Source organism: Rhinolophus ferrumequinum, chromosome 12 (genome assembly GCF_004115265.2).
Source record: "Rhinolophus ferrumequinum isolate MPI-CBG mRhiFer1 chromosome 12, mRhiFer1_v1.p, whole genome shotgun sequence".
NCBI classification, from domain to species: domain Eukaryota; kingdom Metazoa; phylum Chordata; class Mammalia; order Chiroptera; family Rhinolophidae; genus Rhinolophus; species Rhinolophus ferrumequinum.
Genome location: NC_046295.1, coordinates 50,151,986 through 50,215,893, shown reverse-complemented (window position 1 = coordinate 50,215,893; position 63,908 = coordinate 50,151,986). Strand labels below are relative to the sequence as shown.

The following is a 63,908-nucleotide window of genomic DNA, read 5'->3' as shown; positions in this document are numbered from 1 at the left end:
ACTGTCAATCAGAGATTAAAATTCATACATCTAAGAAGCAGAAGATGGTATAATATATTTGTGGCTGCTAACTATAATGATAAAGTTCGTTTCTCAAGAATGGTGTCTGATGATCTGATTGTGTGGATGCATAAACCACAGACACAGCAGCAAATAACAAGTTCTGACTTGAAACAGGGCTCTTGGCACCAGGATTTGTTTAAGCAGCAAGCAATGCAGATAGAATACAGTTTACACTCTGCCAACACCCCCCCCACACAAACCTTTTTTTCTTTAGGGCAATGTTTTATTTCTCTGACATTAGAATTATCAAAGATTGAATTTTTTCATATAATTAATTTTTCAGATAACTGACATTTGTACTGTTAAGAACAGTAACTTCTTGTAATTTAAAAAATAATTTTATTTTTAAATTTATGAAAAAGAATTGTATCGATGCAGAAAAACGAAGAGAATAAAATATTAGTTCAAATCCTAATATTTTGAACTGATATTTGTAATGTTAAGAACAGTAACTTCTTGTAATTTAAAAAAATATTTTATTTTTACGTTTATGAAAAAGAATTGTATCGATGCAGAAAAATGAATAGAATAAAATATTAGTTCAAATCCTACTATTCAAATGATGTTAGGTGAATATCATTTCAAAGAGCCTTTATGTATATATACAATAGGAGATTAAATAGATACATAGATAAAGAAAGAAAGAAAGAACAGGCTCACAATACTTTTTCTGAAAATCTTTTTTTTTTTTAAGATATTATTGGGGAAGGGGAACAGGACTTTTTATTGGGGAACAGTGTGTACTTCCAGGACTTTTTTCCAAGTCAAGTTGTTGTCCTTTCAATCTTAGTTGTGCAGGGTGCCCGTTCAGCTCCAGGTCCAGTTGCTGTTGCTAGTTGCAGGGGGCACAGCCCACAATCCCTTGCAGGAGTCGAACCAGTAACCTTGTGGTTGAGAGGATGCGCTCCAACCAACTGAGCCATCTGGGAGCTCAGCGGCAGCTCAGCTCAAGGTGCTGTGTTCAATTTTAGTTGCAGGGGGCGCTGCCCACCATCCCTTGTGGGAGTCGAGGAATCGAACTGGCAGCCTTGTGGTTGAGAGCCCACTGGCCCATGTGGGAATCCAACCAGCAGCTTTCAGAGTTAGGAGCACGGGACTCCAACAGCCTGAGCCACCAGGCCGGCCCCTGAAAATCTTGAGGCTAGACATGTTACGGAATTTGGAATGTTTTATATTTTGGAAAGATAATATGGCATATATGCTGTATATCTTATACTATCTCCCAACAGGATCTAGGCAGTACTCCATAATTAAATATATTAACATTTTTGCATATGAATATTCACACTAGATGTTTAAAAGACTGCAAATAACCTCATTTAGAGTCAGGACATATTTTGCTGCTAATGACATAAAATACTTTAATTTTTACAGCTTTTTAGATTTCAGAATTTCAGGTAAGCAATTGTGGATCTGTGCTTTCATGAAGTAGGGTCATAGAATACATGCTATTTTTTTAGAGAAAAAGTAATCAATTTAACTGTAACTGTAATTGAATGAATAAAAATAAACTGAAGTGAAGGGTGGCTGGTTAGCTGAGTTGGTTAGAGTGCAGTGCTCTTAACAACAGGGTTGCCAGTTCGATCCCTGCGTGGACCACTGTGAGCTGCACCCTCCACAACTAGATTGAAACAACTACTTGATTTGGAGTGGCTGCGTCCTGAAAAAACACACTTAAATAAATAAAAGTTTAAAAAAGCAAACAAAACTAAAGTGAAACCAAAGGAATTGCCTCACTTTACACAAATGTTTCTTTATTGCAAGAGACATTGTTTTCTAGATATCTTTCTAAGGTTACTTTCTAAGGTATTCAATTGAAATACATATTGGGCATTACTACCAAAAACATAATGAAGCAATGAGATGATTGCATCTATTTATAATGAATGAGTTTGGATTTAATAGGAGTCATAAGAAGAGAAGTCATTCTATTCAAATTACAGCAGAAGTTTGGTGGACACTAGAATAAAACCTGGTGTTAAGTAATTATGGAGAAGACTTATTTGTATAAGCAAAATAGAGAAGTAACCTTAATTGAAATAAGAATAACATGACAACTACTAAGCAGAGAAAATAAAGGGATATGCTATTGAAAATTAGCTGGCTCTTCTTTTCAATGAAGATGGTATAATAATTTTCTATGTTGTGTCATGGGATGGGATAGTGAAAGAATGTCTCAGAAATCATATACTCATCTAGTTATCTTACCACGTGTTGGAGCAAACATTTAAACTCTCAGAATTTTGTGATCTTGGAGATCATGTCCTTCAAGAGTTGATGAGAAATAGAGAAAGATTTGAAGAAAAAGCAGCAGCATTTAAGAGGCTAGAACGAAGTTCTGTGGTTGACTTTTGGGGACAGTATCAGATAAGACTGAAAGCCAACAGGAAATCTCCAAATAAATCAATTCAATAGGTAATTTTCACAACACAAATTTCTTATCATTGCGCTGTAAATATTTTAAAAATTTATATAAAATGGCAATAAAATATTTTAAAAACTAGCATTTATTTATGAAATTCATTTATATCCCTACACTTCATTTGTCTCTACTAATTTAATAATGTGTGGTTTAAAGTCTATTGAAGTAAGTCTCTAATCTTTCTGTACACATTTGCATTTGGTGTCATTGTATTCCCAGTAATCGTACAGTTGAAGTGAAATTCTTTTCAATTAAATACTGAGTTGAAAATGCTACAAGTAATTTAGCTCTTCCCACAAGTGAGTATGAAAATCCTAACAGGTCTCCAAACTTTTCAGAATTAGATTGATTAAACTGTGTTTTGGATTCAAAGTCATTTATTCATTCATTTGTTCATCTCAACTCTACCTACAAATGTTGGCTAGGGTTCCATTGGTTTCAAATGTATTAACCTCCCAGTCGGCTGTTGTAAATTCAATCCTATCTTTAAATCTAATCAACTAATTGCATCAGATGAAAGCAAAATTTCCAAACCAGTGCTTCCAAGCAGTTTTCCTCCAGGGTAGAGACAGGAGAATCCTCAGCAGGCACTTCCACTCCTACTTTTGACATCCCCTCGAAGCTCCGCCCCTCAAGTACTCCACGCCCCTCTTTCGTACACACCGCCGTCAGGGCCGGCGTCAGACGTCGAGCGGAAGTGACGTAAGGCGGCCGCCGGAGCTGTCGTTCTGCGTTGCGCGACTAGGCCTGAGAGTGGAGTGGGCTCTGCGCCCGTGAATATAACGCTATGTCGATCGAAATCGAGTCCTCGGAGTGAGTCCTGCGGTGGCGGTGTTCGCGAAGTGGCGGGGGCCGGGAGGTGAAGGGTGCGGGGTGGAAGGTGCTCAGGCAGAGGCGTCTGAGAGGCTAAGACGTGGGGGGGGGCATTTCCTTGTTCACAAAGAAGCTCCTTGCATCTGGCAACCTCGGACGCGGGCCCATTGGAAAGTAGCGGACGAGAAGCCCCAAGCCCGGTGGGAGGCGGCGCGGGGCTGGAGAAGGGATACGCCTTGAGACCCGAGGTCTGGCGCGCTGTGTGACTGATCGTATTACGCATCCACGCTTGACTCTAATTATCTGCACAAGGGGTCTTGTGCTCTAAGCCTTCCTGTTCTTCTCCGCCCTGTTAAACAAGTGTGATTCACTTCTTCTGTGCTTACATGGCTCCTTTGCTTTCCTCTGCCCAGCACGTAACCCAGTATTGTCACTGTGTCTCTGTCTGCCCTACTAGCTTGCGTGGGCGCCGTATAGTCCCAGTGCCTAGCTCACCGCAGAGGCTCGACTGCTGCCTTTGCAGAGAATGAACGACGAGCTATTTTATCAGGCTCTATCTATCTGGTGCTGAATTTTGGCTAGTCTGAGCCCTGTGCAGCTACAAAGGAGAGAGACAATCTGGAGATTGGGCCAGAAGAATGATAAATTTGGGGGAATAAGGGACTAATGAGTGACTAAAGGAGGTCTTTAGTGAACTTCTCCAGGACTCCGTCTTCCACCTTGCCCTTGGCCAAACTTAATTAAATCATCAGATGTACCATTTGTGTCTTGAGTGTAAGGGAGAGGACTTGTCCTGAAGACTTGCCATAGGAAGAATGGAGGTTTATTCATTCAACAAATATTGAAGTCTACTATGTACTGTTCTAGACCCTGGGGACACAGTAGTGAACAAAACAGACAAAAATTCTTGTCCCTAATAGAATGTGCATGGTGATTGGGGAAGGCAAACAACAGACAAAAACAATAAGTAAAATATGAGGCTTATCAGATGGTGATGAGTGTTGTGGAGAAAAATAAAGCAAAGAAGAGTGATAGAGACTTGCTGGAGTTAAGACAACTAAGTCAGGGCTGAAGTTGGAAAGGATTCCATGCTTTGGGGCCTGAATAATAGTGGACACTGACCATCTCCCAGCCTTGGGCTGCTGCACATTTTTATTAGTAATAATAGCTACTTTTTAGTAAGTATTTTCTGTGATAGTCATGCTATAAGCTGTATAGTCAACCGTTTCATCAAGCTTTCAAGGCAGATATTTTTCTTAACAGATGAGGAAACAGGCACAGAGATAACTGACTTGCCCAAGGTCACAGTAAGTGACGGAACTCTGATTCAAATCCCAGCAATCGCCAAACCTTTTAGCTCTTCATGTATTACCTTGTGTTTGAAAGAAGTAAATTTGATTTTGGTTATGTCACATGTGAGGTCTTTACCGGGAGAGTGTCTTATTTTGGGAGTGCAAATGGAAGTGTGCTAAGTTTGGAGGATAGTAGGTACTAGAATAGCAGGGATCTAAGCCTGGGTATCTCTTGAAGGGGCCCTGGGAGAAAAGACTACTAGCAGTAATCAGTTTCCTTCTGCAGGGGGTTTTTAAGAAGAGGGTATTTGCTTTTTTATCAGGGATGTATGCTCAAGAGCCACACTGCCAGTTTGAATCTTCATTTTTCCACTATCTCTGTTACTTGGTGAAATCCTCATTGTAAAATGGACGTAATGGGAATAACTTAACCTCATAGAGTGGTTTTGAGGAGTAAATGAATCAACATATCTAAAATGCTTAGAATAGTACTTGGTATATAGTAAACACATAATAAACATAGGCTGTTCTATGATTATTATTTCTCCTCAGGAGAGGGAATTCACTAAATTCCAATCTGAAATCCCTTCCAACCAAAACAGTATAACCTTCTATACTAGTGCTGTCCAGTAGAAAGACAGTGTGAGTCACATAGGTACTTTTAAAGAAAGAGAAGGAAAACAATGTATCACAGCATTGTACAGTGAACTTTTGTAGTCTATATGGAAGATTTCTTCACAAGACTCATTATTAAAGTTCAAGATCAAGAAGTTTTAACTGTAACTATTTTACTCTAAATAATTTGTAAGTTTTCTGGCACACGTTGAAAGTGGTTGTTTGTTCTCTCAATATTTGGCAATAATCTGGCTCGTTTTTTCCTTAGGGAACTGAATTTACAATGTTTTTAATTCACTTGTTCAGAAAATTTGGTAATAAGGGCACTGGGTAGGTATTATGTTTGCAAATGAGAACATACAGCTTTGTTTTACTTTTATATATAGTGTAGCTCTATTTATTTGTGTTCAACAAATCCCTATTAAGAAAATCTCAATTCACATTTTTTTGGCTGTCATTTAAAAAATGGACCAAATCATCCCACAAGCATTAAGAGTATTTGTGTCAATAACTAGACTAAGTTTAAATATTTTACTACAGTGTGCAACAATATAATTGTACAAATTAATAAAAAACTTGGCATAATAAAAAGATCTCTGGCCTTGGAAGTAAGAGAATCACCTTGAAACCAACTCGCTTTCTAGATGACTGTGAGACTTTGGACAAATTATTTCCCTTCTCTGAACCCCAGTTCTCCTAATTTTGAGATGGAGGTAGGACTGGGTGATTCCCAGCATCCCTTGTAACTTAGATTTTGTGATTTTTGGAAAGTTTTACTTATGTGATAAAGAAATGGATAGTAGGTAGTGAAAGGAAGACGGTTGAGTCAGAGAAATAAGCTGGGGTGGGCTTTATTTTGTGGCCTCTTTGGTGAGTGAGGATCCCTGAGCTGGATGACTTGCTTTTTTCTTTCAGTGTGATCCGTCTTATCATGCAGTACCTGAAGGAGAACAGTTTACATCGGGCTTTAGCCACCTTACAGGAAGAGACTACTGTGTCCCTGAATACCGTGGACAGCATTGAGAGTTTTGTGGCTGACATTAATAGTGGCCACTGGGATACTGTTTTACAGGCTATACAGTCTCTGAAACTGCCAGACAAAACCCTCATTGACCTCTATGAACAGGTAAGAGTGGAGGTGATGCTGAGCCTTGTGGGTTGGTTTATTGTGGGCCCCCTAACTGGGAAGTGCATTCCTTCAAGCACTGTAAGGACTGTAACAGTCCTTAAAACTTACACTGTCAAGGCTTGAGTGATACTTGGTATATTTTTTCTCTCTTAGAAAAGCCAAGATTTTCCCAAATTGAAATTATTTCTTAAGTGATCATTACATTAACTGTTCTGAAACCAATTTTTCTGACACTAACTGCAATTCAGTTCTGGCATTAACCACCCAAAGTTAGCGCAGACCCCACAGGTTAGGGGTTCAGTCCTCCATGAGATTGCCCTTAGTTCAGACACCAGCTGCACTTTGGGGTCTCAGGCCACCCATACTTCTAATAAGTGGTTACAAATTTGGGGGTCCCCATGAATTGATAATTCATTAGAATGACTCACAGAACTCAGTAAAGCGCTATATTGATGATTGCAGTTTTATTGTCAAGGATAGAGATCAGGACCAGCCAAATGTAGAATCACATAGGGTAGTCTGGGGAGTCCTGAACAAGGAGCTTCCAGTGCCCTCTCCCCATGGAATCAGTGTCTTTCTCACTTGGTGTATGAATGTGTTCACCAACCAGGAAGCTCCTTTGGTGTTTTTATTGGGGTTTCATTCAATCTCCAGCTTCCCAGCACTCCTGGAGGTTGGGTTGGCTCAGTGCCTCAACCCTCTGACCACATGGTTGGTCTTTCAGTAACCAGCCCCCATCCGGAGCTAGCTTCCTGGCACAAACTCAGGTGAGAGGCAGGGGGCTCATTAATAACGGAGAGACTCCTATCACTGGCAAAATTTCAGGTGTTTTAGAAGCTTCATGCCGGGAAACCAGGACAAAAGATCATTTATTATTTATACAACAGAGCAGAATGGACTTTCTGGAAATAAGAATTTAGCATTGTGTATAAAAATAGGGTAGTTGGTTGGTTTCTTTACAATCCATAAGAGTTCAGTAATTTCCCAAAGAGAATTTTGGTATTTGGGGAAAGATTTCTATGGAGTTCATGGAGATATTCCGAACATCTTTATTTTTCTTCAGCATCTATATTCTGAACAGGTGGCCTGAGAGGAGAGGAGATTGGTAGATAAAAATGGAGGTGGAAGTTGAAGGACTGAAGTCATTACTTAAATTACTTCAGGTGTCTACCTGAAAACGCTAGTGAAAGGGGCATTTCCCAATACTGGAAATAACTTTGACAGGCCATTTCTGCATACTGAAAAAGAAGTGTTACTAAGAGAATGCATTGAAACAGCCATTTTCTTTCACTTATCCAGGTGGTTCTAGAATTGATAGAGCTCCGTGAATTGGGGGCTGCCAGGTCACTTCTGAGACAGACTGACCCTATGATCATGTTAAAACAAACGCAGCCAGAACGGTATATTCATCTGGAGAACCTCTTGGCCAGGTCTTATTTTGATCCTCGTGAGGTATGAACGGTAATAAAAAAGAAACTTGTTAACTTTGAAAACATGCAATAATGTAATTGTAAAGATCATTTTATTGGATACGTTTTGTGATTTTGATTTAATTTTCAATAGTGATACTTTTTGTAGATGTTGGTTGAAATTTGCATATGTTAAAGGGAATAATCTTGTTTTCTGAGTATTGGAGGGTCTTCCCTTCCCTGCCTACCCTATTTTAGAGGATTGTGTGTCAATTAGTAAAGAAGCAGGATATTTATTCTGGAATCATTTCCCCATTAGCCCAAGCACTAGTCTGGTTCTGAAGTGCTACCTGACTGCTGGTATATTCCCTGGGCATTTGTGTCCCTTGTCCCTGACCATTGCATTTCCTCCCAGCTCTTTTAGTTCTTAGAAGCTCGTGCTTTTACTTCTCAGCCGATTATGCATACTGGTAGAACATGGTGACTGATACTCTTCATTCTTTCAATACCTTATTGTATACTTTCATTCTTTCTCACTCAGCCTTTTACTAGTCTAAATGGGAGGAAGAATTTAATAGACGTTGAATAATGGAAAGTTAGGGTAAACTCACAGAAACCAGGAGGATAATGGAAAGAAGTTTAGATTACCAAGACAGGATTTGTTAGAAGTGGTCAAGAACTTTTGGGCTGGGGGTTATTTGACTGAAGAAATTACCAAAGAATATAAAAGAATCCTTGGCTCTGCAAATTTTTCAAACTCTGGGAAACAGCCCTGGGTTGGCGTGGTTTACTTGGACTGTTTTCAGAAATAATAGCATGGATTGGCTGACCTCAGTTTTCTCCTAGCTCATACTTTTGAAATGCAAGTGGATGGACTTGGGAAGTCGTTTAAAAAACCTAATTGATTTAATTAATTACATGTTTAACTGGGTAGTTTCTTTTCATGTTTTCCTTTTTGAATATTTCTGCATGATGATTGTTGTTTTTTTAAAATAAGCACACTTATATCTTATAGTCGTTTCTTGAAAATGATGCTCCTCCCTCTCCTTTTTCAGGCATACCCAGATGGAAGTAGCAAAGAGAAGAGAAGAGCAGCAATTGCCCAGGCCTTAGCTGGTGAAGTCAGTGTGGTACCTCCATCTCGTCTCATGGCATTGCTGGGACAGGTGATTAAAGTCTGAAACTGAAATTACATACCCTGTATGTAAACTATATGTATGAGCTAAAGAAATCAGCCATCCTAAGTACTGGAGGCGCTTGTACTAACAGCTGTACCATGCCACCCTCATCTTTCCTGGGAGAGGCAGTATATAGATGAGTGGTTAAGGGCACAAGCTCTAGAATCAGAATTGGGGTGACCATATCATGGATCATTCCCTCCAGGATAACTTGCGGGCGCTGTGAATCATTGTGCCAGGCAAATTGGAACAAATGTTTACCCTAGTTGGAATCCAAGCTCTCTCGCTAGCATTGTGGTGTTGGGCATGTTACCTGACTTTTCTGATTCCATTTACTAATGGTGCTGTAGGAAGGATTAAATGACACAATCCATATAGCACTTAAAGCATTTCCTGTGTTTCCTGACACCTTGTAAACAGCTTAGTAAATGGTAGCTGCTGATCGGGATTTTTTTTTATTAGTAGTAGTATTACTACTGTTGTCATTATTATAAAGCTACCTAGAGTGATAGATGTTTTATAACAGAACAAACCACCTGACTTCTCTTGAGACGGGGGCAAGATAGTCACCTGATGGCATAGTTGTTGGGCGAGGCCCTGGGAGCTAATTGCTCTTAATACGGACTTTGTCATTACCTCATCTCCTGCCTTACCCTTGAGGGGTGTTTGGTGTCTCCAATTCCTAAAACTTTTTGGAGTTTTCAAGGTAGTTTGGCTTGCTTTTTGTGGCTTCCTCATCCCCGCCTTGTATAATTAGGTTTCATTTTTCTCAGTTCTTTTGGTTGCCACTGGTTCAGTCACTTTTCAGTTTCTGAAATTTAACATTTCTCTTTTGCTGTTTTCTTTCATTCTCTCTTTGTCTTTTTGGCTATGTACTCTTTTTATTCTTTTATTATTGTCACTTTAGGGGAGTTTCTGGAGGAAGTAGAAATAAACGCACATGTTCCTACACATTTAATTGGTTAGATGTGAGGAGTGAGTGAGGCTTTGCTCTGAGTTGCCGTTTTCGGCTTCTGGCTTGAGTGACTTGATAAAGAATACAAGAAGTGCAGGTTGTTTTGGGGATGGAGGGAGAAACTGGAGAAGGGGCAGCAGTTCTGGATGTACTAATTTTGAAGTTCTTGTGGGACATACAAGTGGAGATGTCCAGTTTCAGTGCAGTAGTCCTCCGTTATCCGCGGTTTCACTTTCTGTGGTTTCTGTTACTTGGGGTCAAAATATTAAATGGAAAATTCTGAGTAGTGTGATGAAATCTTGCACCATCCTGATCCATCTCACCCAGGACGTGAATCGCCCCTTTGTCTAATGTATCCACGCTGTATACGCTACTGCTCATTAGTCACTTAGTAGCTGTACTGGTTGTACTAGATGGACTGTCACAGTATCCCAGTGCTTGTATTTAAGTAATCCTTGTGGTGGCCTCACACTATATCACATGCCTATGTCATTCACCTCCCTTCATCTCATCACGTAGGCATTGTATTACATCGTCACAAGACGAAGGGTGAGTACAGTCCAATAAGATATTTTGAGGGAGTCCACATCCACATAACTTTTATTACAGTATATTATAATTGTTATATTTTATTGGTTGTTGTTAATCTCTTACTGTGCCTAATTTAGAAATTAAACTTTATCATAGGTATATATGTATAGGAACAAAGATAGTATATATAGGGTTCAGTACTATGTGAGGTTTCGGGAATCCATGGGGGGTCTTGGAACTTATCACCCGTGGATGAGGGGGACTGCTATACTGGGATTTGTGAATCTGGACCTCACCCATGAGGTTTTGGCTAGTTAGAGACTTATAAATTGCAATAGTGGTTAAAGCCGTAGATGTAAGTATGATTCCCCAGGGAAAGCATGTAGAATAAGAAAGGTAAAAATGTGAGAAGAAAACTGTAGGGAGCACTTAAAGTCAACAGGGTGAACAGAGAAAGGAACAGCCAGAGAGATAAAAGGGAAGCCAAGGGAATATCGTTAGAAAAGCCAAGAGACGAGTTTCAGGAAGACGAGTGGTCATCAAGGTCGAGAGCAGCAGAGAACATGAGGAAGTTTAGGTTCAGAAAGCAGTTTGGTTTTGGCTTTGGGATATCTGAGACGCATTCCAGTGGAAAGTGGGGCAGAAGTTATGTTGCAATGAGTTAGGTTTGAATTAACTGAGAAGTGAAGACATTGAATTTAAATGGCTCTTGAAGATTGGTTGTTAAAGGAAAATGATGTCGGTGGGGGGAGGGGAGGGCAATAGTTAATGAACAGAGAGCAAATGAGGGGATTTCTTTTTTTTAAAGATGGAAGTGATTTGAAACTATTATAGACTAAGAGTAAAGGCCGGCAGAGAGTACACATTGATTGGAGAGAGGCCCTGAGGAGATACAAGTTTTCTTGTCATTGCAGTAAAACATGAAAAACAAGTAACTTGAATTTTGGGAAGAAATAAAGAAAACTACTAATATTTAGAAGCATTATATATTTCAACTATAATAACTGTATAATTAATTTACAAGTTTGGTAACACTGCCATATATAAAATAATACAAAAGTTGATTTAATTTCTATATATCAGCAGTAGCCAGTTAGAAAATTCAGTGAAAAAAAAAAAGCTCTTGTTTATAGCAACAACATACACTATAAAAATTGTAGCTCTCACTTTTGTGGGAAATAGGTGATTTTCTTTTTTTTTTAAAGATTTTATTGGGGAAGGGGAACAGGACTTTAGTGGGGAACAGTGTGTACTTCCAGGACTTTTTTCCAAGTCAAGTTGTTGTCTTTTCAGTCTTAGTTGTGGAAGGTGCAGTTCAGCTCCAGGTCCAGTTGCCATTGCTAGTTGCAGGGTGCGCAGCTCACCATCCCTTGTGGGAGTTGAACCAGTAACCTTGTGGTTGAGAGGACGTGCTCCAACCAACTGAGCCATCCGGGAGCTCAGCGGCAGCTCAGCTCAAGGTGCTGTGTTCAATTTTAGTTGCAGGGGGCGGAGCCCACCATCCCTTGTGGGACTCGAGGAGTTGAACTGGCAGCCTTGTGGTTGAGAGCCCACTGGCCCATGCGGGAATCGAACTGGCAGCCTTCGGAGTTAGGAGCATGGAGCTCTAACCGCCTGAGCCACCGGGCTGGCCCCGATTTCCTATTTTTTTTTCTTTTTTTTTCATTTGCAGCTGACATTCAATATTATTTTATATTAGTTTCAGGTGTATAGCATAGTGGTTAGACATTTATATAATTTATGCAGTGATTCCCCCAGTTAGTCTAGTACCCACCTGGCATGGTACATAGTTATTCCAATATTATTGACTATATTCTCTATGCTGTACTTTACATTCCTGTGACTATTTTATAACTACCAATTTGTATTTCTTAATCCCTTCACCTTTTTCACCCTGCTCCCCAACCCCACTCTCCTCAGTTTGTTTTCTGTAGATGATTTACATTTTTAAAAAAGGCAAAAACCCTTCAAAACTTACAAGAGAAGTGAAAGATTTGAATAAATGGTGAAACAGTTATTTTCCTAGGTAAGACTGATTGTCAATGTCAGTTCTTAGATTTACGGCAATTATAATAAAGATCACAAATAGGATTAGAACTCTTTCACAAAAGAAGTCTAGCGTTCATCTGGAAAAATAAACTTGGAAGCACGTTCATCAAAGAAATTTTAAAAAGGAAAAATGTTGAGAGCATATTAGTCCTAGAAATATTGAAGCATTTAATGAGGGTTCGTAGTTTGAATCATTTTGGTATTTAGCACAAGAATATCTGTTGCAACCAGTGCAACAACAATGCAAGAAACTGATCCCATTGTTTATAAGAATTTACTAGAAGATCATGGCAGTGTCACAAAACCAAGGAGTAGGGAAAAATTATTCAGTTTATGGTGTTGGGGCACTTACTTTAGAATGGAGGAAAATGGTTATATTCAGAGCCTTCTCTCATATTTTATAGAGCATAATTTCTGATAGATTGAAAGTTAAATATTTTAAGAAAATATGAAAACTAGAAGATAATACAGAGGGTGCCAAAAAAATGTACGCACATTTTAAGAAAGGCAAAAACTATTAAAATTGTAATACTCAGTATATACTGATAACAAAAGATGACTACAAGTCATGAGTATACATTTTGTTGGCACCTCGATATATCAAACTTCCTGATAGGGAAGGACTTCTTATGATTAGGGAATAAACACCAAGGTAAAGGTCAACAAATTTAATCACTGAAGAGTTTAACTTAAGATAAAAAGAAAGCTATAAAGCTATAATCAAAAATAGGCAGATTGGGAAAAAAAATCTTTCTGCAAATAATAAATAATAGATACCTTGATCACATTAAAAGTTCACAAATTGATAAGAAAAATAGGAAGACTATGATAGATCCTTGAGCAAAGAATGTGAATAAATGGTAAACAGGAGAGGAAATACATGTAGTTAATAAACTTGAAGAAAAGTTCAAACTAATCGGAGAGCTGACTAAATTAAAGCAGGGTATAAGTTTCCACTCATTAAATTAGCAAAATTTAAAAATGATATCTAACATTGTTGTGTTTTTGATATAACAAAGGGAAAAGGAATGGACGTTGATCATATGCCTGTTACGTAGACTTTACATACGTTATTTTGTTATATCCTTTCAGCAGCTCTGGGAATTAGGCTTTTTTTTTTTTTTTTTTTAACTTTTTCAGTTAATGAAATTGGGAGTCAAAATAACATTTGGCAAATGATCTAGCCTAGAGACATCTGTCTCCAAAGTCCATGATTTTTCCACTGTCCATAATGCAATTGTGAGCGCTATTGAAGTTGCAACTTTTTGGAAAAACAGTTTGGCAGTATATATCAAGAGCCTTGACCATTCGTATTCTTCTTTTTTGGATTCAATAATTCCTATTCTAGGAATCTATTCTAAGGTGGGAATATCCCCAAAATAGAAAAAGCTGCATGTCCGAAGATGTTTGTTGTAGCATTATTTAGATTAGTGAAAAATGGGAAGTGGTGTAAATGTCCATTAATGTATTAATTAAATAAACTGTTAAACATCCACTAGATAGAATATATTTTATAGCCATGGAAATGATAGTTACGGTATAGCGTGATCTGATGTTAAGTGAAAACAGGAGAATATAAAATTTTACATATGGTATAATTACAGCTATGTTAATTAAATACGTGTAAGGGGGGAAATATTAGAAAGTAATATACAATGCTAATGTGGCTGTATTTGGATGTTGGCACTATGGGAGATTTCTGTTTTCCAAATTTTGTTTTATTATAAGAGTCACACCTATAAGAAAATAGGTGTGGAAAGATGGACCTATTGGCTCTCAGAGTCCCCTTCCACCCTGAGCTCAGCCGGTGTTCATAGAACACACAGAGTAGCACAGATTATGTTGTTTAGGTGGCCAGAGATGGTTGGGTCTGGATGGCTCAGTTTCCTGTGAACCTCACTCATCCTTACGGGCTTGGCTTTGTCTGAGCAATGAGGATCAGATCTTAAAAGCACCCAAGTAGATTACTGTACATTTCTTTTCTCATAGGCACTGAAGTGGCAGCAGCACCAGGGGTTGCTTCCTCCTGGCATGACCATAGATTTGTTCCGAGGCAAAGCAGCTGTCAAAGATGTAGAAGAAGAAAAGTTTCCTACACAGCTGAGCAGGCATATTAAGGTAGGACCTTAGACACTCAGCAGTTGGTAATTATTTGTTGAGGACTCGATATGTGCTTGCCCAGCTAGGTCCTATGCCAGAAGCTTGGGTTGCGAGCAGAATTCATTCTCCAGCTCTGTCAACATTCAGGGTTGCGGTTGGTGACCCCTGGGGTCCTGTGGCCTGGCATTGGCACATATCAGATATATAACCAAGTAGACATACAGTTGACATCTGGCCCATCGTCTGCCCTTGCTCCCAGGAAGCCTGCATTTGGAAGAATGGTTAACCTTTTGGTTAAGCCTGGGACTGACTATGCACTTCTAATATATTTGTCTTGTTCGGTATTTGTGTTTTTGCCTGCCTCAGTCAGGCAAAGTACCAGGCATGGATTGTAAAGTGGGCTTGTGTGGTGTTTGAACAAGATAACTTTTATCATCTTACGGCTGGTTTTTTTTTAAAAAAAAATCTGAGACTCTTCTAGGAAAAAACACAATCAAGTAATTGCTGCAGTTCCCAGAATTACAAGCATATTTGCTACTTCAACATCTACTTTATGTTATAGTTTCTTTTTGGGTTTTTGCTCCCATTGAATTTATGGGTTTTAAAATAATTCGTATTCCTCAAATCTTTGACTTTTGCTTGCTTTGAATTTGTCTTTTCTGGGTTTTACATTTTGACTTGTGTGTAAAGATATTTTCGAGCAGTACTTTTATCCTGGCTGAAACCTTGAGAAAAATAGAAATCCATATAATTATACTGCTGGGCTAAAATTTTTGTTACAAACACTTTCCTTTTTGGCATTTAAAATGAAATTCATAACAGCGTTTCTCTGTTCTCATCTGTCTAATGTCCTGTAGTTTTCACCTGCTACTGGGAGCATGACTGCTGGTAAATGCTTAGGGTACATTTCTCGGGCAGTCTATAGCAGCTTTAATTACTTCTCTGTCACACATTATCACTTGATTAAATGAAGGTCATGAAAAGAAATTGATGGAAAATTTGTTTATAAAATAGTGTAGAACATTTACTTTGAAAAAATGAACTTTTTTTCTCCAGCTGCATAACAGGGACATATTATGTCATATTAAGTTGAGTGTAAAAGTCATACTGACAGTGGCTGGTTCTGGTAAAAATTTATTGTTTGAGTTAACAGGATTATTTGTTCTGAATTCCATGCTAAGGTAGTTTTTTTGCTTTTCTTTGGAAATAATCAGTTTCACATTAAAAAACTGGTTTCAGCCGAGAGCCTAGACGTGAAACTGCTTAGAGAAAATATATCCACAATCTCCCTGTGTCCAGGTACAGAAACGTCCCTCCAAAACTTTGTAATAATAACTAGCTATGACTTTATGCTAGGGCATGGTTTCTCAAAAGATTAAAATAGGAATTGCTTTAAGTCCACTAGATAAAAATGCATCTGTTTCATTGTTTCATTTGAAACAGTTTGGTCAGAAATCACATGTGGAGTGTGCTCGATTTTCTCCAGATGGTCAGTATCTGGTCACTGGGTCTGTTGATGGATTCATTGAAGTATGGAACTTTACAACTGGAAAAATCAGGAAGGTAAAGTATATAAAATATGTTAACTTTTCTAGTGGGAGAATTATCTATTTTTTAATTGTTATTTCTACAGTTTAAATTTATGTCTTGAATAGGTGATACGTACATCTCTGATAGAATATTTTATAAAATAGAAAAGTTGTTCAATAAAGAGTCTCACTCCCACCCTTGTCTCTCAGCTGATCAGTTCCTTTCTTTAGTCCATCCAGGGTTACCAGTTTCTTGTGTAACCTTCCTGGAATGTTCTGGGTATACATAAGCAATTTTTATTTCTAATCTAACCTAATTGTAGTACTACTTGTATTTCTTAGGTTATGAATGAAAGTTGAGTATCTTTTTATAAGTGAAAAGCCACCATTATTTCCTATTTTGTGAAGCCTGTTCATATCCTTTGCCTGTTTTTCTTTTGGAGTGTTTTTAACTGATTTGTGAGAGCTCTTTACAGTTTGAGGAAATCAACTTTTGTAATATGCATTATTACAAATATTTTTAGTTTTGACTTTTGTCTTTTGAATTAGTTTATGATTTTGCTTTATAGACTAAAATTTTTTGTATTGTCATATTTATCCATCTTCCACAATTTCTTCTAGTCCTTTTGTGTTTCATTATATGTTTAATGTTTTATCCATCTGAAATTTGTTTAGGGGGATAAAGTTGGTGTAGATCAACTTAATTTTTTCCCTAAATAGCTGTGTATTGACTACCCACTGATTTAAAATGTAATCTTTATCATAGAGCAAATTCTTCTTGGTAGTGGATTTATGAGTAATTTTTACTCTCTACTTTACATTTATAGTTTGCCTTTTTATAAACCATGAAGTACTCTCAGTTTATAATTAGAAAAAAATTAAAGATACTTCAGTTGGAACAATAATGGATAATAACAGAAACATCACAAATAGGTTAGTTAATACATGGTTAAGGAAAAGTAGCTGACAATTTGGCAAAAAAAGCATTAGTTTTTCACATCATACCCCTAAGGTAAATAAATTCAGATTTACTAAAGATGTGCAGTATGAAACGAGGCAAATTTTGCTTAGAAAAGATCAGTAAGCAAAAGATGTAGGGCATTATGTTGGCATTTTTTCCACTATTAGTTTGAATTGTGTAAAATTATTCCCAGCATTATCAGTTGTTCATTAGGACATATGTGCATGGCACTACTATTTGCTTTGGAGATTGAGATTAGGTACAAGCCATTACCTTGCTTTTAGAGAGTTTGTAGAAATCTGGGGTAACTGGGTTTTTGTGTTGCTAATTTGGTAACTGCTTATCATTGTTTCTTTTAGGATCTGAAGTACCAGGCCCAGGATAACTTCATGATGATGGATGATGCTGTTCTCTGCATGTGTTTCAGCAGAGATACAGAAATGTTAGCAACTGGGGCCCAAGATGGAAAAATCAAGGTATGGATTAGTGGCACAAACTCTTGTATGTAGACGTTTTGAGAGTTTTGTGATGAGGTAGTGTCCTACATATGATATTCAGCTTAATAAGAGGTACTGTTTCTTGAGCATCAACTTTGTGCTAGCCACGTTTTCTAGTTTAATCCTAATAATAATTCTGCCTAGGGAGGTCCAGTAATTTGTTTAGGTAAGTGATAGATCTGGGGCTTCCTTTTAGATTTGCTCGTGCCCTTTCTGTTGTACCACCCTGGCTCACCTAAGTATAATATGATGTATTGTATTTTTTTTTTTTTTTTTTTTAAGGTAATGGGATGGTCTGCAGCTGATAAGCTCTGACTTGTATTTAATTGCTGGTAAAACGCCCTGGGCTAGATAAAATACAGAAATGGTCTTTGCTAAGTGAACTTAGCGTCTAAATTTTTGTTTTAATAATTTACAAGGAAAGAGGTTTAAGTTTCACAGGATTCAGCTATCATTGTGCTATGTGGACCCGACATATCTTATTCAGCTATTAGCATGCATTTTTAATGTTGTTTTAGTACATTTGTGAGCATGGCATCTTGCTTGGCCTGTGGGCTAGTGGGACACTTTATTTACAAGTTTTCACTATTCCTTTTTTTATAAAGGTCTGGAAGATTCAAAGTGGACAGTGTTTAAGGAGATTTGAAAGGGCACACAGTAAAGGTGTTACCTGTCTAAGCTTTTCTAAGGATAGCAGTCAGATCCTTAGTGCCTCTTTTGACCAGACAATTAGGTAAGTAAGAATCTTCAAGTTGCCCTCACTTGAGTTTGATGTGATGAAGCTCTGGAGGGAGGTATTAGTGATTCCTTATGCTTTTACCAGGATGGTGCTATGTGGAGAAGGAGGGTATATGAGAGATTTAATTTCCTCAGAGTACAGCTGACACAGTGCTATTATGTTCTCCATTTGCGTCTCTACCCAGAAGAGAGATTAGAAAAAGATTATAGCAGTGTTTGATGTTTCTCAAAGTGTGGTCTGTGGACCCACCTGCATCAGAATCACTTTAGAGGGCATATTACAAATACACGTTCCTGGGACCCAGCTAAGACCTAGAAGTCTGGCCCTAAACAGAAGTTTATGGTATTATTGGCATATTTTCTTCTAGTCTCTGTTCCCACCTTTTGTTTTGGTTTTGTTTGATTGCTTGACAATGAAAATTATACTGCATACATAATTGCATAGCCCGCTTTCTTCACATAATAGGCTTCTATAATTCATCTAAAATGCATGCAGCACTTGGTCCCAAAGATAATATATAGAACATTGATTATTCTTTTCATTTTCTTTTATTTGTGATAGAATTCATGGTTTAAAATCTGGGAAAACTCTGAAGGAATTTCGTGGCCATTCTTCCTTTGTTAACGAAGCAACATTTACACAAGATGGACATTATATTATTAGTGCATCCTCTGATGGCACTGTAAAGGTTAAGTATTTGCTACTGGTTTATTTTGGGGTGTCTATTTCATTTTTGCCCTTTGAGCAGTTTTCATTGGTGGTAATTGTTTTAATTGTGGTGGCGTAAGCCTCTTGACTAGCTACTTGAGTTATAATTGAGGTGAGTCTGAGACAATAGTAATATTCTGTGGATAATTCCTATTCCCCTAGGAACCTCAAATCTCAAATCTATAAAATGAAAACAGACTTTATCATGTGTAGGAACAGAGGAAGGGTGTGGGAACCTAAACTTGAGTCATCCCCCATTTACAGTGGTTAAATTTGATCTTGCCATAGGTATGGTCCACCTGCAACAGTCAAATTCACAAAGGGCTCAGTGGCCAAAGAAATAGATCTCTTTTTTTTTTAAATGTCTTTTACCCCAATTTTTCTTTTCTTTCTTTCTTTTTTATTGGGGAACACTGGGGAACAGTGTGCCTCTCCAGGGCCCACCAGCCTCAACTCGTCATCCTTTAGTCTAGTTGTGGAGGGCACGGCTCAGCTCCAAGTCCAGTCTCCATTTTCAATCTTTAGTTGCAGGGGCGCAGCCCACCATCCCATGCGGGAATTGAACTGGCAACCTTGTTGTTGAGAGCTCGAGCTCTAACCAACTGAGACATCCAGCTGCTCCTCTAGAAGCTCAGTGGCAGCTCGTTGTCTTCAGTCTAGTTGTGGAGGGTGCAGCCCACTGGTCCATGTGGGAATTGAACCCGCAACCCTGTTGTCCAGAGCTCGCGCTCTAACCGAGTCATCCGGCCGCCCCAAAATAGATCTCTTTTTTGTTGCATGGCCTCATCCCACCCCAGACCCCCGCTTTAGGGCTTTCCTAACAGCATTTGCAGAAGAATAGAATAGGTGTAGAGTATAATAAGCCCCCTCTCAGATACTTATTTACTGCCCTAAGCTCTCAGCTGAAAGTACTGGATCTTTAATACCTTAAGAGATTCAGTTGTTTTAAGAGGGCCTTGTTTCCTAGAAAAGATGAGAAATCCAAAGAGGAAATTGCTGGAGATTTTTGAGACACTCCATTTACATTCTGGACCGTTTTTCAATTTCCTTATGTAAGTGAGTGCTTTGAGGCAAATGACCTAAACAGCCCTCTGAGGTTGCCTGTTATGGCTTGGGAATCGAACCAGAAACCGGAGGGCAGGAGATGTACTCTTCCTCGGGATGAATGGGGAAATACATTGAGCTCTTAGTACTTTAGTCATGAGATTTGCCCTCTTTGTGCTATGTATAGGGCCTTACAATGTGTAAAATGCCATCGGGAGGTCATTTATCTAGGCCTCTTTGTTTTGAGGTCTTTTCCTTTAGTTCTGCAACGCGTGGGGTAAAGCATCTCCCTGACATTTTGGACAGAAAACACTAGAAATCTTAGAACTCTTGGTCTCTAAAATGTTCACTTCTCTCCTAGGTAACTGGGCTTTAGAGAGGAGATTGGGACAGATGATAATAGTGTTTAATCAACACTGGCGCAACTACCATGTTTCCCTAAAAATAAGACCTAGCCGGACCATCAGCTCTAATGTGTCTTTTGGAGCAAAAATTAATATAAGACCCGGTCTTACATTATAGTAAAATAAAACCGGGTCTTATATTAATTTTTGCTCCAAAAGACACATTAGAGCTGATGGTCCGGCTAGGTCTTATTTTCGGGTAAACACGGTAGTGGGACAACTATTTCCTCCATTTATAGGTATTCAACATCTGTTTTGTGCTAAAGCTCTGTTGAAGGTACAGAGGAAATGCAATATAGTCCGTGCCTTTGAGGCTTTTATATCTCATTAAGTGAGTGGTGTCCAGGCAATGCCCTATAATCAATATTTGGGTCATCTCTTCTCTAAGCACATCTCAGGTGTCAGTAACTATGATGTCTGATTTAACTGCTTCAGGTCATAAAACCCTGAGGGCAAGGTGAAAAGCGTTAGGGTAGAGAACTATTACCAGAAGAAACGTTGACCTGGGAGAGGTAATACAAGTGGCCAGGAGGGGCTTCCGCTTCCACACATCCACGTGTGTGTGTAACATTGTGACTTCTGTTCAGTGGTTCAAACTGTACATTGGAATCATTTGTGGAGCTTTGTAAAAATGTACACACCTGTGCCCCACCTCAGGCTTCCCAAATCAGAATCTCAGGATAGGGTCCCCAGCATGTAACTCTAAAATGGCCCCATTTTATTTCGATGTCAGTAAGGGCAGCTTTGTGGTTGTATATGAAACAAAACAACATATGACACACATCTAAAAAGAGATAGGTGGCACTTTAGGAAAACTTTGTAAGAAAAGATCATAGATTTTATGAAGTTTTTATTATTTAGCTTTGTGACTTTTTATACCAATTAATCAGCAAATAGCTGCTAAGTGCTAACTATGCATATGGCAATGCTAGGTATTTGGACTGAAAACCAAGTAAGAACTTTTTTTTTTCTGAGTCAATTTTATTCTTTTTAATAATCTAATTTTTATTTTTTAAATCTCAAAACATTAGACATTCTTACACCCCCCAAAATGTTTATGCTTTAAATTTTTGTGTCATAGATCTGGAATATGAAGACCACCGAATGCTCAAATACCTTTAAGTCCCTGGGCAGCACTGCAGGGACCGACATCACTGTCAACAGTGTGATCCTGCTTCCTAAAAACCCAGAGCACTTTGTGGTGTGCAACAGATCAAACACAGTGGTCATCATGAACATGCAGGGGCAGGTACGTGCTCAGAAAGTGTCTTTGCAGACCCTGGTGGGCCATTCCCAAAACGGCATGTTTCGGTCCTGGCCCTTCCAGTAACCCAGTATGGGTTCACCACTCCAGAAACCACACACACTGTATTTGTTATTCAGATGCTTAAACTATACATCTATAGAACATCTCTTTGGCTTCTCAAAAGTTATCTCCTTTCCCCAGAGTGTTTGTATGTTATGCTCTTTCTTTTCCATCCTTTGGATAAATGAGGCTCTAATCTGTTTTTAAGCGTCTTAAGAATCTCACTGAAGATTTTAAGATAATAATTCCTGTCTGAATGAGGGAGATAGAGTATGTCAAGTACCCACTCGGGACATCTCCTAGCTACTACATGATCTACGTGGAACTTAATAGGAGATGGGCAATGGTGTCTTCATGATGCATGTTTGTAATCAGGACAGCTGCATAGTTCCCAAGGAACCTCACTTTTGTAGCACCAGGGACATTAGAAACATCAAGGTTGAGGTCTGAAGCCCTAAGAATGTGTCCTGGTGTTACTGAAATATTGGCCTGGGCACTTGGGGATTCTCCTGAGCATGGGGAAGACCCAAGGGCTGGTGTATGGAACTCTCTCCGTTTCTTTAGTCCGCATAACTGATCAATTAGTAGTTTAGAACCCATGGTTGAGATGGCTGGTCTGTGATATCTGCTGGACCCCTGCATGAAGCCATAGCTGCCCACTTCCTAGTTTTCTGCTTGATTTTTTAAAGACCCTTTATTTAACAAATATAATTTTAGATTCATAAAGAAGTTGCAAAACAGTATACAGAGTTCCTGAGTACCCTTTCCCCAGTGTTAACATCTTACATAACCATAGTTCAATTATCAAAACCAGGAAATTGACTTTGGTACAATTCTGTTAAATACAAACCTTTTTTAGATTTCATATGCATTCATTTTGAGGTGGGAAGTTAATACTTCTATGAAATTTTATCACGTGTAGTTTTCTATGTGACACCACAATTAGGATACAGAACTGTTTTCATCACCCCTGAAGAACTCCCTCATGTTGTACACAGTCAAACCCTCCCCACCAACCCTAACCACTGATCTGTTTTCCACTATTATAATTTTGTTATTTTGAGAATGGTGTATAAATGGAATCATGGTATGTATTTAAACTTTTAACCTTTTGCGGTTGGTTTCTTCCAGCTTGATTTATGATGATTGTAAATGGTATATAAAATAGAGCAAGCAAGGTCTTAGAGACAGTTCCACCCTGAATGGGGAGAGATCTCATTCTGTTAGAAAGCGGAAACTGGGGAGCATGAATCTAGAGCTTTGAGAACCAGTGGTATATTGACTTAGAAATTGTTGTGTGTGTGGTAATGAATTTGCTTCAGGGTAAACTGGTTCAGTAGACTAAAGAGCAGGATTGGGGACTTGGGATATACAAAATCTAAATTTCTGTCTGCCAGTAACTTTAGATAGCCTATCTGGTGAATATTTCCCAGGCAAGAGGATTTAGCACATGATGAGTAGAATTGGTGATGTAATTATAAATGACAATGAACCAAAGTGCAAAATAACAATGTAAAGATGTCCATTTAAACTGCTGCATTAAAACTGTTAATTCAGATGTTTTGTTTTTGCCTTGGGCTGTGGTATGATCTAGATTGTCAGAAGCTTCAGCTCTGGTAAGAGAGAAGGTGGTGACTTTGTTTGCTGCGCCCTTTCCCCCCGTGGCGAATGGATCTACTGTGTAGGGGAGGACTTTGTGCTCTACTGTTTTAGCACCGTCACTGGCAAACTGGAGAGAACATTGACAGTGAGTATTATTGACTTAAGGCCATCTAAAGAGATTACGTTAATGCTTGTGTCTTTCTGAACTCAAGTAAACTTTTTCCAGACTGCTGTCAGTGTGAACTCTGTATAAAAAATATAAAACTTTTATCACTAACTGAAAAAGGGCTCATAAGTAATTGTATGGAATTACCTCCTCTCTCAAGAAGTCATCCTTCAGTGAGCCCTCGGCTTCAGGTGGATAGGATGAGTGTACCTAAAGCAGAGGCGTAGGGGAATGTGCCTGTCTAGCCAACCAGATCAGCCGTATCTTCCTCAGGGGGCCTGGAGAGTGAGATGCAGCTAGTTTTCTTCGTTTCAAAGGCAAAATACTTTTACTTTATTGTCAAATTGATTTGATTATGCTGTTAAACAGCTGTATAAGAGTCAGTGCAAGGAGTGATTAATGCTCTTTTAACAACCAATCCCTGAAGCTGTGTCTTAACACAATGGAAGCTTTCCTGTGTCGCGTGATAAGAGTTTGATAGCCCTTCTCTATCTTTTAGCTGTGTCATTTGGAATATGTGGGATCCAAGATCTCAGAAGAGAGATGAAAGTCTTTACGGGATGTTTCTAAGACCCACATTTGGAAGTGGCCTATATTACTTTGTTCCTCTTTTTTTTTTCTGGTTAGAATTCAGTCACATGGCCATACCTAAATGCAAGGGGGGCAGGGAAGATATAATCTTCTGTGGTCCAGAAAGAAGTTACGGTATGGTGGTATGGTGAACGTATGAAAAATGATGTGCATACCAATATTAGAGAATCATCTCTCGTGTCATTCTTGAGTGAACTTTGGCACACCTGCCCGGTGAAGCCGCCAGTACAGCGTTAAGATGTGATGTGAGCAAAGCAAGGTGAGGTGGAGAGTGTCTTGAGTGGCCTGGACAATCCAAATTCACTGAGTTGAAGGAATCATTTGGTCTCAGTGTCTTCGCCTAGAATTTATAAAATGGTGATGATGACTAGGATCAGCTTTAGTGCAAAAATGATTTGGGACAGTTATTCACACGTTACGAAAAAATCTGCACAATGTGATGGCCTCATTTGAGGTTTTGGTTTGCTTGCTTAGCCCTCTTTGAGACTGCCTTATGTTTGATTCCTTTGGTGAAAGTGGCAGCTTCCCTCCTCTCTCCCAGTCAGGTCTGGAAGCCTCTTCAGGGTGATTTTTATACTTATATTCCCTAATCCTGTGCTTTACTTTTTCCAGGTTCATGAGAAGGATGTGATTGGTATCGCACACCATCCTCATCAGAACCTGATTGCTACTTACAGTGAAGATGGACTCCTAAAGCTCTGGAAACCCTAATTTGACCTTTTTCTTTTTAAACTAGCTTGAGAGCATGTACTTAAATGAAGACATATTCATGTGGTTTTTTTTTTTTTTTGGCCAGCTTTTCTGAGTAAATTAGACACAGAAATAAGCTTGTGAAAATTCATGTTTAAGTAGTACCTTTTTATATGTTTTTAAGGTATTCGTTTGTTTCTAATTGGAACAGTCAATGTTTTCAGTAATTTTTTACTTGGAGAGTGCAACACTGATATTTCTAGGAAAAATTAATCTTTTGATTATTTGAAAAGCTGATTAAAATGTGCCTCCTTATAGTAAAATTTGTAAATGAACTATCCCCATATTCAGTAGCTATTTGTTGTTCCATCTTTTTTTTTTTTTTTTTTTTTTTTAGATAATAAACTTTACAACTTTCTGGAGGCTGTTTTTAAATGGAAGTAAGTGCTTATCTAGTTAACATATTTATTTAGAATCTAAGGTGGGTGGGACTCCACATTATCCCTGAATCTTAATTATAGCAGGAAGTCAGTTCCTGAATAGAGACCGAAAAGGTTGCATGTTGCATAGGAGCTCATTTCACTGCTCCCATCTGTCTACTCCTCCTTCCTAGTTGTGCCTTCTCTCATGTTCTGGCCAACTCCAGAGAATGTCATGTTCATCTTCTGGATAGAACTAGTTGCAGGATCCATGAGAATTCAGTTTTGACATCTCCCTTTTGTATGTGAAGAGGGGTTTGGCATTGAAAATGTGCTATTGTCCAAAGAAAAATTAGCAGAGGACCTGAGACTTGAAGTCTTTTTTGCTATGTGCATCATTACCCCTTAGCTAAAGGAAAAAACTTAAGCCAATAACACTTGAAAATATTTTGCACGTGTCTCTTATGTTTCAACTAAAGGATGTTGAACGATGGAGTGCCTATGTAGATATGTGAAGGTGCTGTGCTAGGAACTATTTCAAGAAAGTGGGACCTTTGTTTGTGTAGTTATTTTATCCCTTTAATTTTAGCATTGTAGGCACAGAGCCAGGAGTGGTTTCCAGGCTCTCGCTCTCACATGGAAAGGTGCTCACTTGGGTAGTAAATGGCTATCAGCTGTGGCTAGTTGGCCGTCAGCTAGTGAGCCATTGGCCACTAATATAACTTGTGGTTATGCGGGGCTCGCAACAAATGGGGGGCTAGCAAGAGGATGGTGGCTGGCAAGTGTGGATTGCAGTTAGCAAGGGGTTGGTTGTTGGTTGGCAGAGAAGTGGCTGGCAGATTGTGGATCATGTGGCTCCTGTGGCTCCTGCTTTCTGTGTCTCCAACCCAGCCACTAGAGAGACGACAGTGGTGTGACTCCCCTCTCTATGGCTCCATGGGTGTCCCTTTTTGGCCTCACCATATCCTGTGTTCTTATGTGGGGCGTGGGACCAGAGACCCCGCATGACAAGCATTTATTAGGTACAAACTAGTGGGGAGAGTTCTTAGAAAGTACCAAAGACCTTTCTTTTAGCCATAAAAACCTGCAGCTGTTTGACAGAATGGTATATGCTGCCAATTTGAGAGTTGAACACAGCCATGAACCCGTGAATTCATGTAACTAGTCTGCCATCCCAGTGAAAAGAAGCCTTCACTTAAGTTTAAGGTCGAAAAGAGGAAACAGCTTATGCTAAAATCCCGTAGGAAAAAACCTTAAACAAATTAGGGTTTGATTTAGCCCATGAGCTCAAGAACTGGCAGTTAGTTGTGAGGCATGCTTTGTGTCAAGGCTCATGAAGGACAAGAACCCAGTCAGCACACATTTGGTTATTCCTTCTAGGAATTTTTATCAAACACCCCTTTTGTTCCTGCACCCCGTGCTGAGTGAGGATGGTTTAAAAAAGACCAGTTTCTGTCAGGGTGAGGAAGAAAAGCTCTCTCCCATTCTCACTCCAGTGCTGCCAAGTTTTTTAAACCCCTGTTTTTTGAGCTCATTATTCACCCCTTTTCATTTGCCACTCTTGTTTAATATTAAACATTTAACTATAGTTAAATAGTTATTTCTTTGTATTACTTATTTTAACTAGTTAAATGAAAAGTTACCTATCTTGCTGAAAAGCTTATGCTTGCTTCTGGGAAAAAAAAGCCTGTGGTGACACATTGGAAATGCTTTGTAATCAGTATATTAAGGAGACAGTCATACATTTCAAGAATTGCTTAAATTCTGATACCAGATTTAAGCTTGTGAACATGACTTTTAAACATACAATTAAAGCTATTCATTATAATTTGCTATTACTACTAACATTGAATTACAGTTACTGTGGAGCAGAAGTTAAATGATTTAAAGTAAGCCTGTAACATACCTAAAAATACCTTCCTTATATCTCATGCATGCAAATTACTCCTCCATGTAAAGGTCTCATCCCTCTAACTTCTAAGTTAGCTTGCTCTGGAAGTCACTACTCTTGAGGCTTATGGTCCAAAGAGAAGGGGAAAAAATGCAACCGAAGACTCATAGTTGTATATATTTAAAAAATAAAAAAGATGGCACGGTAGAAGGGAATGCAGAAGTGCAAGCCCTCAAGAAGCAGATTATAAACCCCTTCTTTAGAAAGGTATCATTTCTGGCACTGATACTTCAGGCTAAATTCTATAGCATGCCATCTTCTAGTAACATTGAGGCAATAGAATAAATGCAGAAGCATCACAATGAATCCCACTTAATACAATTATAATGACTAACACTTCTCTACAAATTAAGTTCTTTGCCAGTTTAATACAGAATTTTAACTTCATGGCTTAACAATTAAGGGTCATACACTGAAGTCAATACACATACCTAGCATTTCAGTCTAAGCTAGTCCATGTACATAACTGAATTACAAAGTATGGCCTAACAGATACTAGGGGAATTTTTTTTTTAGTTTTTACAGGTATTAAACTTATCTTGCACACTGAAGTCATCATACATACAGGGCAGTCAGAGCTTTTATATTTGAGTTTATTCTTCATTTAACTTTTAAAACACTACTATAGTTGAATATTAAAACAAAAACAATAGCCAAGTAGTGGGCATATTATGGTTGCAGTCCTTCACTCATTCACTGCTGCATATAAAACGCCAGCAGTGAGGTACTCACTGGCCCCATTAAGAGGTCTGACACTGAACACCACCCCTAGGATGATGTTCGTCATCCTCGTATGCTTCTCCATTGTAATGGCTTTCTTGATTTGGATCAAAGTCTACCAGTTCTGCCTGGTCCATTTCATCAGTCTCTTCTACTTCCTTCCTTTCAGGTAGGAGTTTTTCAAGCAAAGAGAGTTTATCAGGAGAGAGAAAACCATTCTCAGGGAAGTTTACCTATAAAAAGAAATTACTATGTAAGTTCGATTTACTTCATCATTAGCTCCTTAAATTACTATCAAGCCATTTCCCCCAGAAAAACATACGTAACCACGTAATCTTTCAGTGAATTTGCCAATCCCAGGTTAGAACACATTCTGAAAGGCACAGCATCCGGTAGGTACTCAAGTTTGTTTTTCCAGGACCCATCAGCTCCAAGTCAAGTAGTTTCGATCTAGTTGTGGAGGGCACAGTTCACAGTGGCCCATGAGGGGATCGAACCGGCAACCTTGTTGTTAAGAGCACCGTGCTCTAACCAACTGGCTGCCCCAACAAAGTCTTTTAAAAAAATTAATGATCCTAGTAAAATTGCATTGTAACAATCAGTGTTCTATTCAGCATACTTTATACAAAAGCACTTCCTAAAACATTCCAATCCCTTTTAACAGATAATTTAAACAAAGCTATTCTTACTTAGAAGGTACTTCTTTACCCATAGATATTTTTAATAAATGTTATTTGTGGTAAGAGGCCATTCAATCTAAGGTTGAGGAAAATGGATGGTTGTTTTATGAACCATCTATTAACAGACCAAGCACTGTAGTATTTTGCCAAAAATCAACAATATTGAAGTCCTACTGAATTTTAAGATCCCAGTTATAGCCTTTCATTAAATAAAACACTCACTTGCCATGTACCCCATCTCTACCAATCTATAAATAGACAAATAATGTAAATAAACCCAATCCCAATTTAACAAAGAATGCTCAACATGACAGGAGTATTAGATCAATTTAATTTCTTCCTAGACAAGGGAGAATGTAAATATACTGTTTCTCACCATTCAGAAAGTGTAAATCTGTTATCTGACTTTAGTAAGCTAATCACTCTGAAGTGTAGAGTATTTTATAACTTACCTTAAATTCAATGATCAGACGACCCTTTTCATAAGGTCTACGATAAATCGGCATGCCTTCATTTAGCACACACTTGATATCGCCATGCTTGACAATCTGACCTAAAAAGCCATTGAAGTTCTTCTTTAAATATAGTTACGTTGTTAAGAAGCAGGGAAAATAGAGAAGAATGTCCTAGCTTGTTGACAGGAGTAAATTTATGAGAAGCAATCCTGTTAATTTTTCATTTATGGATTTTCTAGAGGCTTCCAAGGAAGAGCTAAACCATACAATTTCAGCTCAGCTCGCAAGGATATGTAACTGAGCAAGTATGTTTCCTCATGCCTACACTATCTGCAAATAATGAAAATACTAGAACAGAAAAAAGCTCATCTAGTTACCGTACCTGGATGGGAGGTGATGACTATGGTTCGGTTGTCAAGAGTAGATATTGGCTTTTGGAAGCCACACAATGCTTCAACCAGCTGTATGTCCATACACATGAAAAGGTCTTCTCCTCGTCTGTATCAACGTAAACATGACACATACTTACATTTTTCAAATCACCATTACTACAATACCACAGCAGGCAATTTTTTCTTAGCGGCAAGGCATCGTTCACAAAGATGCCCTTTCTTCCCCCATTCTTAAAGCAGAGCTGAGAACTGGGAATAGCAAATATACGGAACCTGTGAGCCCTGTTATCTGGACAAGGCTTCAGACTTTCCACACACTCTAAGTAGTCTACCACTTACCATCCCTGAATTCTTTCATTATCCGATTTTAAATTTAGTTTCTCACATAGAGAAGAAAAAATTCTCACAGGATGTTAAGGTGAAAAAAAAACATTTAGGGAGAGGACATTATAGTGTAAGACGAATAGATCTCAGCTGGGTCCTGGATTATTTCTATGAAATTAAATAGGGATATAGCCAATTGCAACAGACAGTTAAAATTTTATTGATGTACATGAAATAATATAGTGCCTGGTACATTATGAACATTTTTACTAGTATGTTATGAACACATTTTAAAATATTTAATAGTCCCTTTCCACCTTGTGCTTTAGACTTTCTGCTTTTCCTATCCATTTTTTTAATAAAATATCTTTAGTCAGGCAGAATACTCTCCAGAAACACTCTTGATAATGATAGCACCAAAATCCTGAGCTTGATAGCATTTCCCATTACTGTTGACACGGAATTTTCTACTGTTAATTCCAAAACCAGCTCGTTTAGGTGTCATTCCCAACACATTCACTATAACCATCCATCCTTCTTGTGCTCCACTGTAAGTTCATTGTAAACACAATATTAAATGTTTCACAGCAATAGGCCTGAATTTCTATACTATTTTAGTTTTAAGAGAGATGGTGCTTGACACTAATTTATAATTAAAAAAGCAACCCAACTTACCAGAATTCAGGATTGAAACTGGTGAGAGAACTTTAGGGCAAAATTTTGCCTAGGGATGTTTCCCTTAATCCACCTGTTTATACTTGCATAAATCATCTAAATTGAAGGATATCCTTCAAATTCCAAATTATATAACAATTTATCTAAATTTAGACAAAAAGCTAAAATCTGATCCTTTTTGATTTTAGCCTCTTTTAAGAAAAATATTAACCACCTTTTGGAAAGATATACTTAGCCTCTCTTGCTATACTTTTCTAGGGTATTTACAGGAAATATGTTCTAAAAGCAATGAAAAGTCCATTAAAAAACAAAACAACCCCCCCCAATCCTCAATATGCAAGATGTCAGGCTGAGTAGGATTATAAAGTTTTTACCGAGTAAAAACAGCATGGTCTTTCTGATCTAAAACGATGATAATATCTCCAGGCTCCAGTCCTGGTTCTTGGTCTCCTTCACCATGGAATGTTATCTTCTGGCCATCTTTCATGCCTAAAAATAAAAGGTTAATTTTATACTCTTACTATCATCCAACTAAGATCAGATTCTCAATCTATTAAACACAGACACATATTGTATGCATTAGAGTTCAAGTTTTGTGAATGCTAAAGCTTACAGAGATGAGTAAGAATCAGTCCAACTTCTTAGAAAGCTATCCTCGTGGAAAACGGACTCTAGTGGCAAGCAGATCAGGCCTCAAGTCTCAGACCTGCCACTGACTACCAGCTGGATGACCCTGGGCAAGTTGCACAACCTTCCTAAGCACCAGCTTTCCCATGGAGACCGACCTCATCCGGGCCTGTTGTGAGGATTAAATAAAAAGATCTATGCTGGCACCAAATCAGTGACTGGCAATTACAGCCATAAATGTTAAGTATTTCATTACTTAAAAGAACCTGTATCAAATTATTTCTACTAACTCTAACAAGAACATAAATCAAGACTTTCTTCTCTATTGTATTAGCAGTATTTATACATAGGAAACCTGTATATTTTATCAACCTAAACAACTGAAAAATCCATAATCTTTTGAAGAATGATTCAGTTTATCCTCCTTAAAAAAGGATCATTATGCTAGACACGCTCTTCAACTCGTGGTTAGTGAGTGTCAAAGTAGAGAGAAGTATTTTTCAATGGGACAAAAATTTCTTTAAGGCCAACATATTTTATACCTCCCTTTGACCACCTCTGGCCCATTATTTTAGTTTAGTAAGGGCTTACTTAGACATCTCTTTAAACACATCTCAAGTAACACGTTTGTAGATCATTACACTGCAGTAGTTATCTCCTGATAATTTCCTGAATCTGAGACCCCTCAAGAACAACTTTGTTTCACTTTTTATTATGGAAAAGATTAAATTTTGTAAGCAGCCAATGGTGCAACAATCCCTATACAGCCACAATCTAGATACAGCAGTTATCAACTCATGACGAGTATCTCATGTATACCACCACACTCATCACTCTATTATTCCCACACAAATGAAACAAAATCCAGACATAACCAATTAACCCAAATACTTCTATATATGTGCCTCTAAAAAAAATAAACACTTAAACAACAATACCAGTATTATACAATGACAAAACTAAACATAATCTGGTTTTAATCATTCATGAGGCAATGTGACTGTCTCGTTACACTAGTGAAACAAACTCAGTTAGGTTTTTGCTGGTTGTTCCACAACTATAAAGAGCACAGGTTAAGTACAGAATGGTTTCACTCCCCAATTAATGCTGTTGGTAGTAAAGGGGGGCAATCTTAGTGGAGGAAAAAAATCCAAATCCTACAAAACATGGGCCAATTAAGGGGGGGAGGAATGGAGGGAGGGCAGTATCATGACTCACATGGGGCTTAAGTTAATGAAGATGTATGTATTAATGAGAAGATATTTGCAGTATTAACAGTTCCAAATTAGTATGTACAGTATAGTACTAGTTTCCTTTTAAAAAACATAGGCTGAAGATTACGTTGATTGTTTCAGAGTAGCAAAAATAGCTCGAGTTGTGTGTTTCTAAAATTTCTACAATATGTATTGCTGTAAAACATTTTAAAACATTTTTCATAGATTACCAAAATTAAGGAATTGGCAAAATAAAAAATTAAATCCTAGTAATATGAAAAGTCACAAAGGTATAACCTGGAGCCCGAGACAGAAACTGACAGGTATGTTTAATCTATGAAAAATAAACATTAAAAAAAGCATCATTCATAATCTAAGTTCTTACAAATCAATTATGAAATAAAGTGTTCATTAGTTTAGAAAAATTTCAAGGGAATAACTGAGACCCCCAGTTCACCTAAACCCCCATCAAATCCTTGAAAGTACACACATCCCTCAACCAAGCAGTTCCTAAGGAATTTAAGAATGTATACAAAAAGTTAATTGCAATAAAAAAAAGTGAAAGAACTAGTGATTTAATGGAAGACAATTAAGTATGGAACACTATGCAATCATTTATTGATGTCAGTGTTGTATTAAGTGAGGAGATCTTTAATGTATTCCCTACAAATGTTCAAGAATGTACGATGGAAAAACATTTACTATATGTAGCTAAGATATCTCTGGGTGGTAAGATCATACATATAACCCTATTAAGGATCACTTTAAACAATTAAAAAATGTAATGTTAATAAGCACTCAAGAATTCAGAAGTGGCTGAGAACTCACCTTTGTCAATGTGAACTTCTAGAATCTTCTTCTCTCGAACTATCTTCCTTCCATTGCAGCTTTTACATCTATCTTTAGGACTGATCCGTTCCCCATGGCCCTGGCACTCCATGCACACAGACTGAATTTGCTGAACCATTCCAGGTCCTATCTGATGAATTCTTATTTGCATCCCAGTACCTCGACAGTTGGGACAGCACTCTACTGCTCCTTTCTTACCACCTCGGCCTAAATAGTTTAAAAGGAAATTAAATTGTTTGCTTAGTGTTGGATACACTAATGTTTTAGTAAGACATTTCACGAATACACATTATTAACATTTGCAAGGTGTGATGGAATGCTGCCTTAAGAACCTACAATTCAGGCTTTTTATTGGATAAAATATAGCTGCAATCAGCTTCAACTGTTTATAAACACTGTCGTTTTCCCAAGGAGCCACTTCAGAATTTTGAATTTTAAACGTGCTCCCAAAAGCACAATTCATAGAAAGTACTTTGTGAGATGAGAACATTTTAGTTTCTTTTCTGTAGAAGATATTGTATTTCCAAATAACTTGTACTAATGATGTTACGAAAGAAAAAGACACCAAATTAGATCGATCCCAACTGCTTTAAAATACACACATAAAAAAAGCACTGACATTTTGCTAATATTTCTCTAGGTAGTAGGTTTAGGTGGTTTTCTTTATGCCTGCACCATTCAAGATTTAGGTAGTGTTATTATTTGTGAGTTTTATATCTCCAGAAAGGCTTCAGTTCCATTTTCAGTTATAGTAAAGATGTTAAAAGGCCATACCTTCACATTTGTCACAAATCACATTCTTTTGCAGAGCTAGTTTTCTTGTTGCACCATTATATAAATCTTCTAAGGTTACCGAGAGCTGATGTACAACGTTTTTACCTAGAACAAAATATTACTCATTAAAAATCGAAAATGTTGCATCTTATTTGTGTTCAATACGCTATAAAAATATTAAAGATAATGAAAGATGAGGTTCACAGGGTACATTTGTTATCTTTATATACAGAGAATGTTGGCCATATTATCCACACATGATCCTCAAACTGTAATTTCAGACGAGGAAAACTGGATGAGATTAATTTGCCTAATAATGTAGTTGTGGCCATCTTACAAACTGTAACAATCAAAAACAAATCACTTGAGAACCAGTGTTATTTACATAGAGGTACATTTCACAACAATTACTCCAAATTGCATTTCTGTCCTAATACATTCTTTGAATCTTCTACTTACTATGTTGAGCAACACGGCCCATTACTTCATCACAGTAAGTTCCAACTAATCAAGATTGGCTGGAAACTGGATGCATTTATTCAGTCTCCATAGAATATCAATTCTTACTTTTCCCTGAAGTAGAACCAACACATTTAACTGCTTTGCTAGTACTAGTTTAAAGGCTAGGTTTCTCGTATCATAGCGCTGTCCAAACGAACTTTTGCAGTGATGGAAATGTTTCGTATCTGTGCTGTCCAACACAGTCACTACTAGTCACATGTGGCTTTTGAGAACGTAAATGTGGCTATTGCAGACAAGGAACTGAATTTTCGTCTTTGTTTTGAATTAACCTAAACTTAATGTGGCCAACAGCTACAAAGGACTGCCATTATCTCAGAATGGGAAGTAGGAAGTGGAGATCATACGAGGACACTGAGGCTATAGAAATGAAATCACCTGCCAACGGTTAATAAGTTCCTAGATAATGATTCTTCCACAAGGACTTTATCCACCACAAAGCGATACTGCCTTAAGCCTAAGTGAAAAAGTTCTCAAACTGCTATCTGTACAACATGCCTAGTGTGAACATTTTTAGTTTCCAAACAAATACGAAGTACTATTAACTTTATGTTTCTAACTCCATTTTTGGATTCTGTATCACAACTACAGTCCCATGTAGTTGGTTTCAGCATGCTGAAAGCTGCCCTTCTTACTTTAGCTTTATAGAGCTGCAAGTATAGGAAAAAAGCTTGTTTGATTAATCAAGTATTTTCTGGTATCATACACACACAAAAAAATGACCTGTCAATGATCTAAATCACACGGGAGTGTTTGCCAGTTAATTCACTGTTCAAAAAAGGAAAAAAAACCAAAACACGACTTTTCTGTGAGAGAAACCATCCTAAGCAACTGACTTTGATTGCAAATTGTTTTAAGATAAATTCTTTAAAAATAAAATACTCCGTTCTAGAAAAACTGAATAAACAACTTCCAGGCTTTATGAATTTTAAAAAGCTCAAAGTGAAATTTAATGGTTCCCCTATTCATTCTAAAATGGGCTCTACCCATTAGCCCTTGTTTGTGTAAACTATACTGGGAACAAAGTAAGATTGTTTCTGAATGGAACACTGTATTCCTGTGAGGAATATTTCTACAGCCAGAAAATGACATTTTTGATAAACATTAAGAGCACACATTTTGATATAATAAAGCCCAAACAAAATTCAACAGATAGCAGGCTATTTGGAGGCCATGAACCTATATTCCAATCTTGACTCAACTGATGACTTGCTATATATGACCTTAAGGAAAGTTTAGGTTTCTGAACTTTAACTCACTTTTGACTGACTAAGGCCACTATACCCCCCTCCATTAGGTTGGGGGAGTTGTGAAATGAGATCTGTAAAAAGGGCTTTGAAAATTAACGTTCCTATGCTTTGTTCCTTCCTAATACTAGATAACCTTACTTAAGTCGTGTTGTGCGTATCCAAGAGCTTTAGAAGCACTCACTTGTTAGCACTTGGCTGATCTTATTTTAGTTTTCACCAAATCTCATTAAAAATCTACCATAATCAAAATGGTAGTTAACAGCCAGTTTGCAACATTATACCAACACGTAAATCAGCATTTAAAATAGGCGAATTGTCGAGAACTTGCTTTGACCAAGGGCTACTTAGAATTGCTGCCTGTGGACCAGGTTACTCTCTTACCTCTCCTTTCTCTCTGCATCCTTCCTCCTCCTCCAAAAAACATATCAAAGATGTCCATGGGGGAGCCAAAACCACCACCTGCTCCACCTTCTTTAATTGCCTGCTCTCCTCCTTTGTCATATAATTCCCTTTTCTTTGCATCAGAGAGCACTTCATAGGCTTGAGAAATCTGTTTAAACTGTTTGAGGAAAGAGGAATAAATCTCACTTTAAAAAAGCATTACAAAGCATAGCCATGAGACATACTCAATTTCAGGTTTTAATGGAACTACCATACACCCAGCAAAGAACGATTCAGCTATGAGTACGAATATACAACTTGCCTTTTCTCCTTCATTTGGATTCTTATCAGGGTGGTACTTCAAGGCCAGTTTCCTGTAAGCCTTTTTCAATTCTTCCTGGGTGGCATTGGGTTTGACCCCCAGAACATCATAGTAAGTGGTTTCTTTCACCATTTTTGACAGCCTGAAAAACGAAAATGCAGTTTTAACCGACTTTCAATTGGTAGCTTTAATGAGTAATATCTGAGTTAAGGCAGAGAAATCTGTTCTTTGCCAAATATGAGAAACCCACCTTCCCTGCACAGAGAAAGTAACAAATCCTTTGATAATTCAGCCTAAGTTCTAACATACTAAATATAAGCTAACTACTACCAGGGAATAATTCAAAAGCCTCCTATAGCAGCTCGTTTCCACTCTCCCACACAAAACTCGACTATTACCTAGATTCTTCCTGTTTCCCTTCCCCAGCAGTGACAGAAGTAATCAAAAGGAGCACTAACAGGTTCAGTCCATTGCTTAGTAAATTATCATAGTCATCGGCAAATCCGATAAACCATACACTCCCTAGAGAAAAAGACATATGGGTACAAGGGGGGCAGGGAGTTGTTTGTGAAACCGATTAAGAACGCCAGTTCCAGAAAGCAATCTCCCCTCCCCCTCAATCCTAAGGATGTTTATCACAGGACTCAAGCTCCTCTACTTTGATCGCCGAATCCCTCGCCCCCACAAGCCGGCGTAGCTTACACGTCGTTAGATTTCCCTCTGCACTTGGTGCCGACCGTTAAGGTTTCCTTCCTTCCTCCCTCACCCAGAATCGAAGGAGTAGAAGTCCAGCCCTCAACAAAGAGGAGGGGAGACCGGAGAAGCGAAACCGTAGCCTCCTCCCCGCTCCTCCCGCAGCCCCTCGCCCTCGGCTCTTTCTGCGCGTGCGCGTATGGTTCCCCCCCCGCCCCAACCGCGGGGGAAGGGGGCGCGCATGGAAGAAAAAGCCTTAGGTGGCAGCGGCAGGTCCATGGAGACCTCAGGCTGGATGGGGAATGGGGGAAGCTTCGTGCAAGGTCTGGGGCCCACTCACTCACTACGTGTCGGGGATAGCTTGACCGGGCACCCACCAGCCCTCCAAAAAGAAAATCGTGGATCCTGGAACCAACAACCCTCCCGCCCACGCGGAGCCAACCGCCTCCCGACCGCGGCTCCATCCGGCCTCCTGGCGCTGCCAATGACGCCAGCCTTGGGTTGAAGGGAAGCATTGAGGGCTGAAACTCACCCGTGAGAGGGCCGAGGCCAATGTGGGGGAGCGGGAAGGGGCGCGTTGCTGTGCACACCTTGGACAGCCGCCGCTCCTCCGCCTCTAGCCCAGCGTTCTGGAAAGTTCCGCCCGGCGCGCCGCAGCCGTCGTCTTTTGTAGTCGAGCCCAGGCGCGTCACCCGCCGGAAGTCCCGCCCCTCCTGCCGCTGCCACCGCCCCGCGGTTACCTGGGCAACCGCGCGGGGGAGCTCGGGCTGGGGTGGGCTGTGCGGAAGGGCCTTGGTGGGGGTGGGCCTAAACCTGGGGTTCTGGCGCTCCTGGAACTTTCTGGAACCTTTCCTTCCACTCGGTAGGCCCGAGAGTACAGAAGTCTCGGGTAGGAGCGGGGATTGCCCAGGAGCTTTGCAATTCCGAGCTAACTCTGTGTTCCCAAATCAGTGTGGCGGCCGCCGCCGCCTGCGAGGATGGGGACGGCTCCAGAACAAGACTGCGGGCGGGTGCTGTGTGCAGAATGGGAATCTCAGAACAAAGCCCTGCCGCACCTCCACCCCGCTGGCCCCTCATTTAACTCTTTCGGCGTCTATTACCGGCTTAATTCTTTAGTCTTGAAGTTCTAGTAACCCACTGAGCAAGAAATGATGAGCAAGGTGGGCCTGCGCCCCACAACAGTTTTACAAGCCTTGGATCTTGCTCCTTTTCACGCGTAGTTTTTGGCCTAGTAATTCAAACTGCGAAGTTGGAAGGGTTCCTTGTGTAAGTCCAGACTCCTATACACACGTTATCTGTCTTGGACTTTGTTGCCTCCTACACAGTGGGCTCAGGGCAGCGCTAAACAGAGAAACGTTTGCAATGCCTTTGTGCCTTGAACTCTTCTCTGGCCAGGCGTTCACCTGGTTTCCTATTCCTGGATACAGAGTAGCACCAAGAGTGACTATTAGATCGTGTTATTGGACTTTTTAAGTCCCACCGATCTGTGAACCTGGGTGTACAGTCTGCAAAGTGAGTCTCTGGGCTTTTTTAAATGTTGGGAGGGGGGGATATTGGAAAATGGGGTGTCTTCCTTTTCAATAACACAACAAACTTAGGAGTACTATCTAGCTCCACAGAAAGCTGGAGATGAAAAATTGAAAAAGTCCAGTTCACATCGCTTATACTTTAGTGGGGAGCCAGACAAGTCAATAAACTTGTCTGGCTCCCCACTAAATAAGGGAACCACATGATGGAGTTTAGCAGGGGAGAGGCTCCTCTGTTAATCTGATGGGAGAGAGAAAGCTTCCCTGGGAAAGTGGCAGTTGAGCTGAGTTTTGAAGAAGTGAGAAGAGCTTTTGCAGCAAAGTACAAGGGAAATCTAAGGCTAAGGCGTGAAAGAATATGTTTTTATCAAACTGCAAGTAATTGGATATAGCCAGAACTAAGGGAGCTGGAGTAGCAGGAGGTGAGGCTTCAGAACTAATTGGGGTAGACCTCATTGGTTTTGTTGGTAAACTAAGAATTGTGAACTTTTTTTACCCTGGAAGCATCCCCATGTGTATCTCTTCAGCCTCATCTCTCTTATTTAAATTGTGCAGGACAGTTGCACCAAACTATCTGCAATTTCCCAAATGCACTTTTTCACCTCTTTGCTTTTGCTCTGGTTGACAAACACCTCATTTTTCCAATCTTAGTTGTTACCTTCTTAAATATTGCCTCTGATATACAGTTTTTTCTTTTAACCAGCAGTTACTGAAAGTCTAATACAGCCAGGCAGCAAACTAGGGTTTGGTAATATAAAAATCATGTAAGTTATGATTCCTGCCCTTGAGGAGTTCACATAAAGAAGGATGAGTTGTGTGATAAATGCCAGGCGATAAAGGAAGAGAACTGGGGTACTGAGTAGGGAAACCACCGTCTAAATGAGTATCCCAGGCTGAGAGACCAGCAGAACAGTAAACAAACAATAACTAAGTAAATGTCATTCGTGTGTTATGTAGTTATTGCAGTCTTAAAGTCCCTACTTTACTGTAACATGGACTGCATTTGTGAATCTAACACTGGTTAAGTATATAACAAGTATATAACATGTTATATATTTTATATATATTATATGTTATATAATATATAACATAAATATTAGTACCATGTCTAGTGTTTCTTAAATGTAACCACGTTTATTGTTTATTTTTGCCTGAGGAATCCAATTGAAATTTCAACAACGTTTAGAAAGGTGGAAGTCTGATATAAACATGAAGGTATCTTCTTGAGACAGTCACCATAATGCTCTGAAATACAATATTGACAATACTTTAAAAATTTGCAAGCTCACTAAGTGAACTTAATTATTAAGAATAAAATAAGGGACATAAAAGTTGATTAAATAAAGGGAAATTATATACTTATTTGCTTGCACGTGCATAGAATATTTCAGAAGAATACCCCAAAACAGGTAATATGGTTGCCTGTGGGGAGAGCTGGGTGCTGGGGAATAGGCAGATGGGAGGGACACATTTCACAAAATACTGTTTTGTAACTGCATTGTTTAACCCATTTGACTGTAATACGTAAAAATTAAAAAGCATCATCACATATGCTTTGTTTGATATTTTTTCCTTCATAGAAATTTATCTCAATGATGCTGAAAATATGTCCTGATGAATATTCTGGCTTTTCAGTAGTAGAAGTTAACAATTTTAAGAAGCATTCTTATTTACATAAAATAGAAGGTTGGCAATAATTTAGTATGTGGTCTTTATTTTCTAAAGAAACAGGATCATATTATTCATGCTATTTGCTACTTGTCCTTTTCACTTAATTTATTGTTATCTTGAGATGAATAAATCTACCTTGTTATTTTTAACAACTTCATAGTATATAATATGCAGGCACTATATTTATCCATTCTCCTATTGAACATTTTGGCAAATTCCAATGTTTTACAAACAATGCTAAATAAATATTGTTTATTGTTGAGAAATTCTCAAATACAGCTTTGGGCACTCATGCAAGTATTTCTGTAAGACTGACATCTAGAATTGAAATTGTTGGGTCAACATGAATGCACATTTAAAATTGTAATAAATAAGTTTCCGTACTCGTTTGTACTGCTCCCAGCAGTGTGTGAGTGGGCCTTGCCAATATGGGGGATTCTGTCCATTCTATAAGTCTTTGCTAACCATAGATTAAAAAGTGATATCTATTATTTTAATTTGAGTTCCTTTAGTAGTGTGGGTAAGCATTTTAAAAATGTTTATCATATCTTCTTCTGTCAACTGTCCATTCTTGTTATTTGACCATTTTTTCTGAGGTGTAACTCCACTATTTTAATGACATAATAGCACTTTTACATTAGGGATGTTAGGTGTTAGTCACATTTTACAATTGTTTTCTCTAGTGTATTTAGCTTTTCATTTTGTGTGTGTGTAAACATGTGTGTGTGTGTGTGTATATATATATATATATGTATATGTTTTTTGGTGGGGCCATATAAAAGGTTTTAATTTTTATGTAGATAAGTTTTGACTTTTTCTTTTTGGCTTTTGCATTTCCCTCCTTTTCTCCTCACCCTTCTCCTTTATTTGTTATGTTTAGAAAGCCTTCACCAATCCAACATTATAAATGTAGTCCCCCCCAGGTTTTTTTCTAGTACTTTTATGATTCCATTTTTTACATTTAAATTTTTGATCCACCTGGAATTTATTTTGGTAAGGGCTGAGGATTATTTGTAAGTAACTGAATTTTCTTTTTCTCCAAATGGCGAGCTAGTTTGTCTAACACTTTTAATACTTTATTTTTCCTGACTACTGTGAAATGCCACTTCTATTGTATACTAAATTTCCATTAAAACACATTTTAATGTCTGGGAGGCTTAGTTCCCTTCATTGCTCCTCCTTTTTACAATTTTCCTGTCATTTTCTAGTATGTTTATTCTTCCAGATGAACATAAGAATATTTCTGGCAGATTCCCCCCAAATCCTACTGTGATATTTATTGTGATTACAGTGCTTTTATATATCAATCAGTTCCCTCTCCTCTTTTTCTATACTATACCCTTTAAAGGGAAGTCTTACTCCTCTCGATGTCATCGGCACGAAGGCATGGTATGGCATGGAGTGTTAGTTGAACTGAATTGGGTCCCTGGTATTTTGTGAGTCTCACAAAAGTTCTGCCAGATAATTTTCTCTATTTTATCAATAGGAAAATAAAAATTAGAGAATCTGAACAACTTTCCCAAAGTCATACAGTAAGTGGTCACATTGGAATTTGAACCCAGTCTTTCTGAATGCAAAGCCTGTGGTCTTTGCCCACACCATTTGGCTTTATAGAAGGTTGTATTTACTTTGGCCATCTTCCCTAAGTACTTGTAATGCAAAGTGTCCATGGATAATGTGAAGTCCTTCGTTATATGGGAATTTAGTACCTTAATTCATCTTTTCAATTTAAAGTTACACTTTAGAACTCTCAGGCTCGAATTGAGCAGACCACTGCGCCCTTCATTGCTCGATCCAATTTTAATGGAATATCTTCTTTTTAATTCCCTATAGAATTGTTAAAGGTAGGTTACAGCAGGGCCTTACTGGGACAATGGGTACCAGTTAGGATGCCATTACAGTAGTACAGAATTGGCTATGTGATTTGTGAGACAGTGCAAAATGAAAACAGGGCCCCTTGTTCAAAAATTATAAAGAATTTCAAGACACGGACAGCAGAGCATTAAACCAAGCATGGAGCCCTTCTGAGCATGAGACCCTGTGTGACTGCACAGCTCACAACTCCATGCAGTAGAAGTAGTAGGGAAAAAAGGCCAATATTAAAGCAGTGGAAGTGGGAATGGAGAATAGAGGGTGGTAACACAAGATACTAAAGAGGTAAACTTGCAGGGATTGATTGATGATTAGATGTGGTGGGTGAGTGGGCAGATAAAATATGGAATGTAAAGTTTCTGATTGGGTGAGGCCATTTTACTGACACAGGAAATCAAAGAGGACCAGATTGGCCTTGAGTGGAAAATGATGAATTTAGTTTTAAACATATTCACATCCAATTGTAGACACTCAGGAAGCACTTGGGTATACAAGTAGCCATAGAAAAAGAGCTGGGGGACACACTCCAAACCCATAGTACTACTTACTTATTTCTGAGGTTGAGGACCAGGATGGAGGGTGGTAATTGGTTGGGGACTTTAACATTTTAAAGAAAGTATTCATGTATTTCTTGTATAATTGTGAAATATTTTTATTAATGAAAAGTCACAAAATATTGTATTTGTAAGAGAAATAGAGTCAATCTGAAACTAAAAATTTCAAAAAGTTTATAATAAAAAGAAAGGCATTTATGATAGAAATAGATTTGCAGCCACATATTTTGTTGCCAGTACCACAGTCCACATGATTTAAAATAGGTTCTTAGTTTATTGCTTTTTAATTTTTTTGAACGCCCACAATCTATTCCTTTTTCTACAGCTTTAAAAACTACGTTAAACTTTTACCTTGTAGCTATATGTTTTTTTATAACTGGCATGTGAGCATTTTCATATTTTAGTAGTATATTTTATAACTTTCTATTAACCTGTATACCTTTTCTTGGGGGAGGTGATTGGGCAGTAGGGAAAGCCTCAAGGTGGAAGTCAGAAGCTCAGGTTTAAATTCTGCCTCTGCCTCTTAGTGATTTTGGGAAAATTGCCCAAGTTGAGCATGGTTTCCTTATTGGTAAAATGGAGATGCAATTACCCTTATTAGGGATGTGAGAATTAAATGAGACTATAAGTGAAAGCTCTTTGTAAAGTCTAAGTTTTATAAACTCAGACCCTTTAGCTCTGCACCTCGGGTCTTTCTTAGCGAGCCTCCCACCTCCATCACAGGTTCATCTCCCAACAGCTTATCTTCTCAAACTCGTTATTTTTTTGCCATCCCCAGAAAATGCCTTAAATTTCCTGCCTCCTTAATTTTGCTCTGATTCATTTATTTAATCAACAAATGTTTCTTGAGCACCTCACCTTACTCAAGTCTTCTGTTTAAATATCACCTTCTCAGTGAGGCCCACAATGTGTATTCTGAGTTGTGATCTGCTGCTTCAGGCACTCCCAATCTCCTTTCACCTGCTCTATTTTTCTTTCTTCCATTGCCCTTGTGACAGAACACAATATTTACCCGTTGTCTCTTCTCTCCGCATCCCTTCCCAATAGAATTTGAATGTCATTTGGGCAGGGATCTTTGTTTTGTTTTCTGATGTCTCCCAGGCATCTAGAACACTGCCTGGTACCAAGTAGGTACTGAACCAGAGGTACTTGTTGAATGGATGAATGAATATACATTGTGCCAGACTTGTAGCCAGACTCTGTATATAGCTGTGAAAAAGAAGAGCTGGTTTCTGCCCTCATGGAACATCCAGCCGAGCATTATAGTCTGGTGGTTTTTCTGCCTGCCTGCGCTGCCCTCCTCTGGGAAATGTCAGAGTGACTAATGGCTGAGTTCAGAGTAGCCTTTCCTCTTAACAGTGAACAACTTTCAGATAATTTTGCTTTTAAGTTAAAAAAAATTCTAATAGAAGGGGGAGAGTTATGCATTCCATTTAGTTACTCTAAGTTAAAAGTCAACAATTTGCCCTAATGCAAAGACAGGAGAAAAGTATTCCCTTTAAAGTGCCAGGCCTTGCAGGTAGCTGAAAGAGGTCATGGGGAGTGTATCTGGTTTAATTTCTCCCTCCCTCCCTCTCTCCCTCCCTCTCTCCTTCCCTTCCTCCTTCCTTTCCTTCCTTCCATTTGAAGGAAGATGGTTGTAATTTTCCATACTGTTGAAGAATGAGAGGATGCGCAGTCAACACATTTATTGCTGTCTTTTTGTAAATTGAGAAATGCTTCATCCCTGAGATCCTGACCTATTTCTTGAGGTCTCTATATGCAGTTTGTCAATATGACTTTTGATATCACTAGAACTCTTTTTTAAGAGAAGTAAAAGGAACTTAAATTGAGTGTATTTAAAAATAATCTGCTGATCCAGCACACTTAAAACAGTATGTCAGCAAGTATTCATTCTCTCACGCTGTTCTCACACAGGCAACCACACAATCCAGAGAAATTCCAAGGCTGGGGATACACCTGCAAGATGCAATGAAGAATTAAAGAACGTTGCACAGGTATGCAACTGAACTACATGATTTTTAGTATCTCTTCCAAATCTGAGACTCTTGACCTAGATAATTTAAATTCCTGAATCCTCTTTGCTGTCATTCATTTGAATAATTCAGTTGATAACATTTTGTTTATATATATTTTCTAGATTATTAGATTATTGTTATTTTAAATCTTTACCTCATTTTGCTATTAAATATCTTCTAAATTAAATTTGATATTCTATCTGGATTTCTTTCTCTGCACAGAAATTCTAATGTAGATATGAATTGTTTTGCCTCATGATCTTTTTGTCAGAAAAATTTTTTGTTTTTAATTTATTGGGGTGACACTTGTTAGTAAAATTACATAGATTTCAGGTGTACAATTCTGTATTACATCATCTATAAATCCCATTGTGTGTTCACCACCCGGAGTCAGTTCTTCTTCCATCACCCTATATTTGATCCCCCTTACCCTCATCTCCCACCCCCCACCCCCCTTACCTTCTGGTAACCACTAAACTATTGTCTGTGTCTATGAGTTTTTGTTTCTCATTTGTTTGTCTTGTTCTTTTGTTGTTTTTGATTTATATACCACATATCAGTGAAATCGTATGGTTCTCTACTTTTTCTGTCTGACTTATTTCGCTTAGCATTATACTCTCAAGATCCAGAAAAAAAATTTGATGAAAGGAACTCTTTTGGAAGTAGCCTCAATTTGTTGTAAACAATTTTCTGTGGTGTTTCATAAACCCATGATATGATGCAAGACTTTTTAAATTAAAGTTTATTGGGGTGACAATTGTTAGCAAAGTTACATAGATTTCAGGTGTACAATTCTGTAATACATCATCTATATATCACATTGTGTGTTCACCACCCAGCGTCAGTTCTCTTTCCATTACCATGTATTTGATCCCTTTTACCCTCATCTACCACACCCCTCCCCCCTTACCCTCTGGTAACCACTAAACTACTGTCTGTATCTATGGCAAGACTTTGTTGCACTTGGCAACAATTTAATTTTGTTTAACAATCGTTGTGTTGTGAATAAACTCTAAAACATCCTCAGTATAAAAGAACAGAACAAAAGAAAAACTCAACTCAAAAAATGACCCCTAATGCAAGTTCTTCTCTAATGCTTATGACTAATTTATAAGCTCTCTGGGTGCCTACATCACCCTTTGGACACATTTCTATCATAGTATTTATTTAAATATGTATTATAAACATTGATCGTGATACCTTCTTCCAGAAAGTTTTCATAGCCATTTCCAAAGATTAAAAAAACCCTAAAAAACAACAAAAAATCACACACACACACACACATACACACACACACACACACACCCCCCAAGATCCATAAATTAAAAGTGCAGAGAATGAAGAAATAAAAACATGATAGAGACAAAATGGAGCCAGTGACAAAGCTAAAAATGAATATGGGGATGACCTTCACATTTGCTACAGCTGGGCCATGAATTTGTCTCTAAGCTGACAGCCTCATTGGTCCTATAGTTCATGGTGTCCATAGATAAAAACAAACCCGTTACTCTGGAGAAGCAAAACTATTCCTAGAACTGAGATCAGATTGGACTGTCTCCCAAGGATGCTCACAAAGAGAACATTGTGTTATATGAGCAGCAGTGTCCTTGGTGGCATCCCTGATAAGGTGACCAGTTCGCAAGGATGACTGTACCACCTGATGACGGCACACCACAAAGCAATTCAGTGGGGTAAAGCAATGCTCCTGAGGTTGAGGCCCGTCTCGGTGATCGTGGTTCACAATGTTTTATCTCCCGCACCTAGAACAGTTATGGGCATATAGCAGATGCCAAGACGTATTTTTTTTTTTAAGAAGTATTTTTTGACTAAATGTAATGGGGAAGACCAGCTCAAAGATTCCCTCTAGAGAGGTCCCCATGATTACCAAAACTTAAAATCCTGCTCCCCAACTCTGCCCTTTTTGTAGCTATCAAGCAATACAGTTATGAAATATTTCTTCTACTGTTAGGTTAAACCACCTTTTCAATATTTTAATGTTAAAGTTCTCATGTCATCTCCAAATATGAGAGTGAGGCCAGAGGCGTTTGCACGTGTGTACACACACCTGTCATTGTTGGTGGTGGTGTTGGGTCAAGAAAGTATTGTACTCATCAAATAGGGAGGCCAGTTTGCAGGTCCCCCTGAGAGTACTGTTGGTTTAGATCCAGACTCCTACATTTCTGTCCTTCAGAGCAGAGGCAGGGCTGGCGATGGTGCCACGTGGGCCTTTTACCATGGGTCTCTGTGCTGAGCATCGGGAAGCTCCAGGCACAGGTCGTAATAGCACCGGCATTAAAAGAGACTCAGTTCTGAGCTAGCAGCTACTGACTCAGGGCTCCTTACAGTCCTGTGAGGAGGACTGGAGTTGAGTTGAGCTCATAGATCAGGGTTCAGGCATTTTAGCTGGCAGAGTTAGAGGCTTGGGGGTAGGGCCTTGTACAAGGGTGTTTCTTCTGGTGGGTATCACCACCTCTCCATCCTGAATGTCACCTTCCAGTCGTCACTGACATTATAAAGATGTTTCGGAGCAGGAACGAGGTCCCTATGTTCAGCTTTCTACCTGCATAGTCATAGTGATGTCTTCATCATGATGCAGATGCTTTGTCTTCTGGTGTGTAACTTAACCTTGTTCTCGCATCAACAGCTATGGTACTGCCAGACCTAGGACAGGAAACTGGGAGAGGGAGTGTAGTGGTTAAGAATATCCATTTTGACTGAGGCCTGTGCAGGTCCCAACCTGTCTGAGGTTTGGGTTGCTATCTGCCTCATAAAGCAAAGTTGGGGGTTTGTCCTCTCCTCTGAAACACCCTGCTACATAGTTGGCTTTGGCATCTTCCAGGAACAGAAGGGCGGAGATTGAGGCCTCGTGAGTTTGGGTTTTCAGTTGAGGTAGAGAGAGAAGACAGTGGTTATAACCAGAAAAATCCAGTGTACTTACCTCCAGCACTCATCACCGTTAACCCAGCCTGGGCTTCATGACAGTCACAGAAGTGGATTCCTTAATAATGAAAAAAGAATAATATAGTTAAAAAAAAGAATATGGATTCTGGAAACTGACTCCCTGGGTTTAAATCCTATTCCTGCAACAAACAAGTTACCTGTCCTTTCTGTGCTACAGTTTTCTCATCTGTAAAAGGGAATAATAATAGTATCTAGCTCATAGGGTTATTGTGACGACTAAATGAGTTATACATACAAAGTGCTTAGAACATTGTCTTCATATAGTAGGCATTATGTGAAGTGTTTGCTAATAATAATAATGGTCATAAGAATTACTATCCTATTCAAACAGAGGAACTGATATAGCTAGTAAGTCAACATAATGTTTATTTACTAAAATATTGAGTGCCTACTGTTTGCTAGGGTCTTTTCTAAGTCAATGAAACAATGTTGACCACGGCAGACAATCCCTTCCCTTATAGAGCTTACAGATGAATGGAGGCATAGACATTAAATAATAATTATGCAAGTACATAAGGCAGCTCTCTTATTAGGGAAATTGACCCTTGATCCAAAGTTCAGACATTTCAGTGTTAAGAATTGCAGTAGGAACGGTGCCTCTTTCTTTTCTTTTCTTTTCTTTTTTTTAAAAAAGAGTGTTCTTGTTATCTAATGCTCTGTGACAAATTGCCTCGAAACTTGGTGGCTTAAAGTAACAATAGTCATTTGCTCGAAATTCTGCAGTTAGGGCAAAGCTTAGCAGGGATAGTTCATCTTAGTTCTGTGTGGTGGCTCATATAGGGCTGGAGGATCCTTCCAAGCGGGATCACTCACATGCTGTCTGTTGGCTGGGAGCTCAGCTGGGAATGTTAGCCAGGACCGCAGTTCTCCTTCACGTGATCTCTTCACGCGGCTAAGTTGGACTTCTCACAGCATGGCAGCGGGGTTCTGGAGAGGATCACCCCAGGGGAATAGGCCACAATGTGTAAGCACTTGTTAAGACTCTGTGCACATCATACTTGTTAGTGTCCCATTGGCCAAAGCCAGTCCTTTGGCCGAGTCTAGGGTCAGTGTAGTGTGTGTGTGTGTGTGTGTATGTGTGGGGGGGGAGGGCTACACAAGGATGAGAATTCTGAGAAGTGAGAATCAATAGGGTTTAGGAAAGTAAAGACTACCATAGAGAGAAAGGCTAAATCTACATTTTCTAAAAACATTTTTCTCTTTTTTTTCTCCTCAATTGCATTTGCCATATTCCCTATATCTGAGACATCAGGGAAAAGTCACATAGGTGGGAAGTGAGGGTTTTTTTTTTTTTATATATCAAAAGCCTTTGGGAGAGGTTAAAAACTTTTGTTACAGGCTATATAATTTAGAATGATATTATTCTATGTAAATAGATGTTTTACTCTAGTTGAAAGTATGTAAAGAAAGAAAGAGTAAATTTAATTAAGCTGTTATTTTGACATGCAGAGCTGGAGCTTTGCTAGTGAAAGTGACAGGTAGGAGGGTCCTAAATAGTGTAAAAGTGTAGACATACAAATTTGTTGTGAGGAGGAGGTGAATCATGGTCAGGAAGATGACACTGGGCATCCAGTCTGAAGTATAATGAGAAAGATGTGGAAGAAAGAGCAGCTAAGTCAAGATCTGAAGGATTGGTAGGAAAGATATTGACATGGTCAGGAGAGTAAAATAATGTAAGTCTGTGAAAGGTGAATATATGCTGGAGCTGTGCATCCCAGATTGAACGTTCCTTAAAGGGAGAGGCTGTGTATGAATTTAACACCTAGCTCACTGTCTTAATACAGAGGAGGCACTCTCAGTGGTTGTTGAATGGATAGATATAGACATCAGGTTTGAAGAAATTGCAGAGTTGTAAACCATTCCCTCTCTTTGAGACCCTGGTGCCATAAAATAATTAGAATGATCCTTTTGGAAATATGTCACTTTGGGATGGTCAGCAGGGTTCAAAAAGAAAAAGTCACTCCTTTGATTAAAATTATTTGATGGTTTCCCATCTCACCTAGATATCCACATGACTTCATTCTTCCTTTAGGTCTGTGCTCAAAAAAGGCCTTCCATAACACACAAAATATCCTTATCACTTTCTATCCTGCTTTTTCTTTATAGCATTTATCCCCACATAACCGCATATTTCTTTGTTTATAGTCTGCCTCTCCCCACTAGATTGTAAGCTCCTTGAGAGCAGGAGCTTTGTTTTGTTCACTGTGGTAGCCCCAGCGCCTAAAACAATGCTTGACATGTAGAAAATGCTCAAAAATACTTGTTGAACAAATGAATAAATGTACTAGCCAATGGAGAGTTAGAGCTTCTCTGAGTTCATTGGCTCGAGGCCAAGACACTGGAGAATATGGGATGCAAGTATCCATGTGGACTCCTATAGCCATGTTCCTCGTACCAGATTAGTGGGAAGAGCTGACAGTGCCAAGAGCCCAGGCCCTCCTGTTCTGGGAGTTACATTAACTAGGAATATCTGTAACTGTGAGGTTCAGGGCCTGGAGTTTGGGAATAGTACCGAGGTTAATCAGGGGAATTACATGGTCATATTTGTGTTTTGAAATATTTTCTCTAGTTGTAGTGTGAATGGATTGGAAGGGATAAGAGTGAATACGGGAGAAAATAAGAAGATTCTAGAGGAAATAGCATGAACGTCAAGGAATGCAATAGAGTATTGCAGTTGGGCCAGGGCTTAGCAGGGATAGCTCATTTATTGCTCTACAGTATTGGGGAGGAGGGGGTTGAAGGGTAAGAAGTTCAGTTGATACAAAGCTGGGAATGAAGAGACTGTAGGAGGTAAGGCAGGATAAGGTAGAAGGGTTTCCTGTGACTTCTTTTTATTATGTTTATAAGAAATTTTAGGGCAGCCGGATGGTTCAATGGTTAGAGCATGAGCTCTCAACAACAACGTTATTGGTTCGATTCCCACATGGGATGGTGGGCTGTGCCCCCCCCCCCCCACAACTAGATTGAAAACGGTGATTGGACTTGGAGCTGAGCTGTGACCTCCACAACTAGATTGAAGGACAACAACTTGACTTGGAGCTGATGGGTCCTGGAAAAAACACACTGTTCTCCAATTAAAAAAAAAAAAAAATTTCAGGAGAGACTACCACAACTTCCATGATTTACACAATACGAAGTGCTGAATTGAAATAAAAGCTCTAACGTGAACCATCAATCATATGAATGTCAGTAGTTGGGATTACAGTGACTATCCCCTTGAGAGAGTTAAGCTATGTAATCAACACCTAGTAGGAGAAGTTAACCAGTCCTAAAAGAAGGAGTTGAAAACAATAAAGTGTAAATTATAGGTGGAAGATTTTAAAGTAAATCGTAGGGTATAGTTAATGGATACATTAGCATGTTTACACTATGACGTATAGAAGAGAACTTCTTTACTGGTGTGCCAATTATAGGTGTAACTACCAAGAATTTGAAAAGATTATCATTAAAAAATTTTAATCAGTAATTACATATTTATTTCATCATGAAACCTAATGTCAAAAAGATAATATTCACAGAAACATGCTCAAGTTTCTTATGAAAAATTTAAGCATATTTTATTTGAATGTTTAATATTATTTTTCCAAATACTCTATTTTTTATTTTTCTTATCATATAATTCTAAAGAAAATGTAAAGACGATTTTTTTCACCAAGCTCCTTATAGCCCTTAAGTTTACCCCAGTGTGCTCAGCAAATATGATTTCACCTTTGTGTCCTGGCATTAAGAAGTTGGGAAGCCGTAGGAGTTATTAAGTTATCTAAAAAGAGAAATAAAATGGTATCATGAGAAAATAATCAGGAGGAGTGTTTGGTTGGATTCCCCCAGAAGCAGACACTGAGGCAAGGATTTGAATACAAATCATTTGTGTAGGAGATGATCCCAAGAAGTGCCACTCGGGAAGTGGAGAAGTGAGACAGGGATGGGAAGGAAGCCAGTGTGCAGGTGACTACTGGGGGCGCCTGGGGCTTAGTCTTGCTGGACAGCCTCTGGGAGACAGTTAGTACCTGCTTCAAAGTTGTTTCACCCCAGGAGCGAGGAAACAAATTTACCCATCACTTCTTTATATCACTTCACTACTGTTCCCAGGGGCCTGAAGCACCTCACTCTGGGCTGTCTGCAGCCAGAGAAGGCTCTTGGGGCCAGAGGAAGCTTACAAGTAGAGTTGCAGGTGTTTGCAGTGAGAAGTTTTCATATATATGAAACATGCAGCTAAATTTATAGCTCACTAGCTAAGCGAGCTATAAATTCCCATTCCCACTAAGTAACTTTTATCATGTGGCATCTGACCTAGGTCTTCCTACAGAGAAGATTATATCTTGATGCTGCCTCCAAAATGTCTCTTGAATCAGACCACCTCTCTCCTCTTATCTTGGCTGCCAACAGCCTTTGCATTACCTCAGTAAACTCCTAACTGCTCTTAACTTTTCTGTTTTTGCCCTTCCCACAATCCATTCTTTCTCACAGCAGCCACAGTTACCTTCATAAAATAAAAATCGAATAATGTTATTTCCTGGCTAACTCTTCAGGGGTTTTTCTTTGAATATAGGATGAACTCACATACAGTTCCTAAATGCTCAGATCTCACCATTTTCCTTTCACTATCTACTCTTCAGCTCCACTGAACTTCTGTTACATTTGAAAGAATATGGTAAAGGTCCCGATGTAGGGCTTTTGTACATGCTCTTTCCTCAGCCTAAATCATAGACTCAGAATATTCTTCTAGCAAGTCTTCACTTTGTTTCCTTTTCATCTTTCTGGAATCTGATTATTTTGCTTTCTTCAGATAGGTCTTTCCCGATACCCTACCCACCTCCCTCCTGCCCTATCCTCCTCCCACCAATCGCCCTCCCCCCACCCCAAAAAAATGAAATGAAATTTCCTAGCTATACTATCTCCCAGAACTCGATACTTTTCCTTCTGAGCAAATCTCTGGACTAGACCACAGCATTCTTCCTCAGGTTGATTGTCTGGCTCCAACTGCCTTTCCCTTGGACCAGAATTCTCAAAGTAGCAAAGAAAGAAGGGCCTTTCTCAAAGAAAGGAGGCCAGACAGGTATATATAAATGCGTGGACAGTTACAGTGGCAAACTGGAGAGCACATGGCAGCCACTCACAGTTCCAGCTATTTGTTACCAGAATTTGCTGGATTTATTGATCCCCCCTCCCCAAAAGACCAAGAATCCTGATTTCCATGCAAAATCTTTTAATTTCTAATTGTTGGGGGTAAAAAATTAACCCCCCCCGAGCAGAATAGCCAAAACAATCTTGAAAAAGAAAGAAGTTGGAGGTCTCACACCTCCTGATTTCAAAAGTTATTACAAAGCTACAGTAATCAAAACAGGGTAGTACTGTCAATAAAGACAGACATGCAGACCAATAGAATAGAATAGAGATCCCTGAAATAAACCCTTGCATGTATGGTCAAATGATTTTCAACAAAGATTCCAAGACCATTCAATGGGGAAAGGACAGTGCTTTCAACAAGTGGTGTTGGGAAAACTGGATATTCACATGCAAAAGGACAAAGTTTGACCCTTACCTTACACCGTGTGAAAAATGAACTCAAAATGGATCGAAGACCTAAATGTAAGACCTAAAACTATGCAATATCGGGGAAAAGCTTCCACTGATTTCTTAGATATGATGATACCAAAAGCACAGGCAGCAAAAGTAGGTAAGTTGGACTACATCAAAATTAAAAACTTATGTGCATCCAAGGTCCCAATCTACAGAGTCAGAAGGCAACTTACAAAATGGGAAAGATATTTGCAAATCATATATCGGATAAGAGGTTAATATCCATAGTATAAAAAGAACTACAATGCAACAACACAAAATAACCCAATTAAAAAATGGGCGAAGGATTAGAATAGACATTTTTCCAAGGAAGATACACAAATGGCCACAAACATATGAAAAGATGCTCATCACTGACCATTGGAGAAGTGCAAATCAAAGTCATAACGAGCTGTCATCTCACACCCGTTAAGCTGACTGCTAATAAGAAAAATACCCCAAACCAGAAAATAACAAGTGTTGTCGAGGATGTGGATAAATTGGAACTTTTGCGCCCTGTTGGTGGGAATGCAAAACAGTGTAGCTGCTATGGAAAACAGTAGGTAGTTTCTTAAAATATTAAAAATAGAATTATGACCCAGCAATCCCACTTTTGAGTACATATTCAAAATAATTGAAGGCAGAATCTCGAGATATTTGTACAACCATGTTCATAGCAACATTATTCCTAATAGCCAAAAGGTGAAAGCAATTTAAACGTCCCTTGACAGATGAATAAAGTGTGGTGTATTCCTGCAGTGGAGTGTTATTTAGCCTTAAGAAGGAAGTTTTGACATGTTACAAGTGAATGAAACTTGAGGACATCATACTAAGTAAAATAAGCCAGTCACAAAAGGGAAACTACTGCATGATTTCACTTACGTGAGATATCTAGAGTGGTCAAAGTTATGGAAACAGAAAGTAGAACGATGGCTGCTAGGGGTTGGAGGAAGGGTAAATGGGGAGTTGTTTAATATAGAGTTTTGGTTTTGCAAGATTAAAAAGTTCAGGAAATAGATTTCACTACAGTATGAATATACTTACCTACCGAACTGTATACAGGACTTAAAAATAGTTGATAGTAAGTTTTATGTTATGTGTATTTTGCCATAATTAAAAACAAATTTTAATTTGAAAAACACACACAAAAAGGCCCTGAGCAGGCTAACAGAACACATTTATGATGATGTACAGTTTGAAGCCTTTGTCTTCCATCAGAGAATCTCAAACTTGAGCACGCGCCAGCATAACCCGGTGGGCTTCAAACAGATTGCTGGGCACCAACCCCAGAGTTTCTGAACCAGTAAGCCTGGGGTGAGGCCCGAGAATTTGCATTTCTAAGAAGTTCCCAGGTGTCATGAAGCTGCTGCCACAGATCCAAGGATTGCACTTTGAAGGTTGCTACATCAGGTAAAACTGCAGACTATTTTCTGTCAATTTCTATGTATCTGTTTATAATAAATCTTTGGTTCTGGAGTCCGTGAAAGTCTTAAGTGCCTGCCATGCATGCCCTTAGTCATGCATTGTATCATGTGTCCCTTCTCCTCTGGCCACTAATATGCTGTAGACAAAGGGCTAGACCTAATAGGCTGGGCGTGGAAACTCTGCCCAATTTTGCACAATATATGGCAAATAATCCAATTAGAATAATCCAATCCGGTTTTGAATGCAAGACACACAAAGGCAGGTCAGGTAGAAGCAGAGGCTAAAAGAAACTTAATGTGAAGGAACAACAAAACTTGTCAAGTCCCCAGTCACCTCTTTCCCCCTCAAGCAGTATGAACCACATTGCACTACCATGAGTGTGTGGCTGCTGAGATGCTTCTTGTGCTTCCCCACTTCCTGGTGTGAACAAAATATCAATCTGCATCTTCTCTGCTAACAAGGGCAAGTCTCTCTTGTTTCCTGGAAGATCCTCCCACCCTGTTTTGATAGCTCTGGTATCTCTGTCATACCGTTAAGTCTCTGCTTTTCTATGGAAGGAAACAATATTCTATCTTGACCAAGAAATGTGACTCCTTAAGACTCAGTTTCTGTCGAGTTTGAGAAAAATCATAAACTATGCCTCCACCCATGAGATAGGAATTTTTCCATCTGCCAAAATGCCTTTGAATAATTGCAATGCATGACTCTTAGGAAACATCCTGGAATTACTATAAAAATCGGTAAACACATCTCATCCCAGCATCTTGTTTCTGTCTTCCCTGACTGCCTCAGCTAGTTCATTTGGTAGAATTAAAAAAAAAAAAATTGTTTTCCTCGCAGTTAGCCCCTCCAGTCTTTTCTCCCCAGAAAGGGAAGAAAGCAGATTGTCGTTTTGAAAAAGGCAGGAAAACAATGCTACAAGCAGGTACTATCTACCGTGGAAAACATGGTTTTAAAGGCACCGTTCCCCCGAAAATAAGATCTAACTGGAAAATGAGCCCTAGCATGATTTTTCAGGATGACATCTCCTGAACATAAGCCCTAATGCGTCTTTTGAAGCAAAACTTAATATAAGACCCAGTTTTATTTTCCGGGAAACACAGTAGTGAGCTTCTCCTTACGAAGGGAATGTCAAGATGCTGCACTACTGTCTAGAAACAGCCACAGAGGGGATAGCTGCCTGAGGTCTCTCCTTAGTCGGAGACTGAGGCGGTGACACTGGGACGGCTCTAGGGTAGAGAGATGCTAAGGCAACACCTCCCCTCCAGGATAACTACCAGGAACCACACTTGGACCACGCCCCGTTGAGACCAATTGCTGCTGGTGCTTCCTGATCCGGGCATTGGGCGAGACCCTCTCAGCCAATCATCGGACAGACACTGGTCACGCCCCTGGTTCCTCTCCAGCCTGTCTCATGACGTCATCCTACAGCGCCGGAAGCGGTGCAGCACCGAGGGGTAACATGAATTTGTCGATCTCCGCTGTCTGGAGGTAAGGCAGTTGGAGGCGTACCTCCTCTGCTGGCCGGGAGGAAAGCCGTGGGTGTGGGCTTTAGGCCGGCCCGCTACTGCCCTTGAGTGATGTGCCTTGAATAACGCTCTCAAGGCTTCTTTCCCGGCAGCCGTTGCTGCATCCTCGGGCTCCTGGGCTCTGGGCTTCCCACTTTCCCCCTGCTTCCTTGGGCTCTTTTTCGGTGGCACTCAGTTGGTCTTCGCCCCACTTCGCGTTCGTTCAGTTGTGCCCCCGACACCTGCCCCTGACTTGGTCGCAACAAGCAGAGAAAAGATTAGAGAGTGGGCCCTGTCCCACCCTTGGAGGCGGCTCACCTTGTCAGGATGGACATTGTTTCCTTCAGAAACACTCCCTGAAAGGAACTTGAGGGCCCTTCACTCCTATAGGTCCTCAACAGGTCTTACAGGACGCCAGAAGAAGCAAGCCTTTCCCCATGCAGACCAGTGATAGCGGTTCAACAAAGCAGGGATTGAATTTCTATTTGCAATTAATGTGGTCCAGGTTTGGAGCTCTTTGGGAATTTGACATATTGGGGATCGTTGGAACACGTGGAACAGGACTGTTCCTATGGGGAGACAATATGGATTTGTGCTTTTTCATCTTAGTTGCATAGCCTGTGCTGTCAGGTAACTTTAACGAGTCTTTAACTCTTTCATCCTGCCTTCACTGTTAATAAGAGTGATAAATAGTGTTGAATGCTTACTTTTTGCCAGACGCTGAGGTTCACCTACTTCCTCATTTAGCCTTTGTAGTGTAGAACAATTAATGTTGTTTTACAGCTAAAGAAGTAAAGGCCTAGATTAACCTGCTACAAGTCACACAGTGAGTAGGTAGTGGAGCCACCATTTGAACTCAAGCAGTTGGACTTCACAGGCCTGGATGTTATCCACTATTCTACATTGATTTTATTCAACTGTTTATTAAGCTCCCACATACCTCACTGCGTTGTTGTCTATTATTTTATGGAGAAAATTGAGGTCATCAGATGTGCTTTCTCTCAAATTTCTGCCTCTGTTTTCCCTCTTACAAAGTTGTGTAGATTTACACCCATCTTTACCTTAAGCCTCAGGATGAGCTGTATCCTCTGGTCAAAGCAAATCCCTTTATCTTTGCTTCTGACCTTTCTTTTATACTATTACCTATGAGAGCTTGTTTTCATCTGTCTTTTCTGCCCATGTCTATATCCCAGTCACGTATAAACAAGGTCACGTTTCTCAGATCCCTGGCCATCCCTCACCCCCACTCCCAACCCCCAAGCCAGAAAGAAAGGAAAAGTTCTTGGTGATCTATCTTTCTTTAGCTGTCATCCACTAACTATTTCCCCTTCTTATCCAAACTGTTTTAGAGTACTCTAAGTTCTGTTTCCGTTTCCTCACCTCCCATTCCCTTCTGCAGTCTAGCTTTCAGACCTATCATTCCCCTGAAATTTTACCCTAAGGTCATCAATGATTGATTATCAAACCAGATGGACATTTAAAAAAAAGATCATTACTGGATCCCTTTGCTGCTTTTGAAACTTGATGATACCTCTCACTCTCTTCTCCTTTGCTTTCCAGGATAATACACTCAGCTGATTTATTCAGTGAACATTTATTGTGACACACAGATAAACAAGACACAGTGCCTTGCCTTACAGAGCTAATATTCTAGCTGTTTCTCCATGGGTCTCGCTCCCTAGTCCTTTCTCCTGTGGGTAGTCTTTTTTTCTCCTCTCCTAAAATATTGGGTGTTCCCAAGTCTTGTGACTTTGGGCCATGGTCTTTTCATTTTGTACACACTGCCTGAGGGAGCACATCAACTGAACTTGGTTTTAACTTCCTACGTGCTCCCAAATAGAAGTTGTCAGCTTAGAACTCTTTTCTGAGTTTCACCCTCACCTCAGACTACCCTGCTGGACAACTCTGCAAGTCCCACAGGCAGTTCAAATTCAGGGGTCCCAAATGGAACTCAGCATCTTCCCTGAACTTATTTTTATCACATCCATCACTAAGTCCTCATGATTTTACCCCCTAAATATTTCTCAAACTTGTGCTCTCTTCTTTGCCCCTATTATTGTCGTACTTTAGGTTTCATCATCTCTCACTTGAAATGTGATGACCTTCTAACTGGTTTCCTTGCCTCTAGTCCTGTAGTTCCCCACGTATCTGTTCTCCATACTACCTACCTCCTCTTCCAAATGATCTTTGAAAACAAATCTGTGTCAGAGTCCTGCTTAATAATCTTTAAGGAGCTGTCCATCATCTGATCTTTTCTCTCATTCAGCAAATATTTATTATTTACTGAATTGGAAAATCCATTGGAACTTCTAAAATTTGAGCTTCTCAGCCAGTCACCCAGGGCTCTGCTTCATCTGGACCTGCTTGCATCTCCAGCCTGTTTTCTGCCTCACACTTTAGGTTGCAGCAACACCGAACTGCTTTTTCACATGCACTGTGCTGTTTCTTTGTGCACTTGCCCTTGCTGTTCTCTTTGACTTGAATCTTCACTGATTCCTTTCTCTTCCTCCTGTTCCTCAACTAAGTAGGCTGCCTCCTTTCACCTAATTAACCTGGTTTGTATGTAGGACTCATTGTAGGACCACCTCTTATAGGAAATCTTTCTTGACACCTCCTTTCTCCAAGTCTGGGTCTGGTACTCCACTTTTGTGCTCCCATAATACCCTTTGCACAAACCAGTCATGCCACATTTGTTATAATTGTCTTTGTGTGTCTCCCTTCCACAAGACAGAGCCTTTTGAAGGCAGGTATGATGTATTATACCTGCATCAAACAATACAAATGATACGTAGTATCTCTCTATTCCCAGCACTAGAATGGCACAAGGCACATAGTGGGCATGTAGTAATTTTGATTGATCAAATGAGTGAAGACAAAAGGTATATGGTGCAGTGATTAAGAACATTCTTTGGAATTAATTCAAATTCTAGCTCTGGCACACGTTACCTGTGTGAGTTAAACATGTTACTTATCTCCTCTAAGCCTTAAATGTCTCTTCTTTAGAATGAGAGTTGTTGTGAAGATTAAATGAGATGCTATATTTAGCAAGTGCCTAGCGTATAGTATAAACTTGAAAAAGGGATGTTGAACACCAGGGGACACAGAAGTATAAGACCAGGCCTGACCCAGGGCAGTGATGTCCGGAGACCCTTCCTCTGAGTTTCCTGAGTAGTGATGCAGTCTGTTTACAAGGAAATTTTATCTGGAAAGTAAAATTACATCCACATTTAATTTTTAGAGAACTGTGAAGGAAAATTGACCATATCTAGTAACAAGATGTAGAGAAGGTAGCTCAGTGAAGATCTCAGGGAGGAGGTAAGACTTGGAAGTTGTGAAGGATTTGGGTTTCTGGGAGGGAGGAAAGAGTAAAACCAATAGCAGGAGGTCGTATTAGGAATTACTTATTTCGGAGTCATGATTCAGTACATTGTACCTGAAGGATGTACATATATCCTTGCATGTGTGAGAGTCTGGAGGAAGGGAGGAAAGAGAGGGATGCGTAAGTGGGTCTAGTTCTATGAAAAGAAGTGGGAGGTGAAATAAGTAATCTCTGTGGGGTTACAGTATGAGGGTCTTTAAGCTTGAAGTATTGGGATTGATCAGGGCTGGGCAAGTGTCCAGGGCTGTGTTGGACATTATGGTAGCCATCAGCCACATTTAACTAGCTATTTAAGTTTAAGGAATCTAAGACATTGAATTCCTCTGTTGCACTAGCTACATTTCAGAATCTTAATTGTCACACGGTGGCTACATTAGTGGACAGTGCAGATTTAGAACACTTCCATAATTGCAGAAAATTCTGCTGGACGGCACTGTTCCAGGTTATCAGATTGCTGGCCTTGTGTGGCCTATCAGATAACTTGGGTTCCTTAAAGAAATAATCAGAATTTCTTTCTGACCAATCCCCATAACTCTGCAATGGAAAGTATGGAGCTGAAAAACAGAGTTAGGATTCATCCACATAGAGGATGGGATTGCCCAAAGTGAGGAGCAAAGCACCCCACATAAGAAAGGGTGTCAGAGAAGGGGAAAGAGAAGGAAGGGGAGAGAACCTGGATAGGATTATCATCTGATCCTTCACTTGTAAATATTTATTGTATTTTTGCTGTATGCCAAGTATTGTATTAAGTGCTGGGGATATATTGGTAAGCAAAAAGAAACTTAATTTCTGCTGCCACAGAGCTTGCAGTTTATGGAGTTTTACTGGATGGACTATATTGAAGATTCAGGAACGCCCATCCTTATGTGCTCCCCGTATTCTAAAATGCTTCATTCCTAGAAGTTGGAACTGGGGGCTAAAATGGGCCAAGATATTGCTTAAGGTTAGTGGCATAAGCATTGTGCTGTCAGTGTTTCAGCTTCTTAAGGAGAAGTGAATAGGAGCATCATAACTTCAGAGCTTTGGCAGGAAGGAAGCACGTGAGTATGTGTCTGTGTAGGGCAGGAGGGTAGTTCCTGTTGTCCTGTGGACACCCAGCCATACTCAGCGGCTCATGGGATTTCTTCCTGTTCCTGCTCTCAAGCTGCTCTCTCCAGGCTTCTTTTATTATTACGGTGACTAGTCCGTCATCAAGTAACTTATTTCCCAGTGCCTAATGAAGACATACTTCTCAGTCTATTACCTGCTCATTCATCAGTTTCCAGCAAGGGCAAACAGATGTCCCTCTGAACACGTAGCATGTAAAAGTGTGACCTGCCTGTAGCACCATCATCCTTTGAGGCTCCAGATTTAGGATTTTAGATTTACAACTGACTCTTCATGCTCTGGCATCAGCTCCTTCACAAAGACCTGCTGAGCTGCCTTTTGGCCCTCACTCTGGCCCACATTATATTAACAGACTCCTGGCTAATTTGTGACTCCAGATTTTTCCACTCTAGTTGTGTCCTGTTGATTGTTAGATCTCAGCCTAGTGTTCTTTCAACACTTCTGCCTTTTTTTGTTACTCTTTGGGGCAGCTCCTCTGGGTCAGCCGGCTTTCCACCACTCACTCATGGCGTGTCATTGCTGAAATCTGTGCTGTCACTTGTGCGTTTTAAAATGGAATGTCAACCCCCTCCCCAAAGGAAGAAAGAAATGAGAAATGGAACATCTCCTCCCACTCCTTTTCTTCCTTATCAGTGTTCTTGTCCTTTTCAACTGGGCGGTTTCTGAAGACTTTCCTGACTGACCCAATTTCTATGATTTTGCACCCCCCGAGTGCTCATATGCTCACTCTGTCTTGTATTATCTTGTTTTTGCAGATGGTAATGAAACTGATTTGTAAAATCTGGTTTCTTTTCTTTCCCCTTTGGACTCAGAGCTTGTGCAGAGGACTTGATAGGTGTTGCCTTGCTGCAGGGAACATTTCTGAAAGAGAGGGTATTGGAGATCTGAGTATTGATAAGCTCGGGGAGTCTTGGGAGGCCCCAAGAATCTAGTCCTGTCCTTGCCCATAATCCCATGCTCTCCCTCCCTGATGATCCCATCCTCTTACTTTGCCTCAGCTTCTATGACATACTGATGCCTCTCAAATACATACATTCAGTCCATTGCTCTCCCTCAGCTTCATACCCATACATCCCAGCTGACCCTTGGATCTTCCATAGGCAACTTAATCTAATTGCGTTTCAATCTGTAATCATCTCTTCACCTAGTGTTTATCCCCAAATTATGTCTCCTCGTGTATTTCTCATTTGGGTATTTCCGAATTAGAAATCCTGGTTGATATCTCCCTTTAGTCCTCTGTCATTCCTCAAACGCAGTCAGTAATTCAGTCTGCCTTCAGGATTTCTTCCGGCTCTTCTTCCTCTCCATCCCCTTTGTTCTGCCTTTTTTCAGGCAGAATTTCTTGTCGCTTTCCCTTCTGCTGTTACTCTACAGGGTCATAAGGGTTGTTTTTCAAATAATACCAGCACCTCCACTATTGGTTTGCAGGTTGTGTATTGCACAAAGGTGCTGCATTCAGACTTTAGAAACTGTAGGTTTGTGCATTTATCATGACAATCTTCTGGCAGATGGCAGTAGACTATGTTGTTCTATCATCAAAATGCTATGATAAGTAAGGAAGGGAAGCCTTCTCATACACATAAAGATGCATGTGGACTGAAGAATATCTTCTGTTGTCATGTCCTTAGTTCTCTGCTAGGCAAACTCCTTCTCGTCCTTTAAAACCCATCATAAATATCCATTACTCATGAAGCCTTTTTTGATAATTCCTCACCAGTCAGTCATTCCTTTCCCTGGGCTAATGCTGTATTTGGTCACTTCCTACTTACAATGTTTATCACATTAATTTTAATAATTGGTATATGAGTCTGTGTGCCCCATTGTACTCCAGGCCCCTCAAGGATAGGGACAGTGGTTAATTATTTTTTGATCTTCAGCGTGTAGCCTAATGTCGAGCATGTAGAGTACATCAATAAACATAACACATATTTGATTGCTTAGCATGATTCAGGTACCGAGATGAATACTTGACTCACGTTATCTTATTTCATCCCTACAGCTGACTCGAGTCCTGTCATTATCCCACTTCACAGGTGAGGAAATTGAGACTAGGGAGGTGAAGTCACTTGCCTCAAGGTGAACAGCTGGTAAATGGCTGTGTGGTGGTGCTGGGGTGTCGCCCCGGAGGCCACGTGCTTGTTATTCCCGCGATTCTCTTGTGTTTCGTCTCCCAGAGTCATGATGCGGGTGTGCTGGTTGGTGAGACAGGACAGCCGGCACCAGCGAATCCAGCTACCGCATTTGGAAACAGTTGTGGTTGGGCGCAGCCCGGAGACCCAGATCACTGACAAGAAATGTTCTCGACAGCAAGGTAACTGATCACAGGCGAGTGGAGAGTACCATGTTTGGTTCCTTAGGATCTTGATAGCCAAACGTGCACATTTCCTGGTGCTAATGATGGAAAGCCTTTTGTCTGCCATAAACAAAACTCAGAGTCTGAGCTCTTTTAGCCAATACCAGGGCCCCATTCACTCCTGATTCCACCCTCTGAAAGTGGTTATTCAGTCTTGGGAACAGGCAGGTTCCACCCTGTTACTATGGGATGAGGGAACTGAGTCCTGCACCCTGCTGTGCCCATGGAGGGTCCTCACTGGGCAGTGAGTCAGTGGAATTCTGGGATCTCCAGGCTGAAACCATGTCTGAGAAGTGATGGGATGGTTCCATCCTTTACACTGCCTCACACAGAGGGTGACATCTGTATAAGTCTGTGGCATCTAGCTCTTGAAATGTCATCCCTGGGAATGAAAATCCTTGGGAAAAAGCCTTACCACGGAGCCCATTTCTTACTTGTAAACTTCCAGAGGTAGCTCACTGCTACCAGGCCTCCCACCGGTAGCGTGTTCCCTGTAGCAGGGGTTCCCAAGGCTTGGCGTCGGCAGCATTGATTATGGGTTTTCCCACATGAGTTAATCCAAATGGGGGGGAAAAAGCCACTCTTGAGCCGGCTAGACCCAAGATAAGCAGCAGACACTTCTCGCTCTCTGTCCCTCTTGTCACAGCAGCAACTGTAGGGACATGTATGTCAGCTTTTCCTCTGCCTGTCTTCCCTGAAGAGCAGCTGTGGTGTCTCTTCTTTACTGCTTGTCCCACCCAAGAAATTTTGTTCACTTATCCAAACACAAATGTTTCATGTTACTTCTTCCTACACATGCTCAGATTGTTCTGTATGAATATTTCTTTTTCTAGACTATTCTCTCCATTCTTCCTACCCAAGGCCAGCTGAACTTCTGTTTCCCAGGAATGTATCATTTGCCTCTTTCTCTGTTAAGGGCTTCTGATAGTTTTATATA

At 39.6% G+C, this 63,908-nt stretch overlaps 3 protein-coding genes across 7 annotated transcripts in view; 2 read left to right on the top strand and 1 right to left on the bottom strand.

Moving 5' to 3' along the window:
* The first annotated feature begins 3,181 nt into the window (after positions 1 to 3,181).
* Positions 3,182 to 26,054, top strand: SMU1 (SMU1 DNA replication regulator and spliceosomal factor). Its single transcript, XM_033121974.1, has 12 exons — positions 3,182 to 3,298; positions 6,121 to 6,331; positions 7,634 to 7,786; positions 8,799 to 8,909; positions 14,446 to 14,574; positions 16,000 to 16,119; positions 17,406 to 17,522; positions 18,149 to 18,276; positions 18,844 to 18,970; positions 21,520 to 21,687; positions 23,339 to 23,491; positions 24,716 to 26,054. Exons 1-12 carry the CDS (start codon positions 3,273 to 3,275, stop codon positions 24,812 to 24,814), a joined length of 1,542 nt encoding a protein of 513 aa, XP_032977865.1. The 5' UTR covers positions 3,182 to 3,272; the 3' UTR covers positions 24,815 to 26,054.
* A 1,210-nt stretch (positions 26,055 to 27,264) lies between these two features.
* Positions 27,265 to 37,832, bottom strand: DNAJA1 (DnaJ heat shock protein family (Hsp40) member A1). The gene is made up of 9 exons (XM_033121981.1): positions 37,571 to 37,832; positions 36,346 to 36,487; positions 36,024 to 36,201; positions 33,874 to 33,978; positions 33,079 to 33,306; positions 30,784 to 30,898; positions 29,401 to 29,516; positions 29,016 to 29,116; positions 27,265 to 28,116 (listed from the first exon to the last, which is right to left on the bottom strand). The coding sequence occupies exons 2-9, from the start codon at positions 36,475 to 36,477 to the stop codon at positions 27,904 to 27,906; spliced, it is 1,188 nt and encodes a 395-aa protein (XP_032977872.1). The 5' UTR covers positions 36,478 to 36,487; positions 37,571 to 37,832; the 3' UTR covers positions 27,265 to 27,903.
* A 16,604-nt stretch (positions 37,833 to 54,436) lies between these two features.
* Positions 54,437 to 63,908, top strand: part of APTX (aprataxin) — an 18,111-nt gene continuing 8,639 nt past the window's right edge. For 2 of the 5 annotated variants that reach the window (XM_033121979.1, XM_033121977.1), the window contains exons 1-4: positions 54,437 to 54,609; positions 55,893 to 56,115; positions 62,618 to 62,651; positions 62,793 to 62,929. In XM_033121979.1, coding sequence (XP_032977870.1) covers positions 62,797 to 62,929 — 133 coding nt within the window. In that variant the 5' untranslated portion in view covers positions 54,437 to 54,609; positions 55,893 to 56,115; positions 62,618 to 62,651; positions 62,793 to 62,796. Of the gene's footprint in view, positions 54,610 to 55,892; positions 56,116 to 62,617; positions 62,652 to 62,788; positions 62,930 to 63,908 lie in introns of those variants that run through there. The other 3 variants (XM_033121976.1, XM_033121975.1, XM_033121980.1) reach the window with 3 other exon arrangements.

Coding starts and splice junctions, on each gene's coding strand:
- DNAJA1 (XM_033121981.1), bottom strand. CDS start 36,477: ATGGTGAAAGAAACCACTTACTATGATGTTCTGGGGGTCAAACCCAAT. Junction 36,202..36,345: donor ATCCAAATGAAGGAGAAAAG/GCAAGTTGTATA, acceptor TTCCTCAAACAG/TTTAAACAGATTTCTCAAGC. Junction 30,899..33,078: donor AGAAGTTCACATTGACAAAG/GTGAGTTCTCAG, acceptor TTTTATTTTTAG/GCATGAAAGATGGCCAGAAG.
- SMU1 (XM_033121974.1), top strand. CDS start 3,273: ATGTCGATCGAAATCGAGTCCTCGGA. Junction 7,787..8,798: donor CTTATTTTGATCCTCGTGAG/GTATGAACGGTA, acceptor CTCCTTTTTCAG/GCATACCCAGATGGAAGTAG. Junction 18,277..18,843: donor TCTTTTGACCAGACAATTAG/GTAAGTAAGAAT, acceptor TATTTGTGATAG/AATTCATGGTTTAAAATCTG.